At 48.2% G+C, this 71,291-nt stretch overlaps 1 protein-coding gene and 1 long non-coding RNA gene across 4 annotated transcripts; one reads left to right on the forward strand and one right to left on the reverse strand.

Moving 5' to 3' along the window:
• Positions 1 to 484: 484 nt before the first annotated feature.
• LOC125961197 (uncharacterized) lies at positions 485 to 30,135 on the reverse strand. Of its 3 annotated transcripts, XR_007471568.1 has the most exons (6): positions 30,002 to 30,135; positions 20,564 to 20,671; positions 19,278 to 19,421; positions 11,008 to 11,068; positions 1,116 to 1,224; positions 485 to 627 (listed from the first exon to the last, which is right to left on the reverse strand). It is a non-coding gene; the product is annotated as an uncharacterized LOC125961197 (long non-coding RNA). The 3 variants fall into 3 exon arrangements; XR_007471570.1 differs by lacking the exons at positions 485 to 627; positions 1,116 to 1,224 and adding an exon at positions 6,077 to 7,576; XR_007471569.1 differs by lacking the exons at positions 485 to 627; positions 1,116 to 1,224 and adding an exon at positions 6,077 to 8,207.
• Positions 12,890 to 30,003, forward strand: DIPK1C (divergent protein kinase domain 1C). Its single transcript, XM_004280030.3, has 4 exons — positions 12,890 to 13,096; positions 21,881 to 22,555; positions 25,294 to 25,458; positions 29,738 to 30,003. The coding sequence occupies exons 1-4, from the start codon at positions 12,905 to 12,907 to the stop codon at positions 29,936 to 29,938; spliced, it is 1,233 nt and encodes a 410-aa protein (XP_004280078.2). The 5' UTR covers positions 12,890 to 12,904; the 3' UTR covers positions 29,939 to 30,003.
• Positions 30,136 to 71,291: the final 41,156 nt, after the last annotated feature.

Raw genomic sequence — 71,291 nt, forward strand, 5'->3', positions numbered from 1 at the left:
AAAAGGGACCCCGACATCCTTTGGCTTTATTCAAAAATTAACTCAAAGACTGCAATCAGCTGTTAGGAGAATGAAAAGACAAGCTCCTCACTGGGAGAATATACTTACACACCATGTAGCCATTAAAGGACATTTATCCAGAATACATAAAGAACCCTCAACTTCAACAGTCAGAAAACTCAGTTAAAAATTGGGAAAAGGCTTGAGCAGACACTTTACTAAGGAGGATCTACAGACAGCAAATAAGCCCATAAAGAGATGTTCGACACCATTAGATGTTAGGGACATGCAGACTAACGCCACAGTGTGTTGTCTGCAAGCCTTACAGGCCCCTTCGCAACAATGTCGTCTCAGACTGTAAATTCCAAGAGGCCAGGGGACTTGTTCCCTGTTACAGTGGCTGGAATAAAAGAATACTTACAGTAGCAAGTCCTAGTGAGGATGCAGAGCCCCTGGAGGTCTCAGCACTGCTGGTAGCGATGTGAAGTGGCTATGTCCTAGTGAGGATGCAGAGCCCCTGGAGCTCTCAGCACTGCTGGTAGCGATGTGAAGTGGCAGAGCTGCTCTGGAAGACAATTTGACAGCTTCTTGTAAAGTTAAGCAATCCCATTCCTAGGTATGAGATTCCTAGAGAAATAAAAATGTATGTTCACACAAAAACCTGGACATGACCATTCATAGCAGGTCGATTCATATTCACCCCAAACTGGAAACAACTCAAGTGTTCTTCAACAGGTGGATGGGTAAACTGATAACATTCATACAATGGAATACGACCCAATAATGAAAAGGAATAAATTACTGATACATGCCACTACTTGCATGAATCTCAAAAGCATGATGCTGCATGAAAGAAGCTAGTCTCAAAAATGTGTGGCTCTGGGGCAGGAGACAGATGGGCCCCCAGGGCAAACAGTTTGAGTTCATTCCTTGTGGACCAATACTCCTAGACGGGAATAACAGGACAATTGAGAGAGGAGGCTGGCCCCTGCCCAGGTAGAAGATAAGATACCACATATTCCTCATTCTTGAAGTCAGGAGACCTCCCCGACTGCATGCGCAGAAAGGCTCCTTGGTGGTCAAAAGGGGAGTGATGCCAACTGACGCTCACTTACCCACAGGCCTCTTCCGTGGAATCCATCTTGGCTAAGAGATGCGCGCGCACACATGGGAAAATCCTGAGCTACACCAAATATGGAGTCTGAACCGGGCAAAGCAAAAAGACTGGACAAAGGAAACACGGAAGAAATGCCCCATGTAAGTGATTTAAACTGTCGCGCGGGCACGACTCTCTCTCTGAGTCCACCCGTGTGTCTATCCACACGTACTCTTTTTTTCTCCTAAATAAATACTTGACTTGTTTCACTATTTTCCATCTTTGTGGGAATTCTTTTTTCTGCAAAGCCGTAGAGGCAGGGCCTTGTCACTAACCACTGGTCTAGTGGCTAGGATCCGGTACTCTCACTGCTGCGACCCGACCTCAGTCACTGGCCGGGAACCGAAACCCTGCTTCAAGCCGCTGCAGGCCGAGGCCACCCGAGATCAGTTCCATTTCCACGACGGTCTCAAAAGGACAAAACTCGGTGATTACCAGGGGATGTGGTGGAGGGGGAGGGCAGCATGAGGGGGTGTTTTGGATGGTGGAATTGTTCTGTATATACGGTTACTTGATTCTATATATACACGTGTGAAAATTCATAGAATGGTACACACGTTCACACAGAAGTCAATTCCACTGTATGTTGGTTTAAAAATCAAACAGTAGAAGCTAAGATCAGTTAGAACTTGCACAGGTTATTCCCATGTACTTTCAATGATCAGCATCAGAAAGGCCCTCATTATAGCAAAATTCCTTAAAGCGCCCAATACCAGTTGCCCATTTTCTTCAGTTATACAAATAAAATATGTGACTCAGTCACAGGGAAAAATAATGTAGTAGTAAGACACGGATGCTTATTACTACTACTTCTAAACAAGACTGACAGGAGGTTCAAAAAAATTAAAGACAGAAGGATTGGAAGGGACGAAATCACACCATCATTACTTGCAAGTAGGGAAGAAGGGAGGCTAAGAAATACAAAGAAAAGAGATCACACACACCCCCCCTCAGCACAGATGTTCTGGTCTGAGGCTGACCTGAGCCAAGAAAGGAGGGGATTTGTAAGTGAACCCTGGAGCACTCCTGTTCCACAGGATGAGGCTCTTCACTACTTAGAAAATAGGCTATTGTTTAGCGCCGAAAGTGACGTCAGCAGCCAGGAGCATTGAAAACACTACATGTTATGGAAAAGAAACACCCAGAAATCTGCTTCCTGATTGCTCCGAACCAGATCAGCTCATTCATTGTGCTGGTGAGATGTTCAGTCTCTGATGTGAGGAGGGGACGGAGCCCTGGGGCCAGGACCTGCTCTGAGACTTCCCCACCCTGGTTCCCTTCAGTGCATCTACCATCCAGGGCTGCTGGAGAGGCGGGGAGCGCAGGCAACTTCCCAGCTCCAAGTACATGAAACCAGTACCTTGCCTGCCTTCTTGGAATTCACAGTCTAAGACGACCGGGATGTGAGGGGCAGGCAAGGCTCAGGGACGAGTAAGCAGAAATTCCCCATGAAAACGGCAATCTGTGAAAGCAAAAGGGTAAGTGCACTTGGCGGAAGGAGCAAGTGGGTAAGGGAAAAACTTACATGATAGAATGAGAAGACCTTGGCAGTGAGACTGGAAAGGGGGCCGGGACGCTGGCAGAAGCTGCTAGTGAGGGAATTAGGTGAGGTAATCGGGTCTGCACGATGAAAAGACAACTTCCCCCCACCCCTGAGGCTAGAGTTATTTAATTATTTGCATTGACTGGCATTGGTTGTACGAGATTTTCTTCCTGAGTAATCCTGTACCTTGGCAAGCACGTAAAATATAGTTTTTGTAACTTAAAGAAAAAAAAAACATTGCTGGTATGTTAGTTGCAATCAGAACGGCCATAATCTGTGCTTCATAGAGAATCCGTTTTCTGATTTCACAGAAGCAGCCGTGCTTTATCAGAAGGCGCACTTTCGTTATCGCTTGTTATTTTCCTTTATTAACAATCATGCATTCTAGCAGGGACTCATGCAGACGTACGTACGCCCATGTTCACGGCAGCATTGTTCGCAATAGCCAAAAGGTGGAATCAATCCATGTGCCTATGGACAGATGAATAGATAAGCAAAATGTGGTCTATCCATACAACAGAGTATGATTCAGCCATGAAAAGGTAGGAAATGCTGACACAGGCTACAACATGGATGAACCTTGAGGACATTATGCTCAGTGAAATAAGCCAGACACAAAAGGACAAATGCTGTAGGATTCCAGTTTATGGGGTACCTGGAGTAGTCAAACTCATAGAGACAGAATGTAGAATAGTGGTTGCCAGGGGCGGAATGGGGGTTATTGTTTAATGGGACAGAGTTTCAGTTTAGGGAGATCAACAGTTCTGGAGATGGTGGTATTATTTGCACAACAAAATGAATGTACTTAACGCCACTGAACTATACACTTAGAAATGGCTAAAATGGTAAATTTTATGTTATATATATTTTACCACAATAAAAAAATGCTTCCCAATGGGGAATTATATACCTTTCAGTTTATCCATTCACATACTGAAGGACATCTTTTTTTTTTTTTTTTTTTTTTGCGGTACGCGGGCCTCTCACTGTTGTGGCCTCTCCCGTTGCAGAGCACAGGCTCTGGACGCGCAGGCTCAGTGGCCATGGCTCACGGGCCCAGCCGCTCCGCGGCATGTGGGATCCTCCCGGACCGGGGCACGAACGCGCGTCCCCTGCATCGGCAGGTGGACTCTCAACCACTGCGCCACCAGGGAAGCCCTGAAGGACATCTTGGTTGCTTCTAAGTGTCGGCAATCATGAATAAAGCTGCTATAAACATCTAGGTGCAGATTTTTGTGTGGACACAAACCCTCTGGGTAAATACCAAGGAGTGTAATTGCTGGATCATATGGTCAGAATATGTTCACTTTTGTAAGAAACGGCCACGCTGTCTTGCCGAGTGGATGGAGCCCTTTTGCGTCCCCACCCGCAAAACACAAAGAGTTCCTATTGCCCCACATCCTCACTAGAAGGACGGTTTCGTCGGTGTTGGGATTTGGGCCATTCTAATAGACGTGTAGTGATAGCTCACTGTTGTTTTAACTTGCAATCTGCTGAGCACATACGACGTTGAGTGCATTTTTCAGTGGGGATCGTGAGCACAGGCTTAGGACACATGGATGGCACGAAAACTCAAAATATGTGTGGAAAGTATTTCATTTTATTTTGGATTTTTCATGAGAAGCAATGGAATAATCATCATGGGGAAAGCTAAATTTGTTAGACTTCCAAGCAGTTAATTTATGCTGAGGGTTATTTTTATGCTGACTTAGTTGGGGGGTACGGTGCCACCACCCTTTCAGTGCTTTGGGGGCCACTAAAGGTCTCAGCTGGTCCTCTGAGGCCTCACATCCAGGTTTCCATCCAGGATGAGGGCCCTTCCTCTCCCCAAAGGCAGCCTCCAGTCCCACCTCAATAGAGCTATGAGTTACCTTCTTGGACCAGGAAGCTGACTGCCACGTTCTAGACGCAGGGTCCTGATCGCTGTGTGATGCACTGCCTGCTGGGCCGTTCCGTCCCCCGCTGCATGGGCCCTGCCCCAGGCCCTCCGTCTGCACCTCCGTGTCTTCACCATGGAGGCCCGGGTCCTCCTTCATTACTGGTGGCCCCTGCTCCACCCTCAAGAGTCAGCACCAGGGCCACCTCCTCAGGGTCTCACCTGACTCCCCTCCCCTCGCTCCACCCGCCACTGTCTGAACACCTGGGGGTGTGTGTGTGTGTGTGTGTGTGTGTTTGACAAACCTGGTTCTCCCACCAACTGGGAAAAGCAGTGTCTCTTCGTCTTGAATTCCCTGGCATCTAGCCCGCTACCCTGAGGAGGTGAAAGCTGGGAGATGCTTTCTGGGGAGTGGGGCTCAGGCGGCACAACCTCTTGGACGTAATAGTGCGATCCTTTTCACTCACGAGGCCACCGCTGTCTCTCAACAGCACTTGGAGAGCCAAGGTTAATGGGAGGGGAGGGGAAATGGGGGTGACTTGACACTGTGTCTTCTCATAGGCTGACATCCGATAACCTGGTGAGAAGAATCTCATCCCAGAACTATCGGTATTTTCAGGACGCATATCTGGCAAAGGCATTAGGCTCTCCCGACTTCAGCAACCTGGACCCACCAGAGCTGAGGGCCTTCTGCTTTCAGCTGCTGGTGAAGGAGACCCCCTTAACAGGACCCAGCTCTGAGCTAGGTGAGCAGTTCCCGCTGCAGACTATTTCAGGCACGCCTTAGGGTGGAGCACGCTCCCTGCAGAGCGGCATGTCATTCACCAAAAGGGAAATAAGTTCTGGAATGTCACCCTTTCCTAAGAGCCCTTGTGTAGGAGTCTCGAGGCCAAATCGAAGGCTGCGTGTTTTCCCCGCGAGGTGCTTTCACGGAAATGTAATGGGCGTGATACCGGTCTTTCTCACGCGCTTGCTCCAAGACAGCACCGCACACACGATGTGGGCTGGAGCAGGCGCTCCGGGTGGGAGGGAGGAGTGTGATCAGTCCCATCGCTCCCCTCGTACTGGAGGGAAATCCCAACCAGCAGCCGTGTCTTGAGTTGAAATGAAAATGCAAGAAAGGAGGCCAAAAGAAGGGCAGAGATTTCCTAAAGTTTGTCCCAAACAATGTAGTGCAACTGTGTGGGGGGTTAGGAAACTCCAAGGCTTATACGACCAGGCGAACCCTGCAAGGAACACAGTGATTTGTTCTGTGCAAAGATTTCAGGCCAACCTTAACACACAGCAAAGGCACCAGCAAAACAGCACAGCAAAGACTGCAGTGGGTGGTTCCAGAGTCTCACGTTCAAGACAGCTCAGGAAACCATGCTGAGTGCCTGCCGGCCTTTAGCTCCCATCCCTTCAACCAGCATCACCGGACCGAACTGCAGGACAAGGAAAGAGTGATCACACAAATCGTGGGGTCACTTCTGGCCACGGAAAATAATACGATGACTCTTCGTGAGGAAAAAGCACTTTAAGATCACAATGAAATGCCACTTTACAGCCACTAGAACCAATATAATGAGTGTTGGCAAGGACGTGGAGAAACTGGAATCCTTGTAATTTCTGAGGGGAATGTAAAACGGTACAACCACTTTGGAACAGTTTGACAGTTCCTTAAGCTAGAGGTCAATTTACATAAGACCCAGCAATTTCACCCCTACGAATTCAAGAAAAATAAAAACGTGTGTTCGCATAAAGACGTGTACGTAAAAGTCCATAACGGCATTATTCGCAACAGCCAAAAAGTGGGAACAACCCAAATGTCCAGCAACTGATGAATGGATAAACAACGTGACTTGTCCATACAATAGAACACCATGCAGTAATACAAAAGGAATGGAGGACTGATGCTCTTACCACACGGATGAACCTCAGAAACATGAAATTGAGCGAAAGAAGCCGGAAGCAAAAGGCACCTGTTGTACGATTCTATTTAGATGACACGTCCAGAGAGAAGCAATCCTACAGAGACAGATCAGTGGCTGCCTGGGGCTGGGGGCGGGAACAGGCAGCAAATGCAAATGGGTGCCCGAGACAGATCTTTCTGGGGTGACAGCAATGTTCCCAAACCGGATGGTGTGAGTGGTTGCACAGCCCCTGTAAATTTACTGAAAATCACTGAACTGTACGTACACCTAAAACGGAGGAAATTTCATGTATGTAAAACGTGCCTCAATAAATCTGTTAAAAAATAATGACGACGACTACAGCCCAGCAATCTGAAAACCTAAGGTGTGGAGGGTCTCTGATCTAGGAGGCTACCTGCCCTCCGGAAGGAGGAAATTGTGTCCCCTCATCTTCCAGGCAGGAGTTGGGAAGGGCAGGAGCCGTTCCTGAGTTTCGGGCAGATGGTGAGAGGCTTTCTCTGGCTCCTGGTAGATGACAAGGACGAAAGAGAAAAGAACCTCTATCATCCCGTGGCCTGGCCCACAGCCCCTCCCCCCCGGGGCTCCCACTCCAGTCCTGGCGGGATCCCCGTGTGCGCGTGCAGCGCAAGGCCTAGCAGGTGGTCCTGGGTCCAGCAGAGGTTTGGCAACATCAGCCCCAGACCTGTCCTTTGGCAGGGTCCCTCAGAGGGCCTGGGGGGTCAGGAAGGAACAGAGAGGAGCAGAGATGCAGCAGATCCTTCTGCAGAGAATTCCATGCTGTAGAGCATCTGCTCCCAGCAAAGGAGGACTGAGACCCTGTGTCATTCATCTTGACATCTTTAACACTAGAGTAGCGGCGCTTACAGAGTGAATGAATGAATGAATGAATGAACTCCCACCATGGTAAGCATTATTACAGGAAAAGGAACAAGGCTGAGAGGTCATAGAAGACGAACTAGCCCTTACAAAGTGGTTCAGGATGGCCAAGGGCTGCACCTCTCAGACGTCCAGCATCACAGCAGCTCTTGAGACTAGAAGCTACTGATCCCAGAGCCCTGATGTCTGCTTTTCTTCCTGTAATTCATCTCCTTAAATAAAAACGCTTTTTCATTACACAAATAAGGCATGCCTGTCTTACTTAAAATTAGAAAATTAACAGAAGAAAAGAAAAATCACTTGTCATTCCTCCAGCTAGAGATAACATACATCATGATGTCTCTTTCCAAGACTTTTTGTGTCTATAAATAAGTATACGGTATGCTTTTAAAAACTAAGATGGAACATAATGTTTTGAAACCTGCCTTTTCACTCCATGACGTATCATGAATGTCTATTGACCAAGACTCTGTCCATTGTAAATGTCAGAAACCCAGCCCAAACTGGCTTCAGCCACAAAGGGAATCTATCCACTGGGTAACTGAAAAGTCAGGCGCTCACACGAAGTCCTGAGGAATCCTGCAACCCATGCCCTCCTTCCTCGAGGCTGGCCTCATCCTCCAGCAGATCCTCGTGCGATGGCCCTCTAGCCCCCGCATCCTCAGAGCCCGGCACTGGCATCCTCAGGGGGAAGAAGCCTCCTCTTTCCCTACGGTTCCAACAACGCTGAGAAGTGAGTCCCTTCCGTCCTGCTGGCCTGCTGGGAGCCCCGGACCAGCCCTGCGGTTGGGAGCTTGTGTCTCTGTTCTCCTCAGTGGGCTTTCTCACAAGCCCTCACCGCCGCTGCATTTCGGAACAAACCATAGGACTGAGCGTGAGAGGTGTGGTTCCCTAAGAAGATGTGGGGTGTGCACTGAGAAGGGAAGGTGCAGGGCCAGGAAAAAGGACCATTTCTCCAGTAACACCTTTCCTATCAACACAGGCTTCGTGTCCAACCTCTGGTGACAGTACACATGGTTCCACTGGTGGATGACTACCGTTTATCAACCCAACCCCTAGGACACACACTGAGGTAACTTCCAGCTGTTGCTGTTAGCAACCATGCGGGAAAGGAAATCCTAACACTCCATCTGTGCCCGCATCCTTCACCTCTTCTTAATTCTCCCGAATCACGGTGAAACAGTTACTGATCTTTATGAACTAGATGATTTGGGGAGTCTAGGCAAAAGTGCGGGAGAAGCCCCACTTTTCTGCCAACCGTTCTAAGCTCTTCTCTCCTCGGCTCTTGGAACCCAGGCTTCTGGCTATAAAGGGCTCCCAGAGAGACCTACACCCAGATCTCCCATCCCCGCCCCGAGGCTGGTCCCAGACAACGAAGTAACTTCTTCCTTTCCAAACAAAACTCTCACTTTAAAACAGGCGGGTCTCGCTTCGGAGGAAAGCAAGGTAAGCATCTGGAAAAAGTGAAACCCCAACCACGGAGCAGCTGAACTTGCTGAAGTGTGGGATGAGTTTGAGGGGAGATGTTCTTGAGTGGGGAGGCAAGTTTGTCTGGCTCTCATTTTCTTCAGGCTTATCCTCCCTCACCCCGCAACCCCGCAGGTGATCGGAAACTCGCCCCCTTCCGAAAGGTGGCCTCCCCTTTCCTGCACTTTGACCCTTGTGCAAATGTGGTCGCCACTGCTGGGAGAGGGCCACAGAGACCACGGCAAAGCTGGGCATGAGCTAGAATCCTATTCCAACTGTAATTTTGCAAATGACTGGTAAAGCTGATAAATGTTTGAAACTTTCTTGGCCTGAGGCAGGATACGTCAATAAATGATTGTGAGGTGCATAGAACACTTCACCCCCTCACTTCTAAGGTGGGCAATTCCGACATGGAAACAGGCGTTAGAATATAACACCTAGAAGCAGGTGAGTTAGCCTCTAACCCTGTCACTCCCACTAACAGATGATAGTAAAAAAAAAAAAAAAAAGGCCATTACCCTTTTCTATGAAATATTAGATAACAACATTCACTCAATCCACCCTACCAGGTTGCTAGGCCAATCGTATGAGCTAATGTCTGGGAATATACCAAGTACTATACAAACACAGGGCTATTTGTTGTTGTCAAAGTCCTTTCAGGAAGAAAAATACTTTTATGAGCTCATAGAAATGTAGTAGAATTGAGCACTAATAAACCTATTTGTCTACTATAATCAGAGCCGAAACTATAGAGTTTTACGTTTTCTTCCAAGAAAGGCCTATAATCAAAATATTCATATCCTGTTCTCAGTGACAAGTTCAACTGCCAAGAGATGAGTTCAGAATCCAAAGCGTACGTTCAAACGTATTCCTAACCTGTGACGTGTCTGGATTGCTCCATTTAGCCTCAGGAAATCAGAGAGAAATATTTATGTGTTAAAAGCACTTTCTCAAGAAAAATTCCAGAGTGCTCGAAGTTTTCTGATCCTTCAGAGGAAAAGCTAGGATACATATTCCACTCATTTCTTTAGCAGGTCTTTAAGGACCTCCTTTGATTCAGGTACCAGATTTGGTGCTGGGAGACGCTGTCCTTACCCTCAAGTAGCCTCTGGTCTGATGGAAGAAGTAAGTGAACAAATACAGTTTAGTCTAAGTGCTTAGTTAAAGCAGATGCACCCTGGTTAGTACATTCCCTCTGCTTGGCTGTGGTGGTGCCTGAGTGTGGGCACAGGGCCCTGGACCCCCGGGCCCCTATCACCCGCTCAGAGGACTTTTTGCCTTTTTGCCTCGTGCGTCTCCATCTCCTTCAAGACAAAGGAAAACCACCTTGTGAATATCTGTGTGACCAGAGTATGATTGGCAGGGTCACTGCACTCAAGCCATTTCTAGTGTTATGACTTCAGTTTTCACAGTCTGGGTAAGGGAGTGGGGAAAAGTGGTTCTTGGATTTCATACAGTTTTTTGAAGGAGTCAAAGACTCTTCAGATCAACTCCATGTGAAGCCTGCACTGAGCCAAGCCGCTCCGCCAGCTCTGCCTGTCCCCTCATCCTGACCTGCAGGCTCCCTGCCAGGTCCTGCCAAGGCTGCCTGGGAATTACGGCTGGTGCTCCCAGCACGCTGGCTCCTGGGAGATGAGACCAGACTCGTCTTACCTTGCTTGTTAAGCCAGAGCTTCACGTTTTATTGCTAATGTAATTATTTGTTTAGTTGTTTGCTGCTCTAGGGGAATATGTAGTACCCAGGGTACAGCTGGCCTGTAAGGCACTGTCATGTGTATCCCCAAAAAAGCCCCCTTTGCACAGGTCATTTAAAAAGGCATCCCCTCTGGTCGGACGGGGCGCCCAGGAAAAGGGCCTGGTGGCGTGGGCTCTGGTGGACTTCAGCCCCATCCACCCCTCCGCGGCTTTGTGCAGCGTACAAACCGCACGAGAGGGTGGCAGCCGGTGTAAGTTCTGCATTCTAAGCGTTTTGTTTTGGCTCTAGAGAGTACGATATCTTCTGTTTTAAAACGATGCTCATGTATGTCAACTATATTTCAATTTAAAATATGCTGAATGCTTAAAGGATCTCTTTACTGTGGGATTATCATTTTCTTTGGTATACTTTTCTTTATAAAAATGCCAAAAGAAGTATTATTAATAATGTATTTTTAAAACTTACGAAAGTAGAACTTACCTTGCAAATCCTAATATTAATTTTGCTTTCATGTTCTGCTTTTCCCCTGTGGTTTGCACGCCTAGGTTTTAAAGGAGAAGTGTTAACACTTTTGTATCTTATTCTTCTTCCTATTCCTGCCCCCTCCCAATAAAATTCTTGGGACAGGGAATCAGCTTTACACCATCAATCAAGCCAAGATTTTTTTTTTTGGCGGTACGCGGGCCTCTCACTGCTGTGGCCTCTCCCATTGTGGAGCACAGGCTCCGGATGCGCAGGCCCAGCAGCCATGGCTCACGGGCCCAGCTGCTCCGCGGCATGAGGGATCTTCCCGGACCGGGGCACGAACCCGTGTCCCCTGCATCAGTAGGCGGACTCTCAACCACTGCGCCACCAGGGAAGCCCCAAGCCAAGATTTTAAAGCAGCGTCCTAGGATGCCTCCTTTACTCCACAACTGCAATATTTTAAAAGAAGAGACCAAGTTTTCATAGAGCCAGCCTAGGGAAATATTCCCACGTGGTTCTTCTTGGTGGGGTGTGCCCTGGGGGGGGGGGGCTGGTAGGGTGGAGGTGGGAGAAACGGTCACACAGAAGGAACTCGAACAGGCACTACTGTTACCAGCCAAGTGATCCCCAAATCCCAAGTGTCTGTTGCATTAGGGAATAGCTGCGGTGTACCCAAAGTGTTCCTGAGGGCTGAGCATTTGTTAATTGGATGCTTCATAATTCCTGGAGAACTTCACCAGTGGGCCACGAAACTGAAAGCTAAACCGGCAAGCTGCAGAATAGACAAGGTTAAGAAGCCAGTTCCTCAGGGATGATTACAGGATGCTCCATCAGGCTGAGAGGAATTCCTGTTAGTCCCTCACTGCGGGTGGAGGGTGGGAATATGTGAAATTTAGGTGCAGGGCGGTCAGGTAAGGCCTGACCTCCTGGGACGGGCTGGCTGTACAACAGGCCTTGAATAAGCTTTTGTTGAGTGAATGCAGGAGCGCGGGCAGCTTTCAGAGGCCTTGGCTGTGACAGTTCCCCCGCCCTGGCTCTCCGTTTAGGGGAGAAACGCTTTTAGGGAGCGGAGGGCAGCTGGGGTGCGGTCAGAGAGGGCTGGAAAGAACCAGGGGCAGCTCTGAAGGCCGGGGCTCCTGCGTACCTCATACGACGACTGCGACGGAACGTGGAAGCCTGCTCCCCAGAGGACGTTGCAGATACACAGAAACACAGGTTTAGATACATTCAGTGAACGACTCCTCCTCGCCAGGGGGAAGGGAAACGTTTAAAGAGTGCGGCGCTTTTTCACCCCTGGCAAGGACACCCTGGAGTTTTTGGCAGCCTGGGAGACGGCGGTGGGATTCAGGAGCTGCCTGGGAAGGGCGGGCGGGGGCCGCCACGACATTCCCAGACTGTCCCGGACCCCCGACTCAGGATCTCACCCCGGGAAGCGCTCGGAGGAGACCCAAGTGGGGGGATGGGGGGTCAGGGCTGCAGCCGAGGGCGCCCAGGGGTCCGAGGGGCGGGGGTCTGTAAAAGAGAGTGCAGGGCGCCGAGCAGCCGCCCGGAGAAGGGGCGAGAGCTTGTCTTCAGGGGAGCCAGGAGTCTAAACGGGGCGAGCCTGAATCTACGCAGAGTCGGTACCAGGAAGGAGCTGGTCTTCCTGGGGAAAAGGTGCAAAAAAAAGTGCAAACGGTGGCGGGGTGCGGCGGGCGGAGCAGGGCGTCCCGCGCGCGGACACCCACTGAACCCCGGCTGCTCGGGCGGGCGCGGGTTGTTGCCGCGGGACACCCCCCCTCATCCCCGCCCCCCAGGACGGGCCGGGCGCCCGCGCTGCCTCTCCCCCGCGCCCCTCCCCCGCCGGGCCGCCGAGCCCAGACGCCAGCGCGGGGCGCAGGGCGCGGGGCGCTGGGCGCGGGGCGGGCGGGCCATGGCGCGGGCGCGGGCGCGGGCGGCAGGCTCGCGGGGCCGGCCCGGGTGGTGCGGGCGGGGCGCGCTGCTGGTCTGCGTCGCGTGGACCGCGGGTTGGGTGCTGGCGGCCGCGCTGCTGCTCCGCGCGCACCCGGGCGTCCTCTCCGAGCGCTGCACCGACGAGAAGAGCCGGCGCATCCTGGCCGCGCTGGTAGGTGTCGCCGCCGCCGCACTGCCCCGCGCCGCGCGCCCCGGAGGCAGGGCTCGGACACCCTCCGCGGGCCCCGGGAGCCGGGGACTTGGGCACGGCCGTGGACCGAGGGGAGGGGACCCGGACACGGTGTGTGGGATGCGGTCTCCATCCCGGGAGTCCTCCGTGCGCGGGCGGGGATGTCTCCCCCCGTTTCGCCCAAATTGGTCCTTTGTCCCAAGAGAGTCTTCCTGCCCGACTGCTCTCCCGCCGCCCCCAGCCCGCGCTCCTAAAGCAAGTGTTCGGGTCTGTTCCCAGTCTCCCGACTCGGACAGCGGGGCTCGGGGCGCGGGCCGCTGAGGGCTCGGGTCGGGGAGCCCACGCCCCTGCCCCTGGACTCGCCGTTCGGTCGCTCAGCCGCTGTTCGGCGAGTCCAGCCTGGGCTGCACCTCGCCGAGCCCCATGCAGACGGCTCGTAGGGCCCGGCCCCCGCCTCGCTGCGCCCCAGAGCCGCTGCTCTCCCCGGCGCGGTCTGCGGGACCCAAGACAGAGCGCGTTCAGGCGAACGGAGCGCGAGGGAGGCGGTCGGACCCTGGGGTCCGAGCGGGGTCTCCGGACAGGGGAGGGCCTGGGGGCTCCATAGCTGAGCCCGGCAATTAGGGAGAGAAAGAAACACCTGGGCTTGCAGGCTGCTGCTGCGCGCTCTGGGCCCCAGAGGCGCATTAGTTGATTCCGAACGCCGGCTGCTCTTTGGTCTCTCTGTTTGGTTCGGAAGATGAGGCGCATTAGGAGACTTGGATAAAGGCAGGAATCCCTAAAAGGAAGGCCAAGGTGAAGGTAATGGCAACTATTGTTACATTGATTGAGTGATTACTCACTTCCTAAAATACTGACCATCTCAGTATTTGGTGTGAAAAATGATCTATTTTCTAAGAGATCTTCAAGAAACTCATGGGAAGTTTTCAGTCCAATTGCTTACATCTGGGTGAGCCTTCTGAGATTGTAGGTTTTCAAAACGTGGTAGCATAAAGGCTTTCACGTAAATGATTTTTTTAAAAAGTGAGCTTGGAAAAACTAAAGGAATGAGGTGAAATGGACAAGCTACACCAAACCATTTTCCCTAATTGAGTCTGACGTGTCCTCATGAATTGATCATAACGTTGGTGAGATACTCATCGATTCCCTCCATCCTATCTATCAATAATCTATCCATTTATCTGTTCATTGTTACACTGACGTTCTATCAAGTTTTCTTTAAGTTACAAGAGCTCATTGATTTTCCTCAATAACTCCTCTAAAAATTCCTTTCACTGATAAAGATTTTTTTCCCTCTGTTTTGGGGAGACTGATTGACTAATTATAGTATAAAATGAATAGCTTGGCCAGGATGACTACCCATGTACCAAAAATAATATAGTAGTCTTTTAGATTAAAATAAAAAACAAACACTATTTTTTCATTTCTTTACCTTTGGTTAAGTGAGAGAAAGCCTAATGGAAATTAAATAGCCTAGTATAACTTAAGTCATTGCTCATCATAACTTTCCCAGCATTCCAGCTCATAAATTAAAACCAATTCTGTTTGGAGGCTGAACCCACATATCTCCTGTGGCAGCCAATCTTTTCTGTTGCCAAAAGAACAATCTGAAATACCATGTCTGTCTGTCTGCCTGAAGTTCACCTGACCAGTTCTCGATGACCTGCTTTTGCGGGGAGCGTCATTTGGAGGCCCCCTTTGAGGCCGCCATTTCTCACGCTCTGCTCAGGACCTGACTTTCCCTTTCTACCTTCTCCATTCTGGATTTGCTGGCGGGGACCCCACACAGCACCGTGGCTCCCTTTCACCGAGGACACTGTGAACTAGACTGAGGTTTGAATAGGACCCCAGTCTCCACATCCTAGACTCTGCCGGGCCCTGGCGGCCACGCAGAGGCTGGCATTGTGGCACTGTGGCCTCCCAGGACTGAATCGAGCCTCTGTCTCTCAGCTCCGCCGGTCCTTTCAATTCATTCTGCCTGGCTTTTATCCTTAATAATAAAACTGGCTGTTATTTTTCTGACCGGCCTCCAGACTCTCATTAGCTTTCACTCTGAATCCCAGAGCACCAAAGGAATAGCCGCAGCTGAGCCAGAGGGAACCCCTTTCCCTTGGGCAAAGCCAAGGGAGCTGTGAACCTCTGAGCACGTTCCCGGGCCCTCACGCCAGGCAGGTGGAGAATCTGAGGATGAAGCTGAGGGGCTGGTTAGGAGCGGGGAGTCATGGGCGCTGGGCCCCCCCCGAGCCTCACCCCACCTCTGGAGGGGGCCCCGCACACTCCAGTCTCAAGAGAGAGTGTTGGAAGAGCCAACTGGATTGGTTCCAGAGTCGAGCCCAGGTCTTCCAGCTTCAGAATTTTCTGGGCAGACGGCAGCCCCCCTTTTTCCTGCAGCTTTTCAGCTCATTCCGTAATCAAGACATCTCTGTGAGGTTTCCAGAGCCCCACTTTCCCAGGGAACCGTGTCAGCAGGCTGTGCCAGGCTGACTAGCGTTGGGTCTGACCGTTCACAGGCCCGGCTTCCGGTTCTGCAGGCAGAGCGCCTCCCAGGGCGGCGGGGACGTATGCTGCGGGTGCCCGCTGAGGCTCACTCGGGGCAAGCTCTGTGCTAAGTAGTTTTACACGTATTAATTCATTTAATCTCAGCCTCTGCGGGGTACGTACTTTTACTCCTCCCATTTCACAGATGGCGAAACTGAGCCCCAGAGAGGTGAAGTAACTTGTCCCGATTCACACGGTTACTGTGTCGTGGAGCCAGGATGTGACTCTGATAGTAGAGACCCCGTGACAGAACTGGCTCCTCCAATACTGAAAACCATAAGTAACTAACAACTGGGCATACTTAACCCTTCTATAGCACATCACTTTCAAAGCATCTCAAAAAGATTCCCACAGACTCTCTGTTATTCAGAAGGTTTAAGTCCCTTCCGGCTGGTTAGGTCTTGATGTGACTTAACTTGGTTGCCTACATCTGGGATTTCTTTTTAACAGGGCAGGCTTATCTTTCTTTGCTCTGATAGAAACCCAAGGTCCCAGTGGGACTACAGCATCCAGGGCACATACCCAGAGAGATTTTATAGCAGGGACTGACTCTGCTTTCCTGCGTGCTTTGGCCACGTATGTGATGTCTATCTTCTAAGCTGTCCAGGGGCAAGAAGGCTTGCAGAGTGGCCTGGCTAATTGCTCTGAGGTTCTGCAATGCACAGCGTGACTGCTCCATGAAGGAATTCCACCGTGAGATATAAGGGCTGCTAACCGCATAGGAACTTAATTCTCCTTAAAAACAAAAACAAACACACAAAAGAAAACCCAGCCCTTGGGCATGACCTCTGAGACCCTGTCACCGGTTTCCCAGACTAGAGAGGACAGGTTTTGTTTTTGCCTGAGAACCGAGATACAAGCCAGAGAGGGAGGTTCTAAGTAACCACCACTGAGAACACTTTCTACAAGAACTGGGGCTGCTGGGAGTGTGCGTTTGCACACAACCTATAAGAAATATGAATTCGCTTTGAGTTTCATTAATTTTTAAAAAATGCCAGTTAACTATAATGAGACTTTATTAACTTGGTTTTTTTCCCAGCTTATCTTAAAATCTGATACCTGTGGATTTTGTATGCACACACATTTGGGTACAGAAATGTACCTGTTCAAGATGGCAGTCAGGGCCTCCTCATATCCAGAGGAAAGTGATTTTATTTTTAAATGGAGTTAAAAGTACATTACTTCTATTGAGTTTTAAAAAATTAGCTACCTCAATAAGACATGCTGCTAATAAGATAATTTCACTCTTGTCTCTAACATGATGACACTGCTTAACTAGCTTGTAAACTTGTAATCTGTAAATTTACTGGTTTTTAAAAGCCGAGCTAAGTCTTTCTCTGAGTTTAGCAAGCACAGGCATGCAAAAAGATCCTACAGAACTCACTGGAACTCTGGTAACCAGAAGAGCCACAGTGGATGAATTTTACATTCTGTATCAGAAGAGCAGGGACTGATGTGCCAAAAAGGCTTCATCACAAAGGGTGACGACAAAGAGCAGCTCTGCACTAGCTACCCCTGCGATCTCCCGTGACAAACGAGGTAGCCGGGGCACGGAACGTTAGGTCAGAAACCTAGGACAACACCTCCAGTAGCTGGTGGCCCGGCAGGGCTCTGGGCGCCCAGCGCCACTGCCCACCCTTCCTGATCAGCAGCTTCCCTGCAAGCTGCCAGCCATCTGGAGGTATGCCTATACCTCAGCATGCTGACCTTCAGAAAAAACAGCCAAAGGTAACGTTCCCCTCCAAAATCAGCAGACTATATGCCAAATGTCCTTGCAACCCCTGTTTGGAACTGCCTTCTCAATTTGCAGGGGCAAATCTCGTACGGGTTCGACTTGAATTCGACTTCATCGACGCGGTACAGTTTCGTAGAAAACACCACGCTGTGGGGAGCCAGCGGGGGCAGGGGATGGTACGGAGGCTCACGGGGGTTATTTAATGGAACCTGGGGCCGAGGAGACAAGAATTCCCACTGGCAGGTGGGGCGGCCTCCCAGGGAAGGTGGGTCCGACCCTTGCAGGGGGCAGCATTCTGTCAGGTGGAGACAGAGCAAGTGGCGTTTCTGGCAGGACGCCCAGTCCCTGACGCACGGCACTTGCTCTGACCCTGCCCTGTGCTCCCCTGAACTGTCCAGTTCTGTGAACACTCGAGCGACTTCGCATCTGTGGGTTCCTCGGCAGGTCATTCCCTGCTCTCTCCCTCCTGGTCCGCTAGGCAGACTCGCAATTCATCTTTCAAAACTGAGCTCGGGTGCATCTCTCCAGAAAGAAGCCTCCCCAGCCCCCTGCCTTCTAATGACCAGGGCTGGAGGGAACTAGAATTCAGAGACCACCAAGTCCTCCGCACCCATGACCTTGGTTGACCTTTACAGGTCTCCCACGACACAGTGTCATCATCCCATGTTACAGACTTGGAAACAAGCCACAGGCCAGCAAGAGGCTGAGCCCAGAGGCAAACCCAGCTGGCCCCAAAGCCAAGCCTGGCCATGTGCCTTTCTTGCTTACACTCCACTGTCATTTGAGGAGTCTGAAAGGCAGCCACTTCGTTCTGTGATGCCTGAGCCTGAGCCCGGCACCTGTAGCTGGATCGTGACTCAGCTCACACACAGCACTGTTAGCTGGAAGGTGGCTGGGTGCGCCCGAGGCAGCTTGCCCACGGCCACTCCCTGCCCCCGGGGTGTGGAGTGGGCTTCTGGGCCCACAGGTGTCTCTCATGGCCAGTGACAATTTCGGCCGCAGTTCCAGATGAGGAGAGTGAAGGCCCTGGGCAGTCACAGCTGACACCCTCGGCACTCCCTGCTCTCCGGCAGTGGCCCAGCCAGGGCCCACACCCCTATCTCGCCCTCCCCATGCCTCTCCCCTCGGCCCAGCACAGCAGGATTCTGAAGCTCGCAGCTCAGGACCCACCTCCTCCTACCAAACTCGATTGTATCATCTGCTTTTCTTTCTTTTCCAGTTCTGTTCTGTCCTTCATACAAAAACACCTTTGATTAAACTACAAATTTGATGACACTCTAAAAAGGATTATGGAATTGAATTAAACCATTTTGGATATACTCAAAGGGCTTAGGGGCTTTATAAGGCAATCAAGAAATAAATGTTGGGCTTCCCTGGTGGCGCAGTGGTTAAGAATCCGCCTGCCAGTGCAGGGGACACGGGTTCGAGCCCTGGTCCGGGAAGATCCCACATGCTGCGGAGCAACTAAGCCCGTGCGCCACAACTACTGAGCCTGCGCTCTAAAGCCCGCAAGCCACAGCTACTGAAGCCCGTGAGCCACAACTACTGAAGCCTGCGCACCTAGAGCCTGTGCTCCGCAGCAAGAGAAGCCACTGCAATGAGAAGCCCACGCACTGCCACAAAGAGTAGCCCCCATTCGCCGCAACTAGAGAAAGCCCACGTGCAGCAACAAAGACCCAACACAGCCAAAAATAAATTTATAAAAAAAAAGAAAGAAAGAAATGTTGCCTTTTCTTGTCGGGCTTGTTACCGAGATGTGAAACTCTGTAAATACCAGATAAAATAGAACAGAGCTGCAGCAGGTAAAATGAACAGCCCACATTACTTCCGTCACTCACACCTTTTTTTACTCTTGGGAGTCTCAATCATTTAAACCTTGCATTCCCACCTTACCTCTAAGATTACCCTGAAAGGTCTCAGAGGAACCGGAATCAGCTGATGCTTTCTTCCGAGGCACCGTGATATGGAAGCAATTCCAAGCAGAGAGAGTCACTCAGAGGGTCCTGATCCTTTGATGCTCCTCTTACGACCCCACGCCTTGGAAAGAGGTACCAGGATGAAAAGTAAAAGGATGGCATTTCACCAAAATGGTGTTCAGTTAAATTGCAAGATGTACACAGCATCAAGTGTGTTTAAAACAGTTTCATGGGTGTTTATTAATACAGCTGCATTATGGTTGTCTGTTTTCCAAAGACAAAAAGCGAGCCCCAGGCAAACAGGGTGCACTCCCAGACTCCAGGATCGGGACCATCGCATGCATCTTTGGGTTTGGCAAGCGTGACATCCCCACCACCCAATACGGTGCGGTGCCGAGATCTAACGCGGCAAAGGAGAAGCAGCTTGTGGGAGCCCCTCAGCAGGAAGCTGGGGGGTCAGGTCTGTTGGCTTGTCTTGGTCCTTTTGGGCTGTTGTCCAGTTACTGCCTGAAACGGTCCCTGAAATCCAGATACTTGTTTTAAGAACAGGGAGTATATCTTTTTTTTTTTTTTTTTTTTTTTGCGGTACACAGGCCTCTCACTGTTGTGGCCTCTCCCGTTGTGGAGCACAGGCTCCGGACGCGCAGGCTCAGCGGCCATGGCTCACGGGCCCAGCCGCTCCGCGGCATGTGGGATCTTCCCGGACCGGGGCACGAACCCGTGTCCCCTGCATCGGCAGGTGGACTCTCAACCACTGCGCCACCAGGGAAGCCCAGTATATCTTTTTAATGAGCGTTTTGGTTATATGCTTTCAACAAGCCACTGAGAGTATTTATAAAGATCCACAATCCCTTATCCAGTGCTCTGCGGCCAGGCCTGTGTTAGAATTCACACTGTTTGGGGTGTTAGATAATATGCAGCATATATATACCTTCTATTTTGCATATGAGGCAGCACCCGTAATCAGACAAATCCAGCTGATGAATAACTCTGCAGCAAAGTATATGCAAAGTCACAGATCAAATACATTCAGACCATAAAGAGGCTCTCATCTTTTCAGTCGGATTTGACACTCCATGAGGGCGAATGAGTCGTGGAAAAACTTGTAGTTTTCAGAGCTTTTTGGATTTGGGGATTATTCACATATCCAAGCATTGGAGGTGTATTTTCTGACTTGAAGGAGCTGTACATAACCTCCTTGGAGTTACTAAAGCCGAGCAGCACAGAACCACCAGAGAGTCTGGCCAGCGTATAATTACATACCTGACCTGCCTCTGCCCACGTGGGAGGAAGATGCGTCTGGGGGGAAACAGGTGGAGTCAGGAAATAGGCTCAACCCCTAATAAACGTGGGTCCAGAGGTTTAGGTTTCCTGAAAGAGATAAAAAAGAAAGAGAACAGAATAATAATCCTCCCTTTCAATCGGTTTCACACTGCCATCTCCTGCTCCCCCTCTAGCAGGTCTGAAGGGCAGGGCCTGGCTGGACTGTATTCTTAGCACGGATGCTTGCAGTGTCGTGGTGGGGTCACCAGGTCCCCCGTGTGGCAGGAGGGCCTAAGAGCCTGACGTTTAGGAGAAGTTCCCCATTTCAGGGTCCCTGAGTGCCTTCCTCGCCACCCCCAGGAACCAAACACCCCCCACTTCTGGGATTTACCCTGCAGGGCTCCTCTTCTGCAGGCGCCCAGTGCCTGCCCTGCCAGCCACGAGGCCTCTCCTGCCTCCTGTTTCCTGCAGTGGGCTCTCCAGACCCCGCAGTCCCCCAGAGCCTGCTGGCCTTATAGCCATACCACTTCCCGGCGACCACATGGGTGCAAGGAGAGGTTCTAGAGGAAGGGCCATTCCTGGGGTCGCCGGGGACCCACCTCCCGAGGTCTGGCTGACCTGTACTTGACCGGGGGTTGAAAGCTCTCTGGGTGACCCTGACGTGAGGCCAAGAGTTGGGAACCACGGGCCTGGCCCAGCCCTTTCGCTGACAGTCAAGGAAACTGAACGCAGCTGCCAAAGGCCTTTGCCAGCATCACCCACCTCAGCTGGAAGTGGGGGAGGGCAGAGACCTGCTTCCTAAGACCTGGGCCTGGGCCTGATGGAGAACAAACTTGAGGCACTCTTTCAAGTCTTTTTTTTTTTTTTTAACTTAAATGTATTTATTTATTTTGGCTGCGTTGGGTCTTCCCTGCTGCGCATGGGCTTTCTCTAGTTGCAGCAAGCGGGCTCAGTAGTTGTGGCACACAGGCTTCAGTAGTTGTGGCTCACGGGCTTCAGTAGTTGTGGCTCGCGGACTCGAGTGCAGGCTTGGTAGTTGTGGCGCACGGGCTTAGTTGCTCCGCGGCATGTGGGATCTTCCCGGACCAGGGCTCGAACCCGTGTCCTCTGCGTTGGCAGGCGGACGCTTAAGCACTGCGCCAGCAGGGAAGCTCTCAAACCTTCGACTTCATAATTCCTCTCTGACCCGAGTAGCCTCGTGGTTCACTCTGGTGAAGATGGTCTGCACAGCTGTTAGGAGCGTGCTGGGTGCGGGGACCAGCCTTGTGTCTATTCGCTGCCCCTCCGCGGTGTAACCGACTGTCCCCTTCCTTCCAGTGCCAGGACTACCGGGGCGGCGCACTCGGCGGAGACCTGTGCGAGGACCTGTGCGTGGCGGGGCAGCTACGGTACCGGCGCTGCCTGTACTACGAGCGGGGCAAGAAGGTGCTGCAGGCTGACTGGCGCGGCCGGCCTGTGGTCCTCAAGTCCAAGGAGGAAGCCTTCTCCAGCTTCCCGCCGCTCGGCCTCCTGGAAGGCCAGCCCGAGGCCGGCGGCCAGGGCTTCCCGGAGGCAGAGCTCCTCCTGCTGGCGGCCGGGGAGGTCAAGAGCGCGCTGGGCCTGGAGCTGGCCGAGGGCGGCCTGGGGCGGCTGGGCCTGGGGCGGCGGGGGCCCCGGCTGCGGGGTCAGCTGGCCAGCCTGTGGGCGCTGCTGCAGCAGGAGGAGTTCGTCCTGCTCAGCCTGCTGCGGGGCCGCAGCCCGCACGCACCGCCCGTGCTGGGCTCCTGCGGCCACTTCTACGCCGTGGAGCACCTGGCCGCGGGCAGCCCCCGCCTCCGGGCCCTCTTCCCCCTGGACGGCGCGGCCCGCGGCGGCCGGGCCCAGGCGCGCGCGCTCAGCGGCGTGGCGCTCAGCTTCCTGGACATGGTCCGCCACTTCGAGCACGACTTCTCGCACCGCCTGCACCTCTGCGACGTCAAGCCCGAGAACTTTGCCATCAGGAGCGACTTCACGGTGAGTGGCTGCGGCGTGTGTTTCGCCCGTGGAGGGCAGACTTGGGTCTGGGTGGTCCTAAACGAGGGGGTTTCTGAAATCGGGGGAGACCCTGCAGCGTTATGCAACCTTCTAGCCAGGACAACTCCGACCTGCCAAACCTTCCGAGTGGGAATGAGAGAATTTAAAGAACAGAGGCGCCTGCGCGGTGCCGAACTGGGAGGACGGCCGCTCGCAGCGGGAGGCGTGGTTTGTCGTCCTTAAGGGCTGCTCTGTTTTCTCCAAAGCGACTTCGCGTCTTCTTAGGGCTATTTTGAAAGCAAGCAAATTGTGCAGAAAACAGTCTTCAGGAGACAAGGAGCCTCGGAGGATGAGGAGAGAGGATGGCCTTTGGGGGCTTTTGTACAAAGGCTCCGTAGGGGGACACTGTTTTCAAGGTGTCCATGCTCTAGGATGATGGGCAACTTTTTCTAATACTTTCCTCTGGAGACGTTCTGGTTTCCCTTCTGTGGTTAAGACTTCTAGAGGGACAACTGGCGTTTTGGTGCCTCACACAAGGGAGAATCCTTCCCGGGTGGACACGTCAGCCTCTGCAGGCTCTGCAGAAGGCAGGTGCATTTTATGTCCCATTCCAGGCAGTGCAGGCCTACAAAGAAGGGACCGAGGTGGAGAAGCAGCAGCAGGAGGCCCGGGGCTCCGGGGTGGGATGCGGCCCGCTGTGTTTTAAAAGCAAGCCCTCCAGGTGATTCTGATGCACACTCAGTGTGAGAACTAGCAACCGGCGGACCAGCAGGAGGGTTCCCCCTTTGGTCCGTGTTGCAGTGGGGAAGGAGCGCTGTCCTTCAGGTAACGTGTTAAGAATGGATGACTCGCAGTCATTCACTTTCTCGGGTCCCCCCTTGCAGGTCTTGAGAATCTGTCCGGCGGTTGCAAAAGAACTAGGAAAACATCTTTACTTCTTGCTCCCAGACTGTTGCCAGAAAGTGCTCTTTTCAAACAGATGATGTTTCCTGCTCTAGAGGCACACTTTTCAGTGGAGAACAAAATAATCCTCGTCAATCCGTTCTAGTCTGATGCTAGGACGATGTCTGAAGATGATGCAAATTAGGTAATTTTGTGCAGGAAAAATTTTAGGGTTCTCCCAATGTTATCTAAGAAACCTCAGGCAGGTTTTTCTGTTCATTTTGTTACTGTTCTTATTTTAGGTGCATAGAGTTATGCTTCCAGGAGCTGTAATCCATTCTACAGCACACACTAAAATTAAAACATAAACCTGGCTCTTCCTGGGAGATGAACAGGGAACAATCAGAGCCAGAAGACAGAAGTAACAGGGAGCTGAAATTCCACCGGGGCCCAGGGGAAGCTGGGGAGATGGCCAGGAACTATCAAAAGAAGTGTCTTGTAGCCCCCCAAATAAATTATGAAAGACAACAGACTCATTAGCACAGCCTCATATATTTCTAGTGTATTAACCAGTATAAATAATGAAATGAGCTATTTCTTTTGTCTGAATAATAAGATAGGAAAAATTGATTAAAATGGTAATTTCTGTTTGCAGAGCCTGGATTAGTAATTAGACAAGGCTGTTAAATAGGGAAAAGTTCCCTGTTCTTTGTTTTCATTATTCTCCACATATTTTGAAATAAAGTATTTTTCCCTCCTCTGTTTTACTGGATAATCCCCAAGAAGCTTTACTGCATTCTGGCATCAATCTTGAAGGAAAAAACAGAAACAACAACCTGGGAATGTGCCTCCTGACTTTGCAGAGAACGGAGATGTAAATGAACACTTTTTTGAGACGCTACCAAAGGGAGAAGGCCGATATTTTGAGGTTGATCTGTGAAGGCTTGTGAAATGCCACAGACTCCATTAACCTCATCGAGTCTTCTAATAGCTCTTTAATACCTTGAAGCTATACACGGCTTGATTTGGGCAGAGTCCAGGTTTTCTCAGGTTTGAGCTCATCTTTTTTTTTTTTAAATTCAGGTGGTGGAAGAACATCTGCATAATTTAGACATTATTCTTTTTCTGGTTTTGAAGTCTATTTGGGTTGACGCTAGGAAGATAAATCTGAAATTCCAGGGGCTCATCACATTTTCACGCTGATAGTGGGACTTAGTTTTTGATGCTGCTGGACCAGCGTCCGTATGTATCGACCCTAATTTAAGAACTTTGGCTTTGCCACTCCCTGCACTCCCCCAGCTCCCCACAGCTGGAAACCAGTCACCTCAGGTAACAGACAGCATAAATAGACGACCTACGTACTGCCCACCCCACTCTCACCATCACACCCTCCACCTGTCCCTTGAATGTAGTTTTCTTTTGTTGCTTATATTCATAGGGATAGATTATCTGTGTCTCACAGCTTTTGTGTTCCTGAGCCTTGAATGTCAGAAACCAAAGTGATAAAGCAACAGAAGGGGAAACCAATTCATTTTAAAGATATTTCAGAGATTCAACTTTTAAATCTGAGAAAACTTTTAAAGATGAAAAGTGATACTAGTTCCACATTCTAGGCTTTCACTGGCGACCACAAAGGTCCTTTTTGCAGTTAAAGCCTTGCCATGCCATCTATGCCGGTGGCTTGTATGTCCCCAGCACAACCTGGCCCCTCTTCCCTGCTGGTAGATTTCTGTGACCCCTGAAGTCTGTGACACTTGCACCTGCAAAGGGGAACAGGGCTGGGGTGAAACTGCAGGGCTCCCTCTGTGCTGCGGCCTTGGGGTCCTCTTGAGAGGCGTGTGCTGTTTCAATTACAGGTGGTGGCTATTGACGTGGACATGGCCTTTTTTGAACCTAAAATGAGGGAAATTCTTGAGCAGAACTGCACGGGAGATGAAGACTGCAATTTCTTTGACTGTTTTTCAAAGTGTGATTTGCGAGTGCACAGGTGTGGAGCCCAGAGAACCAACAGCAACCTGCAGGTGAGCAATGCTGCTGTCCTCTCTGGGTGGGGGGGACCCTGTCCTCTCTCCGGGGGGGACCCTATCCTTTCTGCGGGGGGGACCCTGTCCTCTCTCAGGGGGGACCCTGTTCTCTCTGGGTGCCTCTGCCTGCCACACTGTGACATCCCGGTGATGTAGCTGAAGGTCATCACCCTTGCCATGTCACCTGGGCTCGATGTGTCCAGTAAGGGCAGGGATGGTGGGAGACGGGGATCATTTGTTCTTAGTCGTCTACCCCGGAGGTTGTCGGCCAAGTGACCCCATGGGGCTAATGGATGGTGCTCCCAGCACAGCCTTTACTGGGTCCCCCAGAGCCATGGGGACTTGGGTAGCCCTTCTCTCTAGGTCTAATTTCTGCATCTACACACACACACACACACACACACACACACACACACACACACACACACACACAGAATGAGCACCCAGAGACTGATTCACCAAGGATAAATCTAGAAAAAGGGCAAAGCAGTCCTGAAAACCGGCCAAACCAGAGAGGGTGGGCGACCCCACAGATCCGACAGGCAAGGGGTTAGGCCAGCAGGTGGTTAATAGAAGGAGAAAGTGCATGGGTCCCACATCCAGGAGACCAGTGACAAGTAGGAACCCATCCTGGCTTCCAGCTCTAGGATCCAGTCTAGAGTGAGGGAGACCCAGATGTGGGGCTGGAGAACCCTGCACTAGGAAGACATCTCCCCTCTTCCGGCAGAAGCTGTCGGCTCCCGGCCCTCACTCCAGGCCCTCAGGTGGGTGTGGATGAGCTGGGCTCACAGGTGTTGACCACAACCAGGAAGAGGTCATAGCAGGGAAGCTGGGCGCACCTCCACCACCGCTGATCTATGCTCTAGCCTCAGCCCTCCTAGTGTTCCATTCTCCTAGCCGGTACACTCCGCAGTCTCACCTCCACAGCAGTCTGTGTACAATCCTCCAGCCCATAAGGCCAATATAACCCCGGTGCACACCTGGTGATGGGGCCAGAGCCTGAGGCTGAGTCACGCCGGCACAGAGGACTGACCTGGGGAGACCTGGACAGCTGTGTAGTTAACCTGGCGGCCCTGGACCAGGCCGAACAAGGCCCTGGCGCGGCAGCCTCTACAACTTAACGTGGACTCACACCCTCGGTGGGTCTGCAGCACAATCGTTCTTCTCCAGATGTGGGAACAATATGCTTTCACTAGAGCATCAACCACCCTGTGACCTCAAACCACAAAGTGGAAACACTAACACCTGCCGTCTGCAGCATAACTGGAGACTAGGGTTGTATCCTTAATATATAAACGGCTCTTACAGAGCCGTTAAGCGGTGAGAGGTACACACACACAAAACTGGCAAGAGAAGAACATATGACAGATACACGGGAGCTGAAGTGCAGACGGACAGAGAACCTGGAAAATATTTAATCTTACTATTCAAAGACATGCAAGTTAAAACCCAGCGATAATAATTTTTTACCTTTAACTATTGGGAATAGTTGTTAAAATGCTATTAATTAACAGGTGAGGCTTCAGAGAAATCGAGGTAAGAGTCTGTATTGTTAACGTGATTGTGAAATTCTACATCCCTCTGGAGGGTGCATGACTGTTGGAAATACTCTCTTTAGCTGAGCAATTTCATTTGTGCACCTTTTCTGATTCTTGCCTTTGAATAAAGACCTAGAAACGAAATTTCGCTTCCTTTAAGGATATGAGAAAATATGAAGCATTCATTAAGCGAAAACATGCAGGTTACAAATCAGTATTTACCCATGATCTCATTTTCGTTAAGTAGTACGTGATTGGGAAAGAAGATATGAAAACGTCAAAAGCAATTACTTACGGATGATAGGATTACAGATAATTTTTACTTTCTTCCTTTTGCCCTATATTTTATAAATTTTCTACGGTGGTATGTATTACTTTTCTAACTTACACTTTGACTCAAAAAAAAAAAATCCCTGCCCTGCATCAGTTGATTGACAGATCAAAGGAATAGAATTTTTCAAAATTGCAGAAGTATACCTAATGACATATGGGTATTCAGTATGTTATAAAGGCAGCCTCTCAGGCCAGTGAGAGGGAAGCTGGGTTATACAGTGAGTGGTGCTGGTAAAGTGGGTATTCAGGAACAACAAATGATCACATTAACTCCTGGTCCACTCCTTATATCAAACTAAACTTCAGACGGCTCAAATACTTACACCTAAAAAATGGAATCCTGAATGTTCCAGAAAAAACTGGGAGAATTTAAAGTACTACCCTAGAGTTCGGAAGGCCTTTCTGAGTACAGAACAAAGTTCAGAGGCTATAAGAGGAACAACTGACACATTTAACCATTTAAAAAAAATCCACATGGCAAAAACAAAACAAAGTTACAAAAATATGAGCAAATTTAAAGGTTAAATGAGAAAATTGGCAAAATATTTGCAACTGCTCTTACAGACAAGGAGCATAGAGGACAGAGACAGCCCTTATCTGTCTGAGACTCAGACCTGCTGAGACTCACGGCATCCCCCAGCATCGTCCTTGGCTCACGGTAACCCCACATCCCAGGGGCAGCGTCTAGTGATTGGTCAGTGGGGAGGGGGGAAATGCCAAGCCCAGCCCCCTGGCCTCTATAAGGAAAACTCTGTAGGCCATTCCAGTACCAGAAGTTTTCCTTCTCCCTTAGTTCCATGGAAAGATGGTTCCTGAGAACGACCCTCAATAAATCCCTGCATGCAAACCTCCACCTTACAGTCTGCTCCCCAGGAAACCAATCTAAGCAGGGGGTTAATGTCCTTAATATATAAAGAGCATTTACATATCAATATGAAAAAAGTTAACAATCTGATGGAAATGTGGGCAAAGAACATCACCTTGACCACTCACTGGAAAGGAAGCACAGATACTTTCAACCTGATCGATAAGAAGAGCAATACAAATTAAACCATTTTCATTCATCAGTTAAGGGCATTCTTGTCATACGCTGCTATGACAGTGTAACTCGGTACAACTTTTATGGGGTCAATCTGGCAATATCTATCAAAACAACAAATATGCATACCCCTTGGCCCAGAAATTTCATTTCCAGAAATTTAGTCATATGCAAAATGAAAAAGATATCTGCAAGATATCTACTGAAGCATTTTTCATAATAGCAAACGTTAGTGAACAACCTAAATTTCCACCAATAGGGAACTAGCTAAATAATTTATGATATGCATTTGAGGTACAGCCATTAAAACAAATGGAATATCCTTATAAGGACTGATTTGGAAGGCTCTCCCTTATATTTCGTTAAATGGGAACGGAAGCTACAGAACAGTGTGTGCAATATACTCCCATCCATGTAAAGTAAAAGAAAAAGGAAATGCATGTATATTTATAGACTCTCCAGAAGGACATTCATGGGAGTGGTTGCCTCTCAGAGCCAGGAGCCGAGTGTCTGGTTATGAGGAGTGGGATGGAGACTTAAGATTACAGCCTATCTTTTGGGACATTTTCCATGTTTGCCCCTGAAAATGTATTATCAACTCAAAAGAGAAATAAGATAATTTGTTTTTAAACAGAATCCTCAGTCTTGCAGAGGTTGGGAAACACAAGTCAAAATTATAGAAACAGTAGCTCTATAAAATTGAGGCATTTGTTAACTGAGTCTAATATAAAGTGTGACATAGAAAAATGGAGCAGAATATTAATTATGCAGCGCTCCATCCAACAGGGAGGAACCCATGACGGCTGTAAAACAGACAGTGTGTTTAAATGGAGAATTTAAAGAGATTTCAGCCTCGTGAATTTCATACCCAAGGAGAACTAAAGGCTGTGAGATAGTGGCTTAATTTTTACTTCTCCTAAAATAAAACTCTCAAAGACTCCTCAGAAAGAGTCTGCAGCCTTTCCCTTCCAACATACCTTTTTTTCAGTGAGCCTCAAAGTACTATCACGTTTGCATACCCCTCGTCACCAGCGTGTCCTGGGGCCCTCAGGACAACCCTGCCAGGTGGCGATGACTGTCACCGTGACCAACCTATGGATAAGAAAGTGCGCCCTCAGGGGTGCGGTGACGGCGGGGCTGGCAGCCTTGGGCCGTTCCAGGGCCCACTCCTTATGCAGCAGCTCCCGCCTGTGACTTTCTGCTGCAGTGTCCTCAGTCCTTTCTGAGTGTCACCCGGAGCTTCCCCCTCGGCATTTCCACCACACCCGGGGTGGCCTTTTCCCCGCTGGGCGGGTTAGGGTCCAGGAAGGGCCCTTCCAGGAGGTCCCCGGGCCTGAGCTGACCGCCCCCTCCCGCCCTCCCCCAGGTCGTCTGCGACAAGATCCTCCGCCACTGGTTCTCCTCGCCCCGCGGCAGCCCCGCCGTCTCGGCCCCGCTGCGGCGGCAGCTGCGGGCGGCGGTGCTCGAGTGCGCGGCCCCGGGGGCCCAGGGCGCGGCGCCCCGCGTGCTCGCGAAGCTGCGGCGCCTCCTCCAGGCCGCGCTGCGGGAGCTGCGAGAGGACGAGTAGCCGCGGCCCCACGCGGTGAGGGAGCGCGTCTGCGGCGCGGATAAGGGCCTCGGGGACGCTTACTGTGTGCGGAGGGGGCCGCCCGGCGCTGTTCGTCCCACAGCCGCCTCCTCCCTCTGCTCTGAGGAACCCTCCGGGCCTCGCCCGTCACCCCTTCGAAGTGACACAAGGGAGGGGGTCCCAGCGCCGAGTTCTCGGAAGGAGGCTCCGCTGTGCTGGAGCAAGAGCCCCGCCGGCGCCCTGCATACGTCACCACGTCACAGAGCGCACCTGCGTGCGCGCACACGCGGCCGTGAAAGTTGCGCAGGTGTGTGGACGTGTGTGCACGCGTGTGTGAGCGGGTGAGGGTGTGGGCACTGTGCGCCTCCGGGCGGGGAAGGTGCCTTCTCTGGCGTAGCCACTGGCATCGCGGGCCTCGCTAGCAGAGAAGAGTCATCTTGCTTTTGGAATTGAAAACAATAAAAAACCCAAGTCTCATCTCTGGGAGCTGTAGTTTGTACTGGCAAGGGTGTGAAAGCACAGTTTACAGTGTTTTTCATTTTGAGGAATGAATGGATTTTACGGATTGTAATATCGCTTTTAGGGAGCACTTCATCTCTTATCACAGTACATCCTCCCTGGGAGCAGGGTTTGCAGGCTTGGTGAATTCAAGGCAGAGCCAGGGCCAGGTGGCCTGTGCTCAGTGCCTGTCTGTGACCCGGCGCCTCTCTGCCGCTCCAGTGAAGACCAGGCCGCAGGCCCCGTGTCAGCTGTTGGCAGAACTGGTTCCAAGGCGTTCCCGATGCTGTGGCTCTGCTGCAAGAGAGCAAACGGGAGGAAACCGCATGCTGGTCACTCCCCGGGTCGGGCACGTGGAGCCGGCCAGAGGTCTGTCCACCTTGGGGGGGACACAGCCCTAGTCCACATCTGGGGAGGGTGAGAGCTCAGCAAACCACCACAGGCCACCCTCAAGGTAAACCCAGAAAGACGCCAAGAGAGGATTAGGGATTCTGTTGATGGTTTACAAACAGGAGAAGACAAATTAATCTGAAGTTTTAAAATATCACAAATTGACAAATTCCAAGTATTTCTTTTTTCCTTGCCCAAACCCCTTCTGATGCAGACAAAGAGCAATTGCCTATGTGTGCTGGTTCAGCTGCATCTCCACTCGCCCAGAGGAAGGACGTGTGGGGGGTGTAGTCTAAGGCCCCCCAGTTCTAACTCCGTGACTCCCCACACTCTGGTTGGAAGGACCCCTCCCCTCCCCCATCACCACTGGCATTTTCCACATGACTGAATTTCATCAACGGCCTCCTCTAATAAAATATATGAACGACTCACTCTGCCTAGCAGGCAGTAAAAATCCACGTCTGTCACTTTTGTGGCAGAAGTAAACTAAAACTAAAGTTTGAGCACAGGCCCTGGATTAGTAGATTCTAAAAGAAAAAGAGAATTGGCTGCGGTGTTCCCAGCGGAGGCTTGTTGCACCTGAGCTGTGCTATTCGAAGTTGTGTCTGCAGTGGTGAGGGTCTTAACGAGCCTCCGGGCCCTCGGGGCAGGTTCTCTTTCTGAGCCAAAGGTTCCCACGAAGACAGTGAGAAATAGACGGCCAGGGAGGGAGGCGCAGGGGCTTTGCGGTCTGTGCCCTCAAAACAGTCGTCTTTTGCATTGTGAGGGCACATGGGTCTCCTGTGGTTGCCCTGGGGTTACAGCTCTTCCTTGGCCTTTGAGCTAACCGCCCAGGCAGCAGAGGGAAAAGGTTCCTTTTCACTTCAACCAGAATGGAAACAAATGTTTCTGTTTGTCATGCAGGCTGTGCAATATGTAATTACCCAACACAATAGTGTTTTTATTGTTGAAAATTGCAGTTTATTCCTTCCCCTGCATCTGACCACCCATCTCACACACAAACACACACAGACACACACCACGCCCCTTTCCCATCCCACCTGGAGAATTCCCTCTATGGCAGTATCTCTTAGACTGTGGTGAAGTTCAGTTTTTTTTTTTTTTCAATTTTCAAATGCTTGCAAAATAATACTTTTATATAATACAATAAACAAACACTGTATCTGTATTTAATATTTTCAATGTGACAAGTGAGATTCTTTCTTGCTTATCTGATTAAACCACCTTATTTGTAGGGGAAAATGTCTCCCTAAATATTTCTATGTTTTGTTTTAATAACATGCATAGTAGACAAAACACGCTCAGTACCGTGTGGACGGGACTCGAAGAGATTATAAAGTGAGCTCAGCAAGCACGGTTTATTCCTTTTAAAGTTTTATCCAAATTAAAGCAAGTAAGTGCTTTATTCATTTATAAACCCTCATCAGAAGTCAATTTTCACAATTTATCTTAATAAATTACAGTTAAAATGATCTTTTGATGAAATGATTCCAGATTTTATGCCCTGTTGGATTACAGGTGACAAACCTTAACTGCACAGAAATTGTAGGCAGCTCAGGCCACATGCTATGACCGCATGATGCCTGAACTGTTCCACGAGGCATGGACGATGTCAAGTGGCCACAAATGTTTCTAACCCTCCTCTCAGTTCTTATCTCCTCACAGGAAGTGAGCAGCAAGCAGTTCACAGATGTGCCACCTCCAAGAAGTCCTCTAGGCTTGCCTCCCATGGGTCTGCCCCCATGTTCGGCACCAGCCATCTGGGAACACCCAGGACAAACGCCTAGCATTTTAACTTAAATTATTGGAAGAGCAGCTATTTTAAAAACTTGATTTGGAAGCTGTTTTTTGAGCAGCTGGGGTGGGAGAGTTAGGCTGGAAATTTCTGAAACCAAGGAACATAAAGAAACTAACATTTACTGTGCTAGTAACTGCAGTGTAGGGGAAAAACGCCACTCTGGCTCTGTAACATACGTGATTTCTCCCACCTTTTGGGTCCTGAAATCTGTGTTGAAGACGTTGATTCTTGACTTTGGCCTCAATCTTACTCCTTGTGTTTTTCCAGTGGATTGTATTTCATTCCTCATAAAGATCGCTGAAGTGAAGCTTCATGAGAAATCCCATGGGAAAATGTTAAGAGCAGATACATTTGCTGGGCCCACTTTGAGTCCCTTGGTGGGGCACCTGATGGGTGAGGAGTTCCGGTTTTTCTTCCTGTCTTTGGGAGAAGTCTCCATGAGCCCCCTTCTCTCTGCTTCTTCCTCGTGGTGCTCTGGGTTCAGCCTTTCTCCCTTTCCTCTTCTAAAACTGCCATCATCCCCTGTATTTCCCATGAGTCTATGGTATTTTGTTATAGCAGCCTGGGCAGACTAAGAGGACTGCCCTGCCTTGCACGCTGCCCTGGACGCTGTCCTTGACCCTCCCTGAGAGCGGTGGGCTCAGCAGTGCCGGGGTGCGTGGCAGAGAGCCTGCTAGGGTGTGAGCGGAGCAATGCCGGAGCTGCCAGGGTCTCCAACTCCCACTTACCTGTGAGTGCCCAAGGTGCCTCCTGGGCAGAGCTGCTGATAATGGCATTGGCCGTGAAGAAGGGAGCCAGTTGCTCCCCAGTAAGTCTGAGCCAGTGGGAGGGGTGCCTGCGGGAACGGTCTCTCCCTCACCTCCTAGGGCCCGCTTCCCAGTGCAGACAGCGCGGACGCCCAGCTAGCATCTGTGCCTCCGCGTGTTGGGAGGCTCTGACCCTGCGAAGGCCTCCTTGCGCAGCTGCTTTCCTGCAGTGTCCGTTTGCTCTCAGTGCCCTGAGCTTAATGCTTCAGAAAGACACTGTAGCCAGCGCTGTGTGCAGGGATCAGGGAGGTGCTTGTGGCACCTCGTGGTTAAGAAACTAAACTGGGGTATTTGGGCTCACTTGGTTGCTTTGTCCTTTATTTTCCCCAATAGAAACCTGAGAGGAGGAATGGAATGCATTGTAGTTATGAAGCAAGAGTCAGGACAGATGGTCAGTTCTGATGTTCAAGATGTACTAACTTGAGAAGTACACAATTAAAGCATTTACCGAGTCGTTTTATGGAAAGGGATGTGCTTAATGGAAATCACAACTGCCTTGGCAACTGCAAGGTGATTGGTCAGCACATTTCTGGAGAACAAGGAAACAAAGCACATTTAGAGAACTTTCTGGAGAAAAGCACTGTGAGAAACACCCCACTCTTCATTTTTATGTTGTTCCAAAGCAGCTTGTCATCTGGATAGGTTTTCACAAGAGGAGTGAATTCTCTCTTAGCCGCTTGAAATTATTTTCTCTCTTTAGGCCCAGCTTTATTTTATTGCTGTGTGTCAGGATATACAAATTGACCTGGCATTTGAATGAAAGTAAGTACGTGCTTATTGGAAGGCTCCCGAACTTGGAGCCAGAAGCCTGGGGTTAAGGTTCTGGTTCTCATGCTAACTAGTTGTGTAACTTTAGGTGAGGCGATTACCTTCTGCCTCAATTTTCTCACCTGCAAAATGGGACATAAATGTTCTTCAGGGAACTGAATGAGATAAAGTAGGTGAAAGAGTCTGTGAACTTGGCAGGGTAGATTCATGCACAGATGCCAATGTTTCCCTGTAAAAAATACCTGCATTTTCATCCATTTCCTGGCCCATGCTGCTGAAGAGGGCTCCCCAAAGAGCAGGACAGAGCAGAAGAGGGTGGAGGCCGGTGGGGTCTGCTGGATGTGGCCCTTTGTGGGGCTGGCTGGAGCAGAGCTAGGAAAAGGCATTCATTCCTTGATAGGCATAGAAAGCATCTCTACTTACCGCTAGTTTTTAAACTCCCCAAAGTCAGTTTTTCTCTCATCTTTTCAGTTTGCAACTGAAAGAACTCTTTCTCTCGTGTCAAGAGTAAGGCCTGGCTCATAGAAGTCACGCTGAAAGTGTAGCTGGTTACGAGTATGATTCGATCACTATTACAACTTCTACAAAAGCCACTCGTACTGCAACTACGAAGGAGAACTGGCCCCAGACAATCCTGGAGGGAAGAATTCTACTTTGGACCCAGTCTGGCGCAAAGCAGGGTCTCAGTCACAAAATTCTGCTGACAGAGACATTGGAACCTCTGCCACCATGGCAGCTCCATCTGAACGAGATGGGTTGACAGAAAACTGTGGAGTAGTGATTCTCTGGGAGTCGTCCCAGAATCATCTGGAGGCTTCTTCAAAGTGAAAATTCCTGGGTCTGGAATCAGGGTCTCTGGGGCCGAGGCTGCCCCCAGCCCCCATGATTTCCGATGCACCCCAAAAGCTTGAGGATAGCTTCTAAGTCTATCGTTGCGGAGGCCGTTACCAGTTGGCTCCCAGGGGCCTTGGCTGGAGTGTGACGCCTACAGAAGGTCTTTCCTCCAGCGAGCTCCTCTGAGCTGCAGGGCGTTGAGTCAGTTTTTCTACAAAGGATCATCTTTACATAAAATAATGGCCTGCTGACCAATCACTTTTGCATAATAGACACGGAGGTACGACTTCTGTCCTTCCAGCTTCGATTCCTTAACACCAACTGTCACCAGCCCGTTTACCAAACTCCCGACTGCTGGTCCAGAAGCACCGCGCCCTGGCCCTTCAGCTGCCTGTCCTGGCCCTTCAGCTGCCTGTCCTGGCCGAGGAGGTGCCGCTTTGTCCCCGTTTCGTTGGGAAGCGCCCCCTCTGACCGCTCCTTGCTCCCTCCCTCTCACAGCTCTAAGAGAATGCCCCTTGTTCAGGGCCAGGACAGAAAATGTGCAGCCACCCACGCGCTGTGTGATTGCTAGCTGAGAAAGGTTCCCCCCACTCCACTGAGATCGTGCTAACTCACTTACTCTCTCTCACTCCACCTTTGTTGCCGAAGCTTGACGTGCCCTGAAAGAAATCTCTGGCCTGGGACAAGCAGAGTCTAGGACACTTACCAGCTGTCACATTTAAAAACACATCTCAAGAAACTGCATGACTGTTTTCAATGGCTGTGGAAGGGTTCTCCCTGGTTGCTTTGGCTCCCCTTCTTCTTAGCAGGACCACGTTTCCTCCCTCACATTTCTGAAGACTGTGGGCGTTTTGATTTGGTTTTCCAGTGGTGATGATGAGAAACTCGGGGCCATTCATCCCTTCTCACCTGTTCCTTTCCCGCACAGGGTACCTGTGGGTGTTCTAGAAATATCTGCCTATCTGGAGAGGACCTGGCTGACCTGGATCCTCGCCTTCCTTCAAACCATGTCTTGCAGGCACCGCAGGGTTTCAGAGCTGGAAAGAGTGGGCTAGGCTCTGCTCGTTAGCAGTGCTTCGTAGTGCGTCATCACACTGCTTCCCCGAACGGAAGGCAGCGTATCATCCCCAAACCTCCTTTCTCCAGACTCTTCGGCACTTTCAAAACTTCATTCTTTGCTACTGTTCTCCTTCTCTCTAAGCACTTTTCCTTTTATCCTCTCCAGCCTCCTGACAGGCCTTTGAAGGCAGGGAGAAGAAACTGGAGACGTCTAACAAGGAGGCATGTCATTCTGAGAAAGCTACAAAAGTCTCCAAATTAGTGCTTTTTGAATCAATACTTTGACTCACTATAAAGAATTCCTGCTTACCTTCTGCTCCTGCCACATCTTTAATCTTGCTGTTTCCTCTGAAAATACTTGCTGAACCCCCTGCAAGCCGGCCTTCCCCAGAGCCCCCCGGGACCCTGGGCCCTGTGGGTACTCTGCTGTGCAGAGACCAGGGGACTCGGGGGCTGCCCTGTGAGGGGCAGCCTCTCTGTGGGCGGTGGGGCTGGGTCCCCGGGAGGGGAGGGGAGACCGCATCCCACGAGCACAGCTTCTCGGGGTCAGGGCGCTTGCAGCAGCAGAGGGGCCGAGGGGCCCTCTGGTCCCTCGTCCTTGCAGAGAGTCCTGGTCCACGGGTGTTAACGCTGTAGGCTTTCAGTTCCAGGAGGGCAAAGTACAAAGCGTTTACAGGCAATTCTGATTTATTGCGTTACTTTCCCACATGTTCTGTGCAGTTCTGTGCACCTGGGACCTCGCCTCATACCCACACGTTTTCCTAAAGGAGGCCAATGTCTACAGCAACGCTTGAGAAAGAAAGAGGCAAAGAGCAGGCAGGAACGTGTAGCTCGGACTTGACAAGTAAAATCGATGCACTCCATAGGTTCTTTTCTTGTGGTAAATATACATAACATAAAATTTACCATTTTCAGGTGTACAGTTCAGTGGCATCATGCACACTGACGATGCTGTATGACCGTTTCTGTCTGCAAATTGAGACTCGTGCCTGCTCTGGGGCTGCTGGGCCGAGGCAGTGTGGACCCTGGCTTGGTGGGGACTCTGCACACAGCAGTGGCTCCTGTGACCCTCCCTGACACCCACTGTAGAGCAGGGTCCCGCGCCATGTGGGGGCTCTGCGAACATGGGCTTATTTAATTCTCATCTCAACACTGAGGCTGGAACGAGCTCGTGTTAGAGATGAGAGAACAATATGTGAGGTCAAATCCGAATTCTGTCCAAGGCAGAAAACCCTCAGTCTTTTGACCTTGGCCATCACTGGACAGAGATCAAACGCTTCATCAAACTCCACCTACGCGTCATGCGTGGGGCGTCCAGTACTTCAGGGAGCTCCAGGGGCCTCTGAGCTGACTGCGAGTAAACGCTTCGCTCAGGGGCCGCTCTTGCAGGGGGACCAGCAGAATCTCTCTGCATCTCCAGGACGTTTAGGGCGCTCAGGGCGCTAGGAGCACCGTTGCTGAGGCCAAACTCCTGGCAGGTCTAGGATGCAGGCTTGGACCGACCACCAGGCTTGGAAGGACGGGGCTGGCAAAGAGTGAAGACCCCAGAGTGGCCCTGCATGGACGACCCAGTGGCATGCACGGAGGAGGTCTGTGTCTGCAGGACGCAGGCTCCCTTGGGCTGGCATGCTTAGCAGGACCAGGCGGGACCTTGCAAAATCATGCCCCCTTTATCCCGTTTGCATCCACCAAGTTCTCTGCACTCACTCACAGCACCATAGCTTCTTACATGGGAAGAAAATGTCATAACAGCAACAGCGCCTGACATTGTTTCAGCACTAACTATGGGTCAGGCACTAAGTAAACACCTCACATGTGTTATGTCATCTAATCATCTCGATTCTAACAGGGATGGTTGACTAACATGCACATAGCCCAGAGTTGCAGCCTAGGGTGTAGAAAGGCCAATAATTTGCCTGAATTCACGCAGCTTGTACACGATTGGGGTTGATGCCTGGGCCCTAGGCTGTCCGGCTCCAAGGCTTTCAGACTGAGCAGCAATCATTGCCAGATGCTGCTCCTGAGATGATGGGGTTCGACCTTCTCATCAGAAAACAAAGGAATGACAGGCCCAAGTGTGACTGGCCCATGATCAAGGACTGAGAGCTCTACCGTGTGCGATGCTTGCCTTCCCAGGCTCAGTTGGCAGGAAGAAAACCAGGTGGTATGGATAACTGTAGCGATCGTACCGTGTGATTTTGGTTCTGAGTCCTCTCCCATGGAATCTGGGCTTCTAGGGGCCTCCCCGTTCTCTTTGAAGGCTGGGACGTTCTCTTGCTGCTTCTGCCCATCACGGCCCCTCTCACCACTGCGTCTTCAGTTGCCTCCGGCCCTGCCCCTCTGTCCGGGATGGAGAGCACCGAGGACAGGACACAATTAGGCGTCGTGATCCAGGTACCAGGTCATTAAGATGGGACTGTGGTCACGGGAGCTCAGAGTGTAGGACAAAGCACAGAGTGTAGGACAAAGCACATAGCCTGGAGCTGCAGCATAAGGTTCCAGGGTTAAGAGCGGATCTCCCCAAGTGGTGTATTGAGGTGGGTGTACCAGTTTGTCCTGCTGGGGTGGAGAAGCATCATCACTCCAAGCGGGTTTTGAAAGATACTGACAGATGGACAGTGGGAGTAGGACCACGGCCAGGGGCAGCTGTGCTGTGGTGAACACAGGGTACACGATGAGGCCCCTCTCCCAACATGACGGGCCCCCCACTCCCGGGCTCTGTTTGGAAGAGTCTGAGAGAAACGGGGGAGGGGATGCCCAGTGCAGGTGGAGTTCTGTCTAATTCTAGAGGAGATGCCTTCTTTGAAAGAACAATCGATTCCCTCCTACTTATCAGTGAGGGCATCCCAATCATTTAGAACAGGAGCCTTTAGCTACCACAGACAGCGGTGAAAGGGCAAAGAGGCAAAGCTATCTGTAAAGACCTGCAGCGTGGCTGGCCTGAGTGATGAGAGCTGCGGACACTCCAGAAGACAGGGGCGTGAAGCTAGTGCAGCAACTCCACCAAGAAAGGCTGTAGCCTGGAAAACAAATTACAGTGCTCTGCTTTCCATAATAAAGTAACTTATGCAGCCTCCTGGAGGGAAAATGGTCAAATTCTCTTCTTTAATAGCATAACAATGCGCAACTTTAAAAGTAGAGTCATCTGGGTCATCGGGGGTATTCACAACCCAGTTTGCTGAGGGCAGGGCTGTGCCCCTTGTTTGCTTGGTTCCGCTGGCATCTGGGAGCAGGCGGTGGGGACAGCAGGGCTCAGGTCGGACTGGGGCATGAGCACTTCCAGCAGCCTCTGTAAAGCGCGTCCTCAGGCCAGCGTCTGTAGCACACCTGGTGACCCCACTGCTCTGTTCCCTCTGGGGTGGAGCCTGCGGGGCTCACTGCCCCCGCCCTGCCTGCCCTCCAGCACCCAGGAGAGATGGCCTTGATAAATCCTGACATGACAACAGCCAGCTGCAGAACAGTTGGTATATTACAATCCAATTTTTTTTTTTAAAGTTGAAATATAATTGGCATATAACATTGTGTAAGTTTAAGGTATACAACATGTTGATAATATAATATATATGATTCAACATATAATATATATTATATTATGATTACCACCATCATGTTAGCTAACAATTCTATTATGTTACATAATTACCATTTCTTTTTTGTGGCAGGAACAATTAAGATCTAATCTCTTAGCATACATTTCAATTTTTGTTAAAGAATAAAAAGCACCTCTGTGTGCATGTGTGTATATACGAATATTTGAGAATATATGTATATACAAATATATGTATTTAGAACTCTAAAAGTATACACACAAAACTACTAATTGTGATTATCTCTTAGAGAGGGTGGGAAGGATAGATATTCACTTCTTAAATTATATCCTTCTGCATTATTTCTGATTTTTTGGTAATAATCATGTTTGGTAATTAAAAATTCATAACAAATACATATTTTAAAAGTCAAGGTTTTCAAAGTTTTCCAAGAGTCAGTTTTCAAAGTTTCCCAGGGAAACTTATTTTAAACTGTTAAATTTAATAAGATTATGGGCCAAGGCCTTAGAAAAAAATACAAGTCTATAAAAATCAAGGTTATTTTTGTTCGGATCCTTAGTACGGAACTGTTCTGTGAGTTGGGAAGCAAAGCAACTCTGCTCTTACACTCAAAATACGTGCTACCTATTGAATAACATAAGGGGTACATGGATATTTCTTTTCATGGAAGGGGCTTGGTTTCATATTTTCTGAAACTTAGAATTTATATTTATGAATACGATCCTACATAAACAAAGCATCTATGATAGGCTATGCTGGTAGTTTGAGAGAAAAACTGCATTATTTGAATGTACTGTTCATTCTTGAAATGCTTTCAAATTCAAGGCACTATTTACTCAACTATGTTGACCGGATGGAATTTGACTTTACTTCTGATATTGCCTTCTTTTGTTTTGCAGTTTTCTGAAGTAATTAACCTATTCTATTTTGGGGGGACAAGTAGACTATATACCTAAATATAAGTAGGGATAAAAGACGTGCCTTTCAAATCCCTCTCTCTCCACAAGGATGTGGCAAGTTTCTGATTGCTGCTACAACATAATTGATCACGGACATTGGCGTTGTGAAGCCTTTTCTTAAAATCTTCAAGATACGGGGAGAATAAAACAGACATGGCAGACAAAGAAAGCAGGTTTGTAAAACTTCGAAGGTAATTCACCAAAAGTATATTTGGGGCCTTTGATACCTTATTTTGCTTTGGTTTGGTTTTTGATTTTTCTGCTTAAGGATTCTTGAGAAAATGTATTTCCTTTCAAACCCAAAGGCTGTACCATAGTGATCTCTGAAACACTTTTTGGACAGAGGAGAGAGATGACTAAGCACATCTGTTTGGGTCCAGCATTAGCTGGTGTGCAGGAGTCTGCTGGAAATGAACACCAGCACATCTGCGTCTTGGCCATACCTTTGTCCTTGGATCCATCTTTGTGACTCTGTTTTCCAAAGCTTCCAGGGACTGGAACCTCCCCACAGGGGGACCATTATGGGAGGGGCTCACGGGAGGACAGGAAGCGCCACATGGTGACTTGGAAAGTTCACGGCAGGGTGGGTGAAGAGGCCAGCGGTGCAACTAATTTTCAGGCCCATCGGCAAGGGCCTCAGAAGACAGCGGCTCCTGCTGCCAATTCCCAGGGTCCACGTGGGCTCAGGATAAGTTCTAACGTGGGTTTTCCTGGGAACACGCAGGCCTGAGATCCCTGATGAAGTTGTCAACACAGCCGTCTCCTCTCCAGCTTCGCTGAAGCTCCTCTTCAGCTGAGTCTGAAGATTAAAATGGGAGGCCCAGTTTCAGCTAATAAACAGCCAGAAGGTTTAGGCGCCTGTTCTAAGGAAATGGCTGGAATGTGTTAGATTAGGAGACAGAAGTTATTACCTTAGCTATCCATCGATCCATGGATCCATCCGTCATGTATCTATATCTATCATCTATCTATCTATCTATCTATCATCTATCTATCTATGTACTGTATTTAAGATAGATAGTCTTTCCTTAAAAAATAGCTTGTACAGAAAGTAGAAATGGATCAGCACGGGAATTGGAAACCTTTCACAGTTGGGTGCCAAGTCCTCATAAACGCACTGGTGGAGCCTTTCAGCCAACATGCTTGCAGAGCACTCAGTGTTCCGGAGAGGAGAGATGAGAAGAGTCAGGGGAACAGGAGCGAGGTCCTCCCTGACCCTTCTCCCCATCTTGAAAGTTTCCTTTTAAAATACAAACCCTCCGTGTATAAGTGAAAGAACAAATCACACTCCCTTTCAATTTCCCACTTCCCTCCCCTCTTCCCCAGCTGGAGAGGATGGCCCAGCCCCCTATGCCTTTGTAAGAAATGAGCTCATTTCTCCAGGCCGAGGAAGCATAATCTGAAAAGGTGCTGGGGGGATGGGGCGGTGAGCAAACACACTAAGACAAGATGCAGTAACGCACCCACCCCTCTGACGCATCACGACCTTGAAAACTGTGGGGTTCTTAGGAGAATGTTTGCATTCCTCTGTTTGGATGTGATTCCGTTACTCCTCACTGAGGTTGAATTTGGGAGCGGGTGTGCACGTGTGTGCGTGCGCATGGGTGTACGTGTATGTGTGTCCGTATGTTGTACCAGTTGGTACCAGCTTGATGTTTGGAAGGAAAGGATGAAGAGACCTGAGGGGGCCACTGAGGGAGCCCATGCCAGCTTAGCCTGTTCTTCCATCGATAACACCCTCAGGGCATATTCTGAAGGCAAACTCTAGCAAGGGGACAGGCAGCCCTGGGTTGAGGACGGGTTCTGTGCCCGGGGCAGCTTTGTGGCCTAGAGAAGGGGTGAGCCTGTGAAGGTCTTAGCCTGTTTTGGGTGCTCTTCTCCTTGGACCTATGGAGGTGATGCCATCTCGTACTGTTAAAAATCTCCTTCTTTGGGACTTCCCTGGTGGCGCAGTGGTTAAGAATCCGCCTGCCAGTGCAGGGTACACCGGTTTGAGCCCTGGTCCGGGAAGATCCCACATGCTGCGGAGCAACTAAGCCCGTGAGCCACAGCTACTGAGCCAGCGCTCTAGCACCTGCGAGCCACAACTACTGAAGCCCGCGTACCTAGAACCCGTGCTCTGCAACAAGAGAAGCCACCGCAATGAGAAGACTGCACACCGCAACCAAGAGTAGCCCCCGCTCGCCACAACCAGAGAAAGTGTAGCAATGAAGACCCAAAGCAGCAAAAAAACCCACAACCCCCCCCAAAAACTCCTTTTTCCACCGTGTAATTCCCTTTAGTTGTTGTTCTAAACCCTTCAGGAGAATCTTCCTCAACTTCACAGGAGGTGGTATGCAGAATGGGGGCTGGGCAGAAAGGCAGGGGAGCAGGCCAGCATCTCCCTCTGCTTTGCCTGGGAGAGGAGCATGTGGTGTCCCCAGGTCTAGGAAGGGAGTTCTGGGGAGAAAGCTGAGGGGGGAGGGGTGCTCACGGAGGAGCAGCTGCAGAAGGACCCGGGGGCGCCCCTAGAGGAATAACTGAACTTCACACCTAGAGTGGAAACAATGGAAACCTTTTTGGTCCAATAAGAAAGGACCCCAACAAGTCAATTAGCGACTGTAAATAACTTATAATTGCTGAGTAAATTGCTGGCATGGGCGGCAAAGTCGTCCATCTGACATCACAGGGAGGAAAAGAGATGTCCACACACCGCTGGCAGAACAAGTCATGAAGGGACTCTTGCCAAACGGACCTAATTTCTGGATGTGATAACAAGCTTAGTGGATAATGGGAGTGCAGTGAACTAGAGTATCTTTCTGCTTCTTTTGAGCATTTGTGGCCTCTCCATAAACCTATCTCAGGGAAAACCAGCTAGTTTTATATCCATTGATTGCATGGATTTATTGGCTCCTATTTTTTTCCCAGTGAAATCATACACCAAGTAATCATTAATAGCTCAATGTCAAGTCAGGAGGAAGTATTGATCTGAAGAAAGCACTTTTCTCAATTGCTCCCAGGTTTGGAAATTGAAATTGACATTAAGCTTTCTGATTCCTTGGAAGAAATAAATGGGAATCAATAAAAGAAGACTCAGTGAGACCTAAACAAAGAAATTGGTTGGGAAAAGAAAAACTAAAAAGTAAATGAAAAATGGTGGAGACAGACATTTGAGCAGGAAAAGAGAAGCATGCCATAGAGAAAGACCAACAGTCGTATGAGACCCTTTCTGGATGCCTAATGTAAAATGATTGGAGTTTATCCCTCATTCCTAAGGGGGATGGCCAAGTATCTACCAGTCACACATGGGTGCTTTGCCATGCATGCCAGCTCTACCCTGAAGGCTTCCTGACCAAGTTCACTAACTCATGGGTGGAACTCATCTCTGTTAATAACCCAGCATGGGTAAGGTGCTTCCTCCTCTCTCAAAAGGAGGATGCCTAGAATCTATTACGGCAAAATTCAGGGATAAGAGAAAGTAGATTGGAGTTTTCCTTGGGCCTGTGAAGGAATTCTGCTGGTCCCTCATGTTTCTAAGGTAAATGATTTGGGAGCACTGAGGCAGGAGGAGGCCTGCCACACAGTCTTGATGGGTCCCCGGATTCCTTGCTAGCTCAACTAATCCCCATTCAACCATCTTCCTAAAACCCACTAATCTCATCATTTTTCGGCTTTAAAATCTGCATTGCCTCTAGAAAAAGTCCAGGTGCCAGCTGGGATAACATGGGTTAGTATGAGCTGCGGGAGCTAGTCTGCATTGAACTGAGTCATGCTAGCTCTACACCAAGCCATGACATCCAAAAAAAAAAAAAAAAGACTTTATTTCTTGGAGCAGTTTTAGGTTCACAGTAAAACTGAGCAGAAAGTACAGAGAGTTCCCATATACCCCCTGTCCCACAAAAGCACAGACTCTGCCACTATCAACCCCCCCCCCACCAGAGTGGTGCTTTTGTTATAACTGATGAACCAGCATCCACTTATCATTATAACCAAAGTCCACGGTTTATATTAGGGTTCACTTTATGGGTGTTGACAAATGTACAAGGACACGTATCCACTATCACAGTATCATACAGAGTAGTTTCACTGCCCTAAAAATCCTCTGTGCTCCACCTATTCACGAAGGAAGAAGGGGAATCTGGAGGGGGATGCAGGAAAGAGCCATAAGGTTGATGGGTGGATTGCAGTCAGGGCTGGACTGGAAGATGGTCAAAGAATAAAAGGATGGGTTGGGTTTCCTCATCCTTGAAAGGAGAAATCAGACACAGTGGTCAACCCCTTTAGGGGGCCTTTCAGATTGGTGGGTGAGAGGATGGGATGCCCCCGTGTGGATTAAAGGGCGGGGATTTGTATGTGTTAATTCACTTTTATATTCCGAGTTCCTGGCACGTAACAGGTGCTCAATAAACACCTTGGATGAATAATCCAGACAAACTAAAGAATAGGGAACTTAGCTGAGCGAGATGAACAGTTTCCATGCCGCGCCCATTACCAGCCTCTGGAACTGATGGTGAGATCCTGCCTCAGGAGGCAATCAAGTCTCTGGAGGGTATGACTGAACACGCATTTTCTGAGTGCTAGAAGTGTGGGGTGTTCAGCGTGACTAAACGGTTTCTTAAGTATTATCTGATCTGGGAAAGCAGTAGATGCGCAGTTAGCTATAAAAATAAGAGTGAGGCAATGCTCTCAGAAGAAGGAATATTGGTGCACGCACAGCAGTGTTTCCCCAAGCTGGCTGAGCGTGAAGACCCTCCAAGACAGCAAAGGTACAGGCTCCACCCCACACCTTCTAAACCAGAATCTCTGGCAGCGACTCTGGAATCCTCCCGCCGCCCCCCCCCGACCTTTTACAAAAGCTTCCCCGTGTGATTCTGATGATCAGCTAGGTTGGTTTGCCAAATGTTGGTACAGAAAAACAATCAAGTGGGACGTCTTTAAAAACTGGCTGGCGCTGGCCTGTTCAAAGTGATCTTGGTGCAGTCCTTTGTGGAGGCCGGGGGGCCAGCCTTATGCTAGTGAGCTGAGGCAGGGTCTGCTGGCTGAAGGACGCGCCTCACCAATCTGCCCTTCTTCTGCCGAACACTCCACCACCTGTAGATGAATCCCCCCTTGCAAGGACTCGCTTCTACGGAAGCAAATACGGCATTTCCGGGAGTGTAAACTATCATATCATACACCTGCATTTGTTTCCTGCAGCTGCTGTAACAAATTTCCACGAATCTAGTGGCTTAAAACAACAAAAGTTTATTCCCTTAACTTCTGGAGGCCAGAAGTCCAAAATCAGTCTCCCTGGGCTGGAGTCAAGGTGTCGGCAGGGCTGGCTCCTCCTGAGCCCCCAGAGAGCATCCCTTTCCTCACCTCCTCCAGCTTCTGGTGGCTGCCGATTCCCCTCGGCTTGTGGCCGCATACCTCCCCTTATCACCTCGCCTCCCTCTCTGCCATAGTCTGATCTCCTTCTGCCTCCCTCTTTTTTTTTTTTTTTTTTGGCGGTACGCGGGCCTCTCACTGCTGTGGCCTCTCCCGTTGCTGAGCACAGGCTCCGGACGCGCATGCTCAGCGGCCATGGCTCATGGGCCCAGCCGCTCCGCGGCATGTGGAATCTTCCCTGACCGGGTCACAGACCCGTGTCCCCTGCATCGGCAGGCGGGCTCTCAACCACTGCGCCACCAGGGAAGCCCCTGCCTCCCTCTTTTAGGGACATCTATGATTATTTAGGGCCACCAGGTAATCCAGGATAATCTCTCCATTGCAAGGTCCTTAATTTGATCACATCTGCCTTTTGTCACATCAGGAAGCGTTCGCAGGTTCCAGGAATTAGGATGTGGGCCTCTGGGGGGGTGGTCACTAGTCAGCACACCCCAACACTGGTCTGAGCGAAGGACCAAACGCAGGCATTTAGCAAATTCACTGACTTCCTAAATATAAGCCAAACCAGCTGCACGGAGTGATGAGCATTTTGTTTGATGAGAAGGAGAACTGTAGAGCTGAGAGGAGGCCTGGGCTGTGCAAACAAAGGCAGAGGATGCTGGGTTCCCCAGGAGTTTAGTGGACTCCGGACTCCCGGGCTAGAAAGCAAAGCTCAGGGCTGGGAGTGGGAGGGGAAGGGCAGGAAAGCCCCAGGGACAAAGGCCCCCCAGCTTCTGCAGGGATGTGCCTGAGGGTCCTGCTCTGCTTACCTCCGCGTGTGACAGTGAGGCTCGAAGGAAAGGATGGTCGTGAACATCTTGGGCCACATGGTAGTTATTATCATCATTGCTTCAACCTGTTCCGAAGATCGTTTCTGGGCTGAGCTATCAAGTTCCCAAAGGAGCTACTCAATTTTCACTTGTTTTCTTTTGTCCTTTTAACCTAAAACCACACCGCTCTGAGAAACTTTATTCTTCTGTGAAGCAAGAGTTCACTAACGCAAACGATGGGGGGAGTTGCTAAGCGTCGCAGCTGCAAATACTGAAATGGAGACCAGCAGGTTACAAATCATCAAGAGCCTGTCCACAAGTCTTTCTGATGAGGTCGGAGGGAAGGGAGTATTTTTAAAAAGTGCCTCAAGACTATGAATAGAAGGTCACGGAACTTAAATAACTGTATTTTAAAAAGAGACATTCTTTTCCTTAAAGCAATACTTGAATAATAATGTTTTTGTCTTTGACACCAAATAAAGTCATTTAAGATGAGAAGCTCCTTCGAGCTGAGCTGCTAATGCTTGGAACTGACTTAGACGTGAGCGCCCGTGCCCCCGGCCCTGAGTGTGTGGGAATGTGTTCTTCTCTCGAGAGTGTCCCAAAGGGCACATGCGCTGTGGGACGAGCACAAAGCCAAGAGGAGAACCCGGGTAGGTTATCGCCAGCAGGTCCCCTGGGGAGCGGGGTGGAGTCTCTCAAAGAACCCTCTCAAGTCTGTGTCCTTAAGGAGGATGCCGGGATGATTCGTGGGGACTGGCCCTGGTTCCTGCGTACCCATCGCGGGAGCGGCCTGGGTTAGCACCGCGTGCTGGTCTGATGGCCGCGGGGAGCCACCTAGGGCGCTGAAGACCCGCACCCAGATTGCTGTTGGCCTGGGGGTCAGGCCACTCGAGATGGCTGTTCTCTTGCTCTCTGTACATCCCCTGCCCAACCACTCCCTGCCTCACCGACACTACTCACAGGAACCACTTGTCCCCTGCCCCAGCTAGTGACTGTTCTAATCCCCAGGCCAGAACGACTCCAACCAGCTAGTTTATTACAGGGAAACATCTGCCCTGATGGTCATTAACCTGCGGGGCTGTGTGGGACGTGCCCCAGCTGCTGGTTTCCCTGGTAACTGATGAGCCCACCTGACATCAATTCCCCTGTAAACTGTAGCCTCCTCCCAGAGTAGCGAAGATTGCTGCCATGTCCTGCCTGCCGTCTACCGTACACGGTGGGGCGTCGCTCCAGGACCCTTTGTTTTGGGTGTGTTAGGTCCCCTGTCCACTAAGCCATTGATGTCTCTGTTGTTGTCTCCCGGCTCTTTCTTCGGTCTCAAGGCTGGGCAACTACAAGGCTTGCAGTTCTGCAGGGTGCGGTCCGACACCTTGAATGAACACTGCCTCTTTTTGAGCTCTGTTTTTCTTGATTGGTTTGTTTTTGTTTTATAAGGTAGAATCTAGTGCCCCCAAACTTCTGAAGTCAATAAGGTATAGTGCTGAAGTGTGCACGTCACCACTCGTGGATGTGCGCCTCAGTTTCCTGGTCTGGGATCGGAAGCTGTGACCTCTGAAGGGCACTGGGCACAATGCCTGCCAAGCTGCCAGGGCCTGAGCGAGTGGCTCTCTGCTCCCCAGCGCTACACAGTGCCTGGCACAGGGGTGGTGCTGAAACGACTGTGACAGTGTTTTCCAAACCAGAGCACTCCATGGACAGCTGTTCCCGTCCCAGGACTCGGTTTTCCTACTTAGGAATGGCCCCTCTAACTTGTCTCTCGGCTGTATGGACGACTCTCTTCACACAACATGGTAACGCATGGACTGTTACCCAAACCGAGCAACGCAGTCATGGTGGGGGACACACCCCCATTGACACTGGCTCTGAAGCTGGGGAGCGGGGCTCCGGGGCCCCTTCTCTAGCTGCCACTCCCGCCTGTTGTCCTGGTTCAGGTCTGGCCCGCAGAGTCGCTTGAAGGGGCTGTGGCTCCTGGGCTAAAGTAGCCAGGAGACTCGTGCCTCCGTGTGCAGTGACTTGATCTGGGGCCTTCCATGTCCTGGCTTGGTGCTCTGGAGGTTTTAGCCAGAAAGTGGCCCTGTGGCTGGACACCAACAACATCGGAGAGAGGCCCAGGGGCCTGGCTCTCGTCCAAGTCAAACGACAGAAGTCAGGGAAAAGCCGAGGCCAGGCTGCAGCGTCAAGACGAACAATGCTACAGGGCCATTAGGAGCCGATTGAGAAACCGACTGGGGCCCACCTGCATCATTAAGGAGTTCGGTCAATACCAGCCCTTTAGCTGCTGCCTGGAGAGCTTATCGGATTACAAATGAATCTCACCCACAAAAACACAGGGATTCACTCCTAAATGGTTCGTGAGTGGTTCACAAGACCATGTCTACCTGAAAGGAATAAAAGTGTACTTTGCAAGGGACAAACCCAGCAGGCCCCCGGGGCGGGGAGCGCTGCAGGAGAATGGGAATCTCCATCCCTGGAACGGTGTGGGACTACTTCTCTCTAGGGCTCTTCCTTCCTGGTCTGTCCCAGCACTTGGATCAGGATGACACGGAAAAGCCGATTTTTAGTGCAGAGATCTTAGGCTCCATGAGCAGAAGGAGATGTTCGCTATTTAAGTAGCTGTAGGCAGTCGTCTAGAGTAAAGCCCGGATCTGGAGATGAGCACTGATCAGGATAAAGTCGTCGGCACTTTATAGCCGTCTGCATCCGTTCAGGCTGCTGTAGAGAACAGGTTCCACTGACTGGGGTGGGGGCTTATAAACAACAGACAGTCACTGCTCACAGCTCTGGAGGCAGGAAGTCCAAGAGCCAGGCAGATTCGGTGTCTGGTGAGGACCCACCTCCGGGTTCTTAGACAGCCATCTTCTCACTGTGTCCTCACAAAGCGGAAGGGGCAAGGCAGCTCTCTGGAGTCTATAAGGATGCTAATCTCATCCATGCGGGCTCCACCCTCATGACCTATCACCTCCCAAAGCCCCCACCTCCTCATCACCTTAAAGGGTAGGTTTCAACCTGTGAATTTTGGGGGGACACAAACATTCAGACCATAGCAATATCCTCTTTAAAATGTTAATTCTGGAATGTCAGTCCATGTGCAGGTTTCAGGAAGGACAGCCTTCCTAAGACAAGAGCCATGGCAACATTTATGGCCCTCCTCTTGAACTCCCAAGGTCAACGACCCTGGGGGGAGGGGAGGGATGGAGGCCAGGGCCCCCGGAGGCCTACGGTGAAGGCGCTACATGGAGCCACATTGAGGCTGAGCCAGCATAAGAGGACACGGTGGAGGAACCATAACTGCTCCCACTAAGGCCCTGTCCCGCGGGGCTCAGATACAGGGCACTGAGCTCTGTGTGTGGCTGAGAGAAAGTGCTGGGGCTGGATCTAGCAACCCTGCTCATAAACAAGTCTGCTGGACAGTTACGCTCGCTCGGGGCTTCACCCCCTCAACCTGAGTGATAGGCACGTCCTGCCTTGTGGACCCCAGAGCAGGGAGCTAATCTCTCTCGTTGGACTGGGGACTAACTGGGCATCAATACTGTCACCTGAGCCCCTGAGTCAGCACAAGCAAAGTGAGCTTCCTTCCGCAGGGGTGAAGGTGGAAGGTAATCAAAATCAGTTGCTGGGAAACACTTTCAAAAGGCTCTCCCTCCCTACCCTCTTCTCTCTTTTCTTCTTTTTCTCCTTCTCAGTTCTACTCCCCTCTGCTCCCTGGTGAGGTCGTGAACTGTCACGTGGGGACAGGCTGGGGCCCTACCAGCCAAAGATCTCCTTTAGCCTGACACTGGGGGGCTGCCAGGCCGTGCCCACGGTAGAGAGAAAACACTCCCAGTGTCTGCAGCTCCCTGAACTGGATACCCTGCACAATGGCTGGGCCACCTGCTGAGAGCTGCTTAAAGCTATTTGGGTCATCAATTACATCAAAGAGGCATTATAGTCCAGTGAATGGCCAGCTCTGAATAGATGTGAAAACAGCTTTCGCTAGAGTCCCAGAGTCCCAGAATCCAGGGATTGCAGAGGACCTAAAACCTTCCAGTCTAATCACTCAGCTCAGCTGATGGCTGGAATTCCCTTTGGCAGTATCTCTGCAGGTTATCCAGTCAATATCTGAGCTCTTCTAATGACCGGGAGCTCATTACCATCCAAGGAGGCCCATTTGGACGTGTTAACTGGTATAAAAATTTCTAATGTGAATCGAAGTAAGTTTCCATTTAGCTTCTTCTGCCCATTAACCTCATTTTATCACTGAGGCTGTGCAGAGTAGGTCCCCTTCCTCTTCTACACTCATTTGTTCAGCAAACATTTGGAAGATTCCAGAGAGCAGTAGAGGTCAAAAACATGGACTTGGGGCTCAGACAAGCCTCAGATAGAATTCCCAGCTTTGCTGTTTTCTGGCTGAATGACCTTGGGCAAGTGACTTAATCTCACTGGGTCATAGTCTCTGCATTTTTAAGTGGGGTTTATAAACACACGGACTTCAGAAAGTTAGGAGCAACAGAGGAGACATCTGTGAAGCATAAGCAGACAGCAGCTGCTGCTGTCTGAGTACGTAGGCTGGGCACAGAGTGTTGGACCCCGGAACTCAAGGGAGATGCACAGACTGCCCCTTCCTCACAGTCCAGGGGAGCAGAGCAGTTTTCAGGCTTAAAGAGTGAACTGCTGGCACTAGGACAGCATCCTTGGATTTTCATATCAAGCTGGACTTGGTTATTTTATTAACTGAAAATTCCAACTCTGCCCCCTGATCTCAGACTTCTGGTCAACACACACATGGTGGATGGAGCTGATATGGGAGACACCACCCCCCTCCATGATGGCCCCGCTCCAAAAACACACAAAAGTGCTTGATAAAACAACAACACATTTGGAAACTCAGATCCAGGCTGAAAATTCCCCAGTGCCAGAAAGAAGAGAACTCAAAGCCATAGCTGAGCACCAGGATGGAAACTTAGTGAGGCTCTCAGACCTCTGCTTCCACCTGCAAGAAGGAAGGAGAGGAGACACAGGTGCCCTTCTTCCACTCTCGGCACAGAGCTGGGATTTGACATTCACGGGGGAGCCAGGGAAGGACCCTACAGTAGGAAGCTAATCACCTTGAAGGTTGGGGGTGAGCAGGGGTAAGAAACTTCTGTTCATCTGACTGAGGACATGGCTCAGAGACACACCACTCACTCTGGGTCATGTGTGCAAAAAGAGTCAGCAGAGTTCTGGGCTGCTTGCAGGTGTAGAGTCTGAATCACACCACCTATGAGGTGCAGAAACCCTCAGCTGAGAAATTAACATGTGAATCTGGTCCAGAAACGATGAAATCCAGGGAGTCCCAAGGGATGTTCCCACATCCCAGGGTAGGTGCAGGGCTGCATGTGGAGAGAGCTCATACTGAAGCTGATTTCACAGCCAAATAGTACACATGATGTGAAGAAACAAACTACCACTTGAGAGTAATCAGATGTAGCAACTGGGATAAAGAACCTCCCAGGAAGCACCAATGACAGAGCAATCTGGAAGAGACGTCATCATAAATATGCTTGAAATCTCAAAAGGGAGGGGAGGCAATGAAACATGTGCAGGAAGATTTAGAAAGGAATGAGTAGAAACTCTAGGAATAAGAAATACAATTATTATAATGGAAACTCAATAGTGGGCAACATAACAAGGTAGATGTCACTGAAGAGATCATTAATGAATTGGAAAATAGATCTGAAGAAGTCACCTTACAGAACAGAGAGTTAAAGAGAATGAAGATATGAGAAGCAACATGGAAGACAGAATGAAAACTTTCAACATATCTACAGAATATATCAACTGGCTCAGAAAGGAAGGATCCCACAAGGTTTCCTTCAGAAGAAAGAAATGCAGAGAACAGGGAAGATAAACTATTTGAAGAAATAAAGACTGAGGATTTTTAGAATTTAAGAGAGACCTAAGTCTTCAAGTTGAAGAAGCACACAATGTCCTGAACAGGAAAAATAAAAACAACTACACATTAGACTCATCATAAACAAACTATGGTATATTAAAGATAAACAACCTTCAGAGAAAAGTCACACACCCCTTATAAAGGAATGACAATTGGACTAAAAACAGACTTTTAATCAGTAATTATAAATGCCAGTAAATAATGTTGAGAGAAAATGACTGTCAGCCTAGAATTCTACATTCAGCTACCTTATCATTCAAGAATGAGGGTAAAATAACATTTTCAGTCTAAGACATTTGCCAGGCCAAACCCTCTCTGAGAGAATTACTAAGGGGTAGTGAGAAGAAAGTGGAACCCCTAAAATACAATGGGAAATGCAAGACCCAGTTTGTTAAAAATGATGAATTTTGAGAAACTTAAAAACAAGGTGGAACCAAAATAACTGACAAAAAGTAATGTGGAAATGGAAAGGACTTGGGAATGAAGACATTCTGAGGGAGTGGTTTTCTTCCAGGAAATGACAGAAATTTTAACTAAATTTAAGTCTGAGTGGGAAGAATTAATTGCAGAAGATTTAATTGATGGAGAAACCTACTGTGCAAAGGGAGAGAAAGGAATTTAGCTTAGCTACTAAAATTTAAAGGAGTTAAATTAGGAAATTCAAGTCAGCCAGACCTTGAGGGGAGAAAAGTCAAGCTGTCGTCCTATTATTAAATTGGAATTCCAGTCTCCTGTTTTGATAATAAATATTGAAATGGATTCTGACCACCTGGATGCAACTCTAGGAAAATGTGAGTTGTGTTTGTTTAGTTTAGCTAAGGAGAATGGCAACCTTGATGTTTACACTCCCCAGTATTTTAGTGAAAGATTGGGGGATGTATCATGGACTTTTAGGTAGAAGCCATTTGAAACTGGGAGTCTAGTGGCAACTCGTCAGAGGTCAATCTCTGCTAACCACTTTTCTGAAAATATTGTGACCATTAGGTAGGAAAGGGAGAGGCAATCGCCAGGTACTGCTGATCAATGATTTGAGTGGAATCAGCATTAGATAATAAATCAATATACAACATCTCCCCATCGTCTTGTCTTCCGTAGCATTACTGCTTGGAAAGAGCTCCAGAAACCAGAATCTCCTAGACTGGAAAAGGCTGAAGCTATTCCTGATGCCTTGTCCTTCAGAGCAGTTTGATTCAGAGTGAGCCAGGAAGACTATTCCAGGGTGTTGGGCCTGCCCAGAGGGGCATATAGATCAGGGGTTATCATTTAAGAGTGTTTAAAAGAAATTGCTTTTTACGAATGCACGTTAAAATAGATGAGAAATACAAACTGTAACTTCCCGATCGGGGAAAAAAAAGGAGGGGAACTAAAGAAAATTTGATAAATCCAATAGAAAATAGAAATGCTGAAGTAAGGAGACAAATAAAAAGGAAGGCAGACAGAAAACAAAATGACACGGCAGAAATAAATCCACTGTACTAACTGCAGGAGTGAGCCAATGCAACATTACAAGGAAAAGGAATAAAAGTTATAAAAATCAGAAGAAAGAAATAAAAATGTCAGTATTTTTAGATTGCATGATTGCATATGTAAAATACTGGAAAGAATTTATTATTTAGAAAACTCAAATGAATTAAGGAATAAAACATATCAATTAAGAGTTAAATATAATTAATAGGAAATTTAGCCTTTTTGCTAGAAGCAAACAATGGTTAGAAAATGTACTTGGTAGAGATGTTATTTATAATAGCAAAAGCAAGAACAAAAGTCTTTAGTGATAAATCTAATAAAAGATGTGTACACCCTTTATGAAGAAAAGACATAATTTTAAGAAGGGACATAAATGAGACTTAAATAAGTGCAAAGACCTACAAAGATCTACATATATTCAAAGACATACTATAAATATGTTTATTTTCCCTCATGGTTGCTACTGCTGTGGTAGTATAAAAACCAAACTTTTTTTATGCTCACAGATTCTGTGGGTTAGAGTTTAGAAAGCCAAACTCGAAACAGCAGGAACAGGCAGGAAGGCCCACTTCCAAGACGGCGCCTTCCCTCATGAGTCAGGCCCTGGTATGAGTGTAGCCCTGACCACCTGCATGTGGTCTTGTCAGGGGCCTGGGCTTTGCATGGATAGTGCTGGGCTCTGAGCAGGAGCTTGCAGATGACATCTGATCCCAAGTTAGAAAGGTCTTGGATTTTCCTGTTATATGCAGCCTAAATTTGATGTTAAGTGATACACTTGCATATCTTTGCACCCCAAAATTCCCTCACAAACTCCAGCAGCATGGATGAGTAATGTTGATTTTACTTATGCTGGAGGGGGATATTATATCGCAAATCACATGAATTCCTAAAATCCTCTTTAAAACGTTCTTTCTCGGGACTTCCCTGGTGGCACAGTGGTTAGGAATCCACCTGCCAATGCAGGGGACACGGGTTCGAGCCCTGGCCCGGGAAGATCCCACATGCTGCAGAGCAACTAAGCCCCGTGTGCCACAACTACTGAGCCTGCGCTCTAGAGGCCATGAGCCACAACTACTGAGCCCACATGCCACAACTACTGAACCCCACGCGCCTAGAGCCTGTTCTCTGCAACAAGAGAAGCCACCACAATGAGAAGACCACTCACTGCAACGAAGAGTAGCCCCCGCTCGCCGCAACTAGAGAAAGCCCATGCGCAGCAACGAAGACCCAACGCAGCCAAAAATAAATAATTTAATTAAAAAAAAATTCTTTCTCCAAGATTCTTTTTCCCTACAGCAGCTGTTTCATTCCTAGTTTTTCTCTCCCATCCCTTATCTCCTCTTATCTCCCTCATATCTCCTCTTAAGCTTAGCCAACCATTCTTTTCTCCCACTCTCTCCCTCAAAGTTTTGTCAACCTGCACACTCTGGCCTGGCTGTCTGCGGAGTAAGACAAGACCACCAATTGCTCACCAGGTATGTCCCTCTGGGGCTGCATGTCATTCCTCCACATTTCAGATCATAATTCATGGCCTAAACCTTCCCAGCCACTCCACTCCCACCCGCTATATCACATGGTAGGGTGTGGAATGCACAGAACTGCCACCTGCATCTGTGTGTCCCCATGGCCAGCACAGTGTTCAGCAGCTTGGGGAACGAATGATGGGTAGAGTTCAGTAACACCTGGTCCACTTTCCTGTCGCCACACTTTCTATTGCAGCCTCCAAAGCAAATAAGTCTGATCTCTTTGCCACATAAAGAAACTGGCTGAAGCAAGGTTATGCTCAGAGCCACTGGGAGTTCTTCACTCCTCCTGACCTGTACTTGGGGGCCATGTATTTCCTCCTTTTGGTCTCCTTCTAAATAGGGAGCAGGAAAGGGAGGACCAACTGCAATTGTTTGGTAAGCTACAAATTTTGAAGCAAATGTATGTCAGGGCTTCATGTATTTCTGTGGGCTTTGCACTGTGCTTTTCTTGGCTTTTATCCCAAGCCTCTTGGGCAATTATTTTTGGCTCATTCAGTGAATGGCTTTAAATCAAGTTCTTCTATCCCGAATGCTTAATATAGGGCTTGTCCACATGTAGTATTCATAGTACTATTGGAGAGTGTCCCTTGTTAATAAATCTTTCTGTCCCTAAGCCAGATCCTTCCTCACGGGTGCTGTGCAGTCTGTTTTCCTGGGCTGATGGAGAATTCTAAGTGGGTTCTCCCCTGGAGGAGCTGTTTCTCAGACTCCATTTCTATGGGGTGGTAGGGAAAGGTCTGAAAAATACTGCACTGGAATTTCCACAATCTCTAATCTACCCAGATTAGCATAAGGCCTTTTAAGTCTCTAAAGATTTTTGGTCAACAATGGAGGTGAAGGGGCCAACTATATGTTTTGTGGGTGAAGAAAACCCTTGGGCAGGGTGCTTCCACTACAAATGGAAACCCAGGTCAGTGTCCAACCCCCCAGTCCCCAGGTGGGAACAAATTATCGTGCCCAGGCCCTGATCAGGGCTGGGGGTGCAGGACTCAGGCTGGTGCTCCAATCTGGGCTGGGAGTGTGGGCCTCAGGCTGCTTGACGTTTTCTAATTCCCTGTCCCTCTGTATCAGTTTCCTATTGCCACTGGAGCAAATTACCACCAACTTTACCTGTGAAACAACACATATTAATCATCCTAGGGTTCTGGAGAAGTCTGAAATGGGTCCTATGGGCTAAATCAAGGTGTCGGTGGGATCGTGTTCCTTTTAGAGGCTCTGGGGATCCTGGGTCTTTCCAGCCTCTGGAGGGCACCTCATTCCTGGGCTCACAGCTCCTTCCTCATCTTCAAAGCCAGAAACATGCCATCTCCAAATCTCTTTCTCTCTCACCTCTGCTCCATCCTCACATCTCCTTCTCTGACTCCCCTGCCTCCCTCTTTCCCTTAGAAGGGCCCTTGTGCTTACAATGGACCTACACGAATATTCCATGATAATCACATCTGCAAAGTACTTTATGCCGCATAAGGTGACATACTCAGAATTTCTGGGAATTAGGTCGGTGCGTGTTAGTGGGGCCATCATTCTGGCCCCTCCCCGTGTACTGTGAGACCCTGAAGGTGAGGCCTGTGTTGGTCCTTCTAGTTTCCACCCTTCTCACCCCCAAGTCCAACACAGGCAGCACTACCTCCAATGGCTGGATGGCTGGTAAGTGTAATATGACTGAGTCTGATAAATGGCTTCCCTTGAACATTTATTTCCCTGCACAGAATGATGGCTGCTCTGTCTTCGGAGGGCCCATGGCCCTCCCTCCGCCTCCTTTGTTTTTTATCTTCATTTCTCTGTTATCAACTTCCACCTCATTTTCACATTTTTTGATTGCATGACGAACTTCCAGAACTTACCAGCGGAAAGGGAGGAGAAGGACCACTAACTGAGGGACGATGTTTCTTCTGACTCTGTTCCCCAAACGCAGCTGTGGGTAGAGTCAGGGGGTCACTGTGTGGCAAATGGGCCAGCCTGGAACTGGCTTTTTAAAGCACAGAAATGTGCTAGAACTTCAAATCACTTCTGTATCTGCTGTCATTTTCCTCTATTAGACGGGGCTCTTTAACATTTCTCTGCTCTTCCTTTAAAAAAAAAAAATCAGTAACAGCCCTTAAATAATTCAGTGGCTGGAAAGACAAGATAAGCTCAGCAGTTGTCTAGGAAGTGTGAGTTTTAAGATTAGGAAGCAGAAAAAGAACACACTGCTTGGGGAGCTCGAGATTCTCAACAGGAATAGATGGACATGATTCCAGCTTAAAGGTGACAGTTCCAGAGCCCAGGAATTTTCTTTAAAGACAAAACCCAAAGCAGTTCATAGTCTCTCTTTTTCACCTTAAACGCTTTTTTCCCCCTTAAATTATTTGGCCTAAATCACTTTAAATACAGAAAATATGGGGGTGGGATGCCTTTTGGGTTCCCAGACCCAATTCCAGCACACGTGTGGAGGCTCCCTCACACCAACAGGCAATTCTTGGACTCCAGCTGACAAATTCAACTCAATTCTGATGCCATCTACCAGGAGAGAGAATCAAATTCCACAGGCTAAGGTCTGAGTTCCATAAGGCCGCCCTCCACTTCAGACGCAAATCCCAAGTCCAGGTTGTTACCTGTGCTTCTGACCGACTGGCCATAAATTAGAGGTCCCCATGAGCCCCTCCTCAGGTTCAATTAACTTGCTAGAATGGCTCACAGAACTCGGGAAACCTGTTTTCTCACTAGATCGATTTATTACAAAAGGATATTAAAGGATAAGAATCAACCGCCAATGAAAAGATACATTGGGGAAGGTACTGGGAGGGGTTGTGGAGCTCCCATGCCCACTCCAGGCGCCACTCTCCCCAGATCGCCACGTGTTCTCCAACCCGGTGCTCTCCGAACCCTGTCCTCTTGGGTTAATTACACAGGCACGACTGGTTACATCATTGGCCACTGGTGATTGATTCGACCTCCAGCCCCCTCCCCTCCCAGGAAATCAGGGGGTGGGACTGAAAGTTCCATTCTCTAATCACACGGTTCACATGGCAACCAGCCCCCACGCTTGCGTGGGATCCAGAAGTCACCTTCCCTGAAGTGTTTTCAGGAACTGAGGACGAGAGACCGAATATCATCTCACTGCCCTTATCGCTCACGGAATTCCAAGGGTTTTGGGACCTAGGAGCCAGGAACTGTGGATGAATGACCAAATATATATTTCTCATACTGTTTCTCATCCGAATGGCCAAATATACATTTTTGCTGTAAATCACTCTATTGCGGGTGGGCATTGCAGCACACACCATGGTTCAAATCCGATGCTTGTCAACACAGTGAGTAAAGAGAGCCAAGCACGTGAGATTTACAAGCACGTGAGATTACCTGAGAAAGGTGCTTGCAGCCCAGTGGTTCTCAGAGCAGCATCACCTGGGAACGTGTAAGAAATGCGGGTCCTAGCCCAGCCTGACATGTTTGAGCACCATCCTCCTCTGGTACAGTCAAGGAGTCTAGCCTGTAGGAGCCGTTGTCATCTTCAGGGCCAGCTTGCACTGTCTGAGTTGAGATGTTTAAGGACAGGATCCCTCTTCCAGCCTCCCCAAGCCCTGCAGATGCATGCAATTCCACAATTAGCAATGCATTCCTTTTATGTTAGACATTACGTCCCCCTTTTAAAATAAGGGACATTGAGAAAAACACTTATGCTGTGCTCCTTCTGGGACCGCCAGGGTACCCTCAGACCCACAGCTGTTTTGACTGTACAGCCGAAGAGAGAGAGCCACAGCTCCTGCAAGGACATTCGTGTCATTTGAAAGACTATGGCCCTCTATTTTAATGTTATAGAATGACATGAAAAAGTATGAGGAAGTTAGGATTTACCACGTCAGAGAAAAATAATACAACTGATCTGCACATTCTGCATATGAAAGTCTACCAGGGTAAGGGGTTTCCTTTTTCTATTGCTAATGGGGTGAGTTGCAGAGGGTGACCCTTTGATTCTGGGTTTATGCCCAGCTCTGTGCTGAGGAAGTGCCCCTCTAAATTTTACACAAGGTGAACCTGGACTGTAAATCTGGAGAGTTCTAAACTCCCTCTCCCGTACAATACTTGGTGGAAATTACCCAGTTTTACTTTTCTGGAGAAGAGCTACCTTCTCATGGGAGAGGTGCTGAGAAATGCATTTTTTAAACATTTATTTACTTATTTTTGGCTGCTTTGGGTCTTCGTTGCTGCGTGCAGGCTTTCTCTAATTGCGACGAGCAGGGACTACTCTTCGTTGCGGTGCGCGGGCTTCTGATTGCGGTGGCTTCTCTTGTTGCGGAGCACGGGGTCTAGGCACACGGGCTTCAGTAGCTGTAGTACACGGGTCCAGTAGTTGTGGTGCATGGGCTCAGCAGTTGTGGCTCGCGGGGTCTAGAGCGCAGGCTCAGTAGTTGTGGCGCACGGGCTTAGTTGCTCCGCGGCATGTGGGATCTTCTCAGACCAGGGCTCGAACCCGTGTCCCCTGCACTGGCAGGTGGATTCTTAACCACTGTACCACCAGGGAAGTCCGCATATTTTAAAAAGCATTTAAAAATGCTTTTTACGATTGCAGGGCCCTCTAAAACTTGAGTGGTTGCTAGTTACTCTTTTCTCCAGGCTCCTAATTTCTCCAGGTGCCAGAGATGTGTAAGATTAAATTAAACATTAGTAAATACCTTGAGTGCTGCGGTTTTTTTTTTATTTTTTTCTTTTTAGAGTACTGCATTTTTAATGTTGATACATTAACTGTGGTATTTCAAGTTGGGAAACATGAGACCGTAAATATATAAACTGGAACCCTAAGTACTCAACCACACTCTCCCTGAGAACTCTTTTAATAGATGTAAGTAGCAGTGTTCCTTGAGAATGTGCCCAGAGATCTGGGGCTGGGCAAACATTTGCAAGTCTAAGAGATAAGAAAACGTTGTGTGTTACAGGCCTGAAGCACTTCTTTTTCCTCTGTTTCTGACGTGTTGGGATCCACCCCTCCTTCTCCCTGGCATATGCCTGATGCGCCGCAGCTGGCCTAGAAGCGAATGCACGGTGCTCCTGGCAGTTAACTGTGTGCCTGAGCAGGATGGTGGGGTGGGAGGACCTGGGCCCATGGCTTGGGGGTCTGCTTCCTAGTCCTAGCTTTCCTGGTACCCCTCTGAGCGGTCTTGGGCAAATCCAGCTTGCGATGTTGACCTCCAGGCTCCGGCTTCCCCCTCTGGACACTGTGGACTGATCTTTCTGGGCTCAGCTGTATCATCCATGACTCTACTCCCTGGTGACCCGCCAGGTACGAGGTGCCCACCTACCCTGGGGGTGATGCCACCTGTGCACAGATCAGGGGCTGCCAGGCCCTAGGCTCTGATGGGAGGACCCTCATGAGCCTCGTTTCACTGTGTCCCAGAGCTTGTCACACAACGAGATGCCCAAATCAATATCCTGGATGCATGACCCTGTGTGTGGCCAAGTGTGTGGGAATGCGCAGAGAGGGGCACGAAGCCCGAGGGGAAGCGCAGGGAGGCCAAGTGTGTGGGAATGTGCAGAGAGGGGCACGAAGCCCGAGGGGAAGCGCAGGGAGGCCAAGTGTGTGGGAATGCGCAGAGAGGGTCACGAAGCTCGAGGGGGGCGGGTGAGAGCACAGGCTGTGCGTGCAGCGAGGGGCTGCTCAGAGTTCCCGCCGCCCCACTGCGCAGTCCTCCCGGCCAGTCCCAGCGCACGGAGAACCCGAGCGCTGTCTGCTGTCTTCTGGGTCTCAATAATGCATGAGGAGTAATAGCCTGAAAGCACACGATGGTACAGTTTCAAGGTGAATTAAATCGAGTAAGAACTGTACCTTGTAAAAAAGTCCATAAAATGTGGGTGTTTCATCAATATGCCCAGTCCTGTTTTCTCCTCTTATTTTAGCTCGGCGCCTTTGGGATGGCCATGCCCAAGTTCAAGGGGAAAAACAAAACAAAACAAAAACGGCTGTTCTTTGCCGACACTTATGAAATGTTAATGATTGGGAGAGCCCTGATGCAGGGGACACGGGTTTGTGACCCGGTCCGGGAAGTTCCCACATGCCGCGGAGCGGCTGGGCCCGTGAGCCATGGCCGCTGAGCCTACGCGTCCAGAGCCTGTGCTCCGCAACGGGAGAGGCCACAACAGTGAGAGGCCCGCGTACCGCAAAAAAAAAAAAAAAAAAAGATTAATTGCTGGCCTTGGGGGATCAGAGTGGGAGGGTGAAAAATAAGGGGAGAGAATTTGTTGGTGGGTGTCAGATGATAAATGAAGGGAGGACGAACTAAGTTTCCTTACAAGAAGCTGAGCAAATACTTCTTGAAAACAGCCTATTTTACTACAGGAACAGACTTTGACACCAATTAAATCCTAAGAAATTGTGAAAATCATAGGTCTGTCATTTCTTCCCAGGTTTCAGACTCTGTCACAATAGAAGGCAGGAAGGCCCAGTAAGCACTGTTTGTCTGAATGGCAGGCCTGCGCTCTGCTTGGGAACAGAATTGGAAAGTCTAAGTCTTGCTGCCATTGGGGAAGGCAGCTTCCACGTGTACCCCCATTACGTTAAACAGGTGCCCCTCGTTAGAGAGCTCAGCTGTATCATCTCGATTGTGTCGCTGGCTGAGAAATAGTTGTGCTCCCCAAACTCTGTGCTACAAGCTCCAACCCCAAATTGGCATCCTCAGACTGAACCTCAGAGTCAGTGATTCTATCTGTTGGGGATTCCCAAACTCAATTTGATAAAAGAAGACCAAAGGCACTGGTTTGGGGAACCACTGTTATGAAGACTGTACCAGTCCTTTCACAACCCTTATCCAGGCTGATACAAATAACCAGTAGCGACTGAAAGGCATTTTGAGGCCTCGTCTGTCTGGACCCACAGTAGGTCCATACAGATTGAGTTTTGTGCATTTATTTGAGGTGCTATCCAGCCTCTCTGCCACTTGAGATGGAGTTGTACAGTATAAACGCACCTCAATTCACACAATAGATGTGTTGTGCTCCAAAAAGCTGTGTGTGAATCCAACCAGTTCCCTAAACACGTTTGGATTTTCCAGTTTCAGAATCTTCTATTGCACCTGCATTTGTTTATCAAAACCCACTGCATTCTCCAAGGCACGCCTGTAGCCCCACTGGCTCTGTGGCAGTTTCCAGGCCAGCTCAGCTCAGCCCGAGTGTTCAAAATGGTCCCAGGCAGGCCCAAAGGCTGGTGCATTTTATGGTTCTCTGAGTCCAGAATTTGAACGCGTTCCCAACCTCTTTGAATTTGGTCGTTGATTAACATTTTACTGGCATTGCCTTGTGCGTGCCTACATCCTCATATCTAACATCTTATTTGCAATTCCAATTAACAGGAAAGATATTACTACAGGACACAGACGGCACAAAGAGTAGTGTATGTAGGATGCGGGACTTCATAGCTTGTTGATCCTATCACACCTCTAAGCCCTTGTCACAAACTGCCTGTCGATAGTGTTTTCCTGGCAGCTACGGGCAGGAAAACACCAGACTTCAACTTGTTGTCTTCATCTTTGTCATCTCTGGTGGTGGCTTTTGGAGCTCACTCAAGTCACAGGTTTATCTGTACTCAAGATTACTGAGGGCCTTTGTTAAGGCCCTGGATTACATTTCAGGTTAATTCTCACCTAGGATTATGACTCCATAATGAACTAATATTCTGCTGATAACTATTTACACTGGTTTCTCAAATAGTTCTCAGAGCAGTAAACTGGGAAGACTTCTGGGTGCTGGCCCAAACCAATGAAGAGTGATTTTCAAGGGAAAGAGAGGAGAAGGGGGAAGGAGCTCCCCTCCTACACACCTTAGATCTTGAAGGGCTTTTTCAAACTTGTAAGTTCCATGCATCACCTCTAAACCCTCACCCTCCACCTTGAGATGCACTGAGTGAAATGAGAAATGTTCCTAAAGGGGGTGAGTTTACATGGGAGCAGTGAAGGAGAGAAAAGACTGAGAATGACTAGTTGAAGAAAGGTTTGTATCTCGGGCAAATGAGCATGCAAGTGCTTGTAAGACTCAAGAGCAGTGTGTACCTTAAAGGACTATTGTGAAGGAAAATGAATTATTACTGTAAAGCATTTAGAATATTGCCTGATACACAAAGAGTGTTCAATGTATGTTACGAGTCTTCTAACTGCAGTCTGTTACCATCCAAAAACAAACTTATCAAGCACCTCCAAAGGAAGAAAATGCTAAGTGAACTGCTGCATCCTAGCAGGTCTAATGAAAACTAGTTCCATGAAATCCTTTTTACAGGTGGCGGCATCACTTATACTGCATTCAATGACAATAAAACATATTTTTCATTCCAAAATAAAAAACTTTTCATTATAAAACACCTATTTAAAAGTTCAAACAATTCAGACATGTATAAAATAGAAAGCAAAAATCACCCGTATTTTACCCTTTCTCCAAAGAAAACTATTTTTAATAGTTAAGCATGTATTTCTCCATTTTCTATGACTACACACACTTAACAAAATAAAAATCAGTTCATATCACATACAGTTTTGCAACTTGCATTTCCACTTATCATGGGCATAGTTTTTAATAGTGTGTAGGGATCCATTATAAGGACATAATACTGTTTTGATGGGTATCTATAGTGTTTCCAAATTTTTTACCATCTAAAACAATGTTAGCAACCAACATAGTTGATTTCTTATCCAGTGATTCTGTCAGCATAAACCTCTAGAAATTGAATTGCTGGATGGAAAACCATGAAGAAACATCCTAACCCCACATTGTTCTAGGCAGGAAAAGGTGAGCCTCATAGGACTAAACAACCTTGTGACCCCACAATTCATGCTGCATTCCTGTTGCCCTTTGCCCTCACTGCACATCCCCACAACCCCCCATAAAGCCCCTCATTCTGCTTTCAAGCCACTGTTACATTCTGAGAGCCCTGGGCGACCACCATCCTTCAGAGAACTGTCAGAATGCAATTGTTATGAACTACAGCCCCATTTTACTACCTTACAGCCCCAAAGGTAAGACCCTTCAGGCTTCTACACTGTGTGAGGGTATGTTTTTGGTATTATTTTTCTCAAAATAAAACACACACACACCGCATGAAATATAACCCACACATTGAAAAGTGCATAAACATACAGGTACAGTTTAATGAATAATTATAAAGTCAATGCTTATATAAATAGCACGCAGGACAGGAAGTAAAATGGATACTACCACTGTTCCAGAAGGACATCCCTACCATCCCTATCATCTACCTGCCCCAGTCATAATTCCTTCCCTCCCTCATGAGGCACTACTATACTGGATTTTTAAACAATTTCTTGCCTTTCTTTATAATTTTTACACTTATATATGCATCCTTAAACAGGATGGCTGAATTTGTCCTGTTTTTGGACTACACATGAATGGAAGCTCATTCATGTCTTGCTTCTTTATGTTTGGAAGATTCATAATGGCCACTTAGATTGTGTCTGAGCTATTATAAACAGTGACAGTATGAAATCGTATATGTATCGGCCCATTTCTGGACTCTGTTCCAGTGGTTTGTTAATCTGCATACCAATATCATATTGGCTATTTTTTCAAAAATTAATTATTTTTTGCTGTGTTGGGTCTTCGTTGCTGCATGTGGGCTTTCTCTAGTTGCAGTGAGCGGGGGCTGCTTTCGTTGCGGTGTGCGAGCTCCTCATTGCGGTGGCTTCTCTTGTTGTGGAGCACGGGCTCTAGGGGCGCATGGGCTCAGTTGCTCCGCCGCATGTGGGATCTTCCTGGACCAGGGCTCGAACCCGTGTCCCCTGCATTCGCAGGCAGATTCTTAACCACTGCGCCACCAGGGAGGTCCCCCATTTTAATTATTACAATTTTGTATAAATCTTGCTATCTGCAGAGCAAGTTCTCCCTTCTTCTTGTTTTTCTCTAAGAGCCTTTGTTTATTCTTGCCTTTGCATTCCCGTATCAATTTTACAATAAGTTTATCAAGTTTTAAACAAACATGTTGAAATTTGGAACAAAATCACATTCAATCTTTCCAGCATTGAGTTCCAATCTATGAACGTGACATAGTTCTCCATTTACTTGGATATTCTTTAATATAATTCAATAAAGTTTAGTTTTCTCCCTAAAGGTTTTGGTATTTCTGATAATTTTATATTTCTGATATTATTTTAAACTAAATTCTTGGTTTGAGGTTTCTTGGATCACCTTGGTGATATAAATTTGGGCAGAAATCCACTGGGGGCTCCTTTACAGGGATGTTTTTCTGCCTACTCCTCTCCCACTAAGGCGGTGCACCCTGGTGGCCTGCTGGGGGTGAAGAGAATGGAGCTAGTTACTGGCGGCTCACCTTTGCCATGGGCACAGGCTTCAGGATCTCGGCAAAGTGTGTGTGCTGCAGGGTGTGGTGGGCACTCCAGTTAGGCTTTGCGTCTTTGCAGGCTCTGGACTTTTACATTTCTGTTCCCCTCACTCCTCAACGGCATCAAAACAGCTTAGTTTCAGCTCTGGATTATCATATATCTTCAAAAGTGCTTTTGCAAAAGTGCTTTTGAATTCTGTTTACCTTTCTGTTTTTTTCTTAGTGTTTAGACTGTAATTCCTTATGTCATTTTGATTCTTGGATGTTTTCATGAACTTTAAAAAATTCATCCAGCATTATTAGTTGCTTTCCATGAGAGGGTTAGTTTGAATAACCTAGCTTGCCATTATCAAAAACAGGAACTCCAGAAAGGAAGCTAGTTTTCAAATTCTGATTCAGACTAAAACAAGAATTTACCAAGCTGAGAACGAAAGGGAAGTGAGGGCAGTGAGGCTGTCTTTGCTTCATAAAAGTCCCATATTTATTTCTTTTTTTCAGTATGGCAGTATTGGTAAGGAGCAGAGCTAGAAATGAATTTGAAAAAGACAATTTATATAAAATTTTTACTCTTAGCAATAAAACCTTATAATGGTTGAAACAGCATGTTTATAAGATTCCATTATGTCATTCATCTTAGCTAAATGATTATACTGACATATGTTCCCTCTACATGCAGACCCAGGATTTTATTTTAAAGCAGCTTAACTCCTGTTCTTCAGAGATTTAAATATTTTATTCCAAAATGATGAGATAAGTAGATATATAATAAACCACAGAGCCAATTATGTTTTGCCAGATTTCTCCTTGAATATGACTGCAGATTTCCGCTTTTTATACAGGAATGTAGGCTACCAAATGTAAATAATTCCTAACGATCCTCTGGATAAAAGCTAGGGGAACAAAATATTAAAATATTACTTGCATACTATATATAATTTCTTTCATCTTTGAATGTTAACAGTAAAATATTCCTTGAATATTTAAATTCAGAAATTTAATAATATAAAGTAGCAAGGATGATCTCTGTGGAATGCAATAAAACATTAATGCATTTTATTTTTTGTAGAAACTAGGAAAAGTTTCACTGGCAGAAAACATATGAAAGATACATGTAATATTAAAAAAAATCAATCATGAGCATTCTTAAAAACACAAGCTGATAAACTAAGATGATCAACTGTTTATGAGTGTTTCTGTTAAATTTAGTGGTAGCAGTTTTCAGAAATTTTACAAATCATAGATGAAAAGCTTAAAATTGAAAAATCCTATTAATTTGTTATATTCTCAGCGTTTCTTTTTTTTCTGGTTATTTTGAAGTGTTTGCACTTTTGTTTCAGATCACGAATGTTCCTTTGATCTTGCCATCTCTTCCAATGACCGTCCTCCCTTCACAGCCGAACTTCTCACAGAAAACTCCAGCACTTGCTTCCTGCACACCTGACCATCCTCTGTGCTTCACCTTTGAACCACAGCAGCCACTAGGGACCTCTGAGACCGAAGCCTTCTGCCTCTCAGGCCTCCTTCTCCTGGGCTTTTACTGACACCAATGTTGCCATCACACACCCTCCTTTTCCTTGGCTCTGGAACTCCACACCTCTGCTTTCTGACCTTATCCTGACTGCTTTTCTCTGCACCTTCTCCCTCTCCCCCATTCCTTATGCATTGATATCCTGTCCTCAAAATTGTCATTTGTGTTCTTCTCTTTGCTGCTTACACGCTCACACATGCCTTCAACTAACATTTCTATGTGGATGACTCCCCAAACGATACCATGTCCTGAATTTTAATCTAGTTGTCTACTGATTCAGTCCAACCCAGTTTATGATGGACGGAATCAGTCATCTTCCTGTTACATCTTCCCTACCACTCCTTCATTTCTGTATTTTTAAAGGGGAATGCTCTTCTCGCACTGGTCAAGTTTGAAAATCCAGCTTCATCTCTGAGCCTACCTCTCCAGCATGTGCCATCCACAGCCAGTTTCCCTGACCAGCCATTTCTAGGTCTGTTAGTACTCTTATTCTCTATTCTCTGCTCCTTGGATTAGGTTTCTGGAATAGTCTCCAGATGATTTCGACATGCCTAAAACTCTCCTTGATCACCGTGGCCCAGTCTACACTCATTCTGGTCCCTGCATGAAGCACATTCTGACCACACCAGAATCAGTAGTCACTGTTCCTTAAACACATGTAACCTCATCGGCCTTTGTTCGTTTTAGTTCTTCTCTTTGGAATATCCTTCTTACTGTTCCTCCCGTGTCCCAAATGTGTCAGGCATAACCACTGTTTATCCTTCAAGGTCTTTGGGATATTTAATGCCAGTGAGTAAAGGAAACAGAAAAATTGTGTCCAGAGATGTAAGATTACAGACGTCATGGGAGAACAGTGTTTCAAGAAAGGGGTAATCACAGGATAATATTGTTAAGGAGTAAATGAAAATGAGTTAGAAAAGTCCACCGGTGACTGTTCTCAAGTGAGCAGTCTACATTCGTGATTTCCAATCCCCCCCGTGCCCCCCTTCTCTCTTAAACTCACCCAGTCAGGCTTTCACCTCCATCATGACACAGAAATTGCTTGTCAGAGTCATCAATGACCTCCATGCTATGAAATGGTCAATCCTCAGTCCTCCTCTTACTCCAAAGCCTGCTCCTTTTCATCTCAGTTGATAACAGTTCCATCCTCCCAAGTGATCAAGCCAAAAGCCCTGGGGCCCTCCTCAGCACCTCTTTCTCTCACATCCCTAATCCTGTGGACCTCAGCCTTCACAACATATCCAGAGTCAGCCACTTCTCACCTCCTCCTCTGCTACCAGCCACTTTCATCTTTGCCTGGATTCCTGCAACAGCCTCTCAGCGGGTCTCCCTGTTTCTTCTCCTGAACTCTGCTCTACCCCAGTCTAGTCTAAACACAGCAGTCAGAATGATGCTGCTGAAATCTATGCCAGATGTGTCACCCCTCTGGTCCCAACTCCATTTCACTCAGGGTCAAAGTATGTGTTCTTGATCAGGTCATATCTCCTGGCTTCTCCTCTCCAGCCCATTTAACTCTAGCCACTCTGGGCTCCCTGATGTCTCCCTGAACACATAGCCTGTTCCTTAGACCTGGAGAGCTCATCCTTCAGATATCCATGTGGCTAACTCCCTCTCCTCCTGCATGTCTTTGCCCAAGGAAGCCTACCTAAACCATGTCTCTAACTTTGCTCTATTTTTCTTTGTTCCTACACTTGTCACTTTCTAATACATTATATAATTTATTTATTTGTTATGTTTATTGTCTGTCTTTCCCTGCCAGTGTTCGCTGATATATCCCAAGCATCTACAATAGTTCTTGGCACATGCCAAATACTAAATAAATGTCTGTTGTATGAAAGAATGAAAGACTTCGAGAATAAAGGTTCTGTAAAGTGGTGAGAACCTAAAATAGTTTACGTGGGTCCAGCAGCAAATGCATGTTAAGAAATGGAACCACAGAGGTAAAAGAATGTAATTTATCTAAGCCTTTCCATTCCTATATAGTCACTCTGACACAGAAAAATACATCTATTTGAAATAGTTTTTTTAATTAAAAATAAGACACTATGACACTATGTAGGATACAGCATAAATATTTTAAGCATCAATAGATAATGACCATGACATCTTTAAGCATTTATCAATACTGACCATTCTTAAGTATCAATAAATACCCAATATATTGTCAGTTCCAGCATAACAGCAGATGATGAGCAATTTGAAAAAGAAAGCAAGAACTGGTTAGTCAGATAAAAGCGAATCATTGACTAACCCGTATTTTTTACTTATTTGCTATGTAAGCAACAACTAAAATATAAATAATATAATGTATAATATAGTAATATCTAATAAAATATCACTAAAATAGTAACATAGTAAGCAACAAATACTGTGAAATTTAAAATATGAAAGGTATAAAAAAAGCTTTTTTACATTTCTATGAAGGTGATTTTTAGCATTAATTTCAGCATACTCGGTTTTTAAATGCCATGGCTGATCTATACATAGGCAAACAAAATCATTTGTTTATGGTTTTAAAATTGTAATGGTTCTAAAACTGACATACAATTGGAATGTGAAGAATGATTTGGGGCAGGGTAAGGGGTATTCCACAATGCATATAAATTAAAACAAGGAACCAAAATCTTCTTTATAATGAACCAAAATCTTCACTGATTTCTCCAGTGAATTTGAGCACAACAGTTTGGTCTGGACTCTCGTCTCTGAACATGAAGTAGTAAATAATTAATCAATCAATCAATTTATCTTTACAGTAAATTAAATATATATATACATATATACACACACACATATATGTATATGTCTTTATATGTTATATGTGTATACATATTTTCTGGTAAATTTTCATTAGGATAAATATTGTAAGATGAAAAATAAACCTACTTTATACCAGAAAATAGACTGATTCTAACATAAGCAGGCTTTGCCATATAAGTTAATATTTATCTAAAGAAGTACTTTCCTATAAATTCTAAATTTTAGACACTAATGGAGTGGAGGAGGGGCTATCAAGATTATTTACATAAAGAATTGGAAGATACTACACACTACTTAAGCATTGGATTTGCTAAGTCTAATAGTAAAATAAGTTTGTATTACCTGAGACATGATAAGTGGACAGTAGCAGGAAGGCAGCCTAAAGCTCCACGGAGCAGGAGGAAGACTGGTTTCAAGAATGAGTACAGGTTGTGGTCGACTGACCAAGTGACCAAATATATATCCTTATTAACAGCACCTTCACAAATATTTTCACCACGTCCTCACAAAGTGACATACTGTTTTTTACTGCAGTCTACTAGTTATCTATCATACTAGTTTTAGAATGAGAAAGGCACACTCAAAATAGGCTTTAAACCAGATGTATTTCCCTACGAAAATGGTAAAATAATTATAAAATAGAGATAATTCTGGAAAATAGAAACTTTTTCAGTAAAGCTATACAGTAAATTAATAGGGCACAATTTCAAGAACAAGAATTATATTTACAATTTTGAAGTAAAGTTTGTATTCATTTTTGCCTTTAATTGCAGTGGTTTAGTGAAGTAGCCAAAGCAGTGAGTCACACTAAAAAAATCTAAGTTCAACTTATACTTGACTCTCTGCTGGCTCTTTTTTAATGAAGGATTATTTCAGTGGAATATTAATGAGGATTTTGGTTTCTTTAAATATCTTACCACAACAATTATATCGCATTTTGTAAATTAAATTTCTAAAATGTTTGAAAGCCAGAATAATACTAGTTAGGAGAGAAGCTCCATTTCTGTTTCCCTCTTTTTATATATTAGATAATT

This window comes from Orcinus orca, chromosome 15 (assembly GCF_937001465.1).
Source record: "Orcinus orca chromosome 15, mOrcOrc1.1, whole genome shotgun sequence".
Taxonomy (NCBI): domain Eukaryota; kingdom Metazoa; phylum Chordata; class Mammalia; order Artiodactyla; family Delphinidae; genus Orcinus; species Orcinus orca.

Coding starts and splice junctions, on each gene's coding strand:
- DIPK1C (XM_004280030.3), top strand. CDS start 12,905: ATGGCGCGGGCGCGGGCGCGGGCGGCAGGCTCGCGGGGCCGGCCCGGG. Junction 13,097..21,880: donor GGCGCATCCTGGCCGCGCTG/GTAGGTGTCGCC, acceptor CCTTCCTTCCAG/TGCCAGGACTACCGGGGCGG. Junction 25,459..29,737: donor GAACCAACAGCAACCTGCAG/GTGAGCAATGCT, acceptor GCCCTCCCCCAG/GTCGTCTGCGACAAGATCCT.